The sequence below is a fragment of the Conger conger genome, chromosome 15, assembly GCF_963514075.1.
Source record: "Conger conger chromosome 15, fConCon1.1, whole genome shotgun sequence".
Classification (NCBI taxonomy): Eukaryota; Metazoa; Chordata; class Actinopteri; order Anguilliformes; family Congridae; genus Conger; species Conger conger.
Window position 1 is genome coordinate 36,617,360 of NC_083774.1, and position 58,071 is coordinate 36,675,430.

Here is a 58,071-nt window from a genome sequence, read left to right on the forward strand (position 1 = left end):
AAGGAGGGGCTCTCCCTTGATATCTGGGTTCCTCCCAAGATTTCTTCCGCAAGAGTTTTTTTTCTCACCACCTAATGTCATTTTCTGGTTTAAACATGGTCTGGCCTACACAAATTGCCTGTTTTTCTGAATGTATATTTGCTGCAGTGTCTCTGCAAAACCACCATGAAAGAAAATAAGTGAAAACCAAAGCAAAGGCATTGCACTAAGAAAACTTATTTTGTTAGTTGGTTCTTATAGAGTGACCAATGCAATAGCCCATACTGTACATTCAATAACTGATACCACAAAAATACTTCCGTTGTGTATGTTCTAAATATTTTTGTTATTTCCGTAACTGTGACCTTCCTGACAGCTTTGACCAGTCTGGCCCTTCTCCTCAGATCTCTCTCATTAACAACACATTTTTGCTTGCATAACTGCTGCTCACTGGATGTCTTTAGTTTTTCCCACCAAATCTAGAGATGAGTGTGCGTGAAAATCCCAGGAGATCAGCAGTTTCCAAGATACTCAAACCACCCTGTCCGGCACCAATAATCATTGGTCCATGGTCAAAGTAACTTAGATCACATTTCTTCCCCATTCTGAAATTTGGTCTGAAAAACAGACTTAACCTCTTGGCCATGTCCATCTTTTATACATTTAGTCGCTACCACATGATTGGCTAACAAGCTGGTGTACCAGTCTACCTAATAAAGTGCTCACTGGGTGTATACAGTATTCACACAAATATCATATACACTGTTTGGTGTAGCATGAACTTATGTTTTGTTCATAATATTGTGAAATTGACACAATCTATTTGGTAGAGAATTTTCTTACCAGCCAACATCTTTATGAAACCTCAGGTTCCTTCACCCAGATAACATTTTCAGGAACAGACAAAACATTATAACAATGTTGTAGATTTATTTTACTGCTGCTGTATGTTCAAACTGAGACAATAAGAAAAGTTTTCCATGCATATCAAATTCCATCTGTGCACTAGGAGCCGGTTCACAGAATTTTATTGTTATTTATTTATTTATTTTTATGATGCGTGTTTGGAGAGTACTGTTATCTCAGTAGCACATGTATTTAATTTCATGCTCTCAAAATTACTTTTTACAACCAATACTAGCTTGTCACAACAAATACTAACTCTACAAAAACGCAAGTAGAACTACTAAAACTAGATGAAACTTAATGATAAACTATACATTCTGGAAAAGTTTTTCACTTTTAATCATTATGGTAAAGCCTAGGTTAATCCAGCCCAGCGCTACTGTACTTGTAAAGTAGGCTTTAGTGCCTCCAAGAAGAAATGGTTTACTTTGTTATGATATCTGCAGAAGTCTAATATATCCAGCTAAATATCTGCCCTTTGAGGAGTGATAATACAACACACAGCTATTGTTCATATTGATGGGTGCAAGAGTGGGTTGCCATGGATACAGGAGGGTTTTGGTTCTGGGGAAAAGCAGGAGAGTGAAGTATCTGGTTTACTGTCCTATACTGTGGGTGTTCTGATTTTCCTGCTTTCAGAGTCTTGGGTGACATCGGCTCAGTCGGCCAATGGTAAAGTTCAGCTTGTGCTGCGTTCCACTCAGGGTCGGAGGTCAGAATTTATTTGCCGGTTGAAATTTTCAACTCGGAAGATGGACGGTTAGATGGATTTACTCCGAGTTTACAAGTAGGAACTCCGAGATTGAGTGCCGCTCCATTGCGCTTTTTCGAGTAGGAGGTCGGAAAATCGCGACTTCCTAGTTGCCTGGAACGCAGCATAAGTCTACTGCTACCGTAACTGTAACCTTGTGTCCTGCGGGCAGTAGAAAAGGGAAGCCCTTTCACTACGCCCCCCCAGGGTTCCCTTCCTCGTTGGTATTTTCGCTCCCCGGACCCTCGCTCGGTCTTAGCTCCACGGACAGCATCACCTCCCCGTGGGACTGCGGGGCCATTCGGATCACCATGGAGAAGTCTGAGGTCTCTGACACCAGGTCATCGTCATCCTGAGGAAGCTCGCGCGGCGTAGCGGAGCGCTGGTGGACAGGGGGAGGTGGGGGGGCGGGTGGGGTGGAGGAGGTCTGGGTGTCCTGAGAGGTGGAGGAGATACGGGTCACTGAAAGACCTTCATACTTTTATACAGTACAAATCCACTCTAGTTCTCCAATCTTTATCCATGCAGATCAACCATCCAATTCCACTGTTATACTTAGAAAGCAGCAATGGTGGACGAAGATAGCATATGTGTACGCTTATCAAACTTTGGTTGGATACTTCATCTGAAATACTTAAGCCCCGTAGACACCAGTAGTTCTTGTTGATGACTTACCTTCATTTACACCAATACATAAAACTAATTTAATTATGCACAGGTGTACCTTTTGGTTAGCTAAATATTTAATTAGAAAGTATCCATGATTTCCAGGGGTGTTTTCAAATAGTAAGTCAGATTCAATCATATTTTATTAGTCTAATCAGGCCAAGTCTAATATAATTTACCTCACATAGTTCTACGTCAATGTCCATCTGCTTCGCCTGTTCATCGTTTGTTGTTACCAGTGTTCTGGGGGAAGAAGATGCAAACAGGAAGTGAGTTCACAGAAGTCAGGTGCTTACCTACTCAGACCAAATAACTCAAATAACAGGGTACCATCAAATATATATCTCCAAAGCAAATACTGTGACAATGTTTCAAGCTTCTACAAAGCACAGAAATGTTACCAGGATTTTTGGTGTCAACTAGGCCATGGACTAAAATATCACAGGACAGGCAGCAATCAGAACAATACATTTTAAAAAATCATTTTATAAAATACAAAATGATTTCAAAATGTGCACATAATTACAAATACACATGGACACCCTTCACACATAACAGATCACATGACTTTCTGCCATGTGATAGCATTCAGCTATGATAAAAAGCGCTATGTGGGATGTGTAGAGGCAATGTAATAATCCAGACATGGCTGTCGTAAGGCTCCATTCCCCATTCCCTCCCATACTGATCACATGACCTTATCACACGACTCAGATATAGGCTGTATAAGGTAAGACATCGTAGGAGGAACAATGAGCTGTCAATCGCTGACTCGTTTGAACCAATGAAAATAGTTTGCCATCCACAGCAAAACACTCCGATTGGTTCACATCAGTGAGCATATGAAAGCTCCTCCCATTTGTGGCTTCTAAAGGCTCACTCTTCCATCAAAGGCTCACAGCAGCAGCTGGGATTGTGGGCAGTGGATCTGGGTCACTGATCTCTGTCCAAGATATCTGCAATGGTGATCCCTGTTCCCTCCACCCACCATCAGAAAGCTTCACCAAGGACAAAACAACACAGCACAGTGTTAAAAACGGAAACAAAGAATGCCTTCAAGTAATACCAACCTCTACAAATGAGTTACAGTTAAGTTGCTGTGAGCTGTTGCATTCCTGTTTTTTTTATGCACAAAGATTACAATAAATTCAAGGTAAGCCACAAATGTTCACAGGGAACCTCCAGTTAAAAAAACTGAGAAAAAAATAGAGAATGGCAAATTAAGAATTTCTCATTTGTTTCTGGTTTCACGATTGGTTACTGTTTTGATATTCGCTTTTTAAAAGGCCAAACGAAATGATATAAGTATGGAGGGTATAAAAATTATATTACCATAGTCATAAAATAATTGTTATGAAGCTCACCTCTTAGTTTCCATGGGGACCTAAGGGACAGTAATGATGTTATATGGGGAATTGTACAGGGATCTTGAATATTTAGTGTCCCCATGACAGCTGTGTGACACTGAACTGGGACACAAAACAACACACAACACTATAACTCTCCAGAACATGTGGTAGCATGTCTGTGCAAAATATAACCCTTATAATCATGATTTCAAAAATCCTTACAATATTGATGTTATTATTGTGGTTACTTGCATTAAATGAAAGTAATTAGCAACATTCCTACCATAAAATTAGTCCACCTTGGTTGACTAAATAGCTGGTCAACCGCTAGTGTTGTTGGGTAAGGAAACAGTCTCATTGACTTTAACTCTCATTTGGTTGATTTGAATACTTCCTTCACTGTGACATTCTTAAAATTAATCTAAGACAAAAGGCCACATCGGTGTTCATCCGTAGCTGAGATAGCAGCATCAGCACAGTGCAGTACAGCAAGGCACTCTTGCCCCTCAACACATGAAAGCAGCCAGTTCGCCTGAAGGGTAATCGCAAGCGAAGTGTGGAAGGTAGGGCTGAATCAGGGGCTAATGAAAGGCAGGTGAGAGTCAGGGAACCAGTGGTATGCAGGCAAAGTTCCGGGGGACAATGGGAGGCAGGGAAAGATAAGCAGGAAAATATGGAAGCTGTCTGCCACTGGACAGGATGGGGCCTGGGTCTTAGGTTTCCTGCTGAGGCCTGAGTCTGCTGAGGATGTTGAGGTAGTACTGCTGAACCCGCTGGGGCAGCTGGGAGAACTGAGGGGGCAGACTGGGCAGACTGGGCAGGCTTTCGCACATCAGGCCGAGCGAAGGCTTGCTGGGCATGCTGGGGAGTGTGATGGCATTCTCCTGCAGAAGCCGGTTGAAATTGGCCAGGCACTGTGACGTGTGGGGCATCTGCATCAGCCAGTTCCTCACAGCAATACAACTGGTGGGCACTGGGGGCAGCAGAGAGAAGAACAGATACATGTATAGTTATATCTTATAAACATGCACACAGGGTATACTGTATACACTCACCGAGCAGTTTATTAGGAATTTTCACTTTATTACGCCTACTTATTCATGTGATTGTCTAATCAGCCAATTGTGGCAGCAGTGCAATGCATACAATCATGCAGATATGGGTCAGGAGCTTCAGTTAATGTTCATACTGAAGCTGAACATTACCATCAACCATCAGAATGGGGAAAAAATTGTGATCTAAGTGACTTTGGCCGTGGAATGATTGTTGATGGCTGACAGGGTGGTTTGAGTATCTCAGAAACTGCTGATCTCCTGGGAGTTTCATGCACACTAGTCTCTAGATTTTGCAAAGAATGGTGCAAAAAAGCCCCCCCAAAAAATCTAGGGAGCAGCAGCTCAACCGACAGAAATGCCCTTGCAACAGTGGTATGTAGAAGAGCATCTCTGAACACACAACACATCATAACTCTAAGTGGATAGGCTACAGCATTAGATGTCTAAAAAATAAGTCTAATAAATACTCAATAAAGTGCTCGGTGAGTGTATAAGCCATACTGAATTACTCTGTTCACCCTATTAGTGTTTAGTGACAGCAAGGGTTACAATATGAGAAAAGTCCATTTGTTTCACATTGCAAAGAACAGTCAGGTTTATTGTTTTGCATGACAGGCAGTGGTGTCTCATGAGGTCAAAATTGGTGGGGCACAGAACTTTCATTAATCTCATCATTGATCTCAACCCGTTTTCTTTCACTTTCATTGATTATTTCAGCTATATGATGTTTTGGTACAGTGCGGGCCCATCAACTGCATATTTTGAAACCCAAATTTCTAAACCCAAAGGACTATAAACACAGAGGGTGAGTCAACATGCCAGTGAGCCTTTTTTGATGATGGGAAGGGATTTACAATGGTCCTGTAACAATGTTTTAAGACAAAAATCTTACCTATTGTACCTTTAAATGATGAATACAATTTGGTAAAATCAGTTTTAACCACTAGGCAGTGGCAGAGACTTCCCCTGATTTTCAACAATGATTAATTCACAAATACTCAGGTTTTGTTACTGCTGGTAATTCTGAAACCAAGATAGATCCCCCCGCCTTGGGGGGGTCAAAGTGTCTCTGAGCAAGACACCTAACCCCCAAATGCTCCTGACAAGCCGGTCGGTGCCGTGCATGGCAGCCTATGTGTGTGTGTGAATGCATGAATGAGAGGCATTAATTGTGAAGCGCTTTGGATAAAAGAATGCTTTACAAGCCCCCTTTTTCCAAATTTGGTTGCCAGTACCGTGCCAGTACCATACCTTGTTTATTTGGCCATGTTACTTGAGGAAACACCGCTACAGCCCTGTGCCCCAGCAGCAGAAGGAGATCAATACACCTTGAAGCCGCATCTTTGAGCCCCGGACCATGACTCCGAGGCGATTGGGCGCTTTCTGTATGTCCTCCCCTTCTGTCCTCCACCCTCGGAGCGGCAGCCCAATTATGCCGCCCTCTTGGGAGCCGGCCCTGCTCGGATGTGGCTGGGGGAGCGAACCCTCGGTGGGCAACGGCATCAAACTGATTCCTGCATCAGGTCCAATGCGCCACCACGGCACTTCCATTGACCAATTTAAAGACAAGTTTTTTGCCCCACCAATTTCGAGCTCATGAGATGCTCCAGATCTCACAGAATATTACATTTTGCTGGTTAACTTACCTCCACACCCCTCATCTGCAGTCTCATCCTCCTGAAAAAAGCAAGGAACGTGAGCCAACAAAACAGCGTCTGGATGAACTAAGAGACAAAGTCGGAATCTGAACCACAAGCAAATGAACTAAAAGCTAAACAGGTTTTCCAGGCACAGGAAAAGTACATTAGCCCCATCATGCCTTGCGGCAGTGCACCCTCACCTGAACGTTGGGTGAGGGCGGATGCATGTCCGTTACCTGAACGTTGGGTGAGGGCGGATGCATGTCCGTTACCTGAACGTTGGGTGAGGGCGGGAGCATGTCTGTTACCTGAACGTTGGGTGAGGGCGGATGCATGTCCGTTACCTGAATGTTGGGTGAGGGCGGATGCATGTCCGTTACCTGAACGTTGGGTGAGGGCGGGAGCATGTCCTTGCTAGGGTCAGGCTGCGTGGTCACTACGTCGGGCTCTGGCTCATTCACTGATGTGGACACGAGAACTGAAGAGTCTCTTTTTGTGGCCTTTTCTGGCTCTGCCTCCTTCGGCTCGGGCACTCTGGGTTCAGTCTCAGCGGAGACCAGCAGAGGGGTGCCTTCTACGGGGTCCATAAACTCCTGGCTCCTGGGATGGGGAAACATGGGCCATGTCAGAAGAAAAAGGATCACAACAGCAAGCACTCTGCAGGGTTTATCCCAGAAGAAAAGGTCTGTTACAAGGTATCTGATTTTAGACATTAGTACACACAAATTAAAGCATGTAGCGACATGTGGAACTTGGACCAGGCAAAATCGATATTCAGAAGAAAATGTTGCTGCTGCTAATGCCACGGACACCCGGAGCGACATTCAGCTCTGATTCTGCTCATAATGAAACATAGTAAAAAAGAAAAGTCTGGTTTGGATTAATTTGCCATAAAATGTACATGAACTTTCACTTTCACTTGACTAGCTGTGTGGTTCATTTCTTCACAAAATACATTTTAGAATAATTCAGCAATCGCCACAATGAATAAAAAAGATGGAATCCAGAGCGAGTGATTTTCCATTTCTTAATCCAGTAAATTTTGACTTTCCATAATCCCGGATGAGACTCACTAGGTTAATACCAATATTGCTCAGATTTTACCACAATATACCCTGGCTATGTCCTAGTTGGCTAGATGACTTTCACTTTTCAACCAAATGTTGGGTTAGACACTTTCACCGACTTTTCACCATAAAAATGTTCACTGGCAGGTTAAGGACAAAGGTTTATTCCATTCATTATTAGTATCCAGCTGTATTGAAGCCCTGGTACAGAACAAGGCATTCAAAACAAGGCGTACAGAATACAGTGGAAAACAGGAAGACGGGTCAAAGATAGGACTTACTCAAAAACTTCTTTCATCTCTTCCTCCTGGATATTGGCCGATCTTTACAAAACAAACAGTGAGCATTACAGTGAGTGAAGCATGTTTCTAGGGAATTGTGACCTTTGTGTTTTCAACAATGGCTTGCTTTACCACTGTACTTACACCACAGAAAAGAATCCCCAGCATTTCTACATAGCGCTTTTCATCACAACTCATGCATGCGCAGGCAGCTTTAAAGTTGCTTTGTAGCAAAGAGCTGAGTGACTTACTGCTCTCCGCTACTTGCTTGAGTGGCCTCCTCAGCCAGTTTTGAGGCCTCAGGTTGAGTGCTTTCCTCAGCCAGGTGTGCGGCCTGGTCTCCCTCCGCTTCAGTGGCCTCCTCAGCGAGTTTTGAGATCTCCGCTTCAGTGGCCTCCTCAGCGAGTTTTGAGACCTCAGTTTGAACGCTTTCCTCAGCCAGGTGTGCGGCCTGGTCTCCCTCCGCTTCAGTGGCCTCCTCAGCAAGTTTTGAGACCTCCGTTTGAGCGCTTTCCTCAGCCAGGTGTGCGGCCTGGTCTCCCTCAGCTTGGCTGTCCAACTTCACCTGTCCACTTTCAGCCTGCATTTGCTCCTGACTGAAAAAAAATATTAATTAAGATTTCATGAATTGTAATTAACTGTTTGTTCTGTAATTAATGGCTGATAGATTCCCCGTCCCTCCCTACCTCCCTGTGAACCTTAATTGTTGTCTTTCTGTGATTTACTTTGTGTTTCGGTATTTTTAGTTGGCTAGGTAAGCAGTGTTTCGATAGTAAAGTTTGGTCACTTTTGCTTTGTTGTTTGTTTGTTTATTTGTTTGGTCCTTATCTTTGTTGTACAGGTAGCAGTTGAAATTGTACTTCCCTCTAGGGTCTTTCAGCGCACTTATCCCTGGTTATGGGTATGCACTTTGTTGTGCGTCGCTCTGGATAAGAGCCTCTGCCAAATGTCATTAATCTGAATAGACATCTTAGGGTAAGTTCAAAATGTAGGGTCGAGACCAGTCCTGGCACTTTGAGACTTTTGTTATATATTTAATTACATTTTTTGCATGTGAAACTGAGCATTTCTTTTTTGCCTCGGACAATACTACTTATGGACTCCCCTTACATACTATACCATTTACTGATGGACAGAGCAATCCTCTGCTATTAGTTATGGAGTATTCAGCTAAACGTAATTCATGGCAAACAATGACAGGAATGAAACCATACTGACAAGGCGTTTTAAGTGTGAATGATTTTAAAACTATATAAACCACCTTCCAAGAACCAGTTTACTTTCTAATGTAAATAAGTACAAAGGAAATCAAGCTACTTTAAAAGAGAAGAAAAGAGGAAATAATATAGCACAGCAAAACGGATCCAGATAGCATTAAGAAAAATAGAAACCAGCGGTGTTGGGGTCAGTGAATTCAACTTGGGAATGGAAATGATCGGAAACAAATGTCCATAATGTTCTGAGGGCTTCTCAGTAAGTTGAACTTGAATTTTCCCCCTCACCTGTCCCCCATTGTTACTGTGGTAGCCTCTGTGTGCATCTCTGTTTCCTCCTGCTGGGTGGACTGCACCTGGGTCGACGCACTGGACTCCTCCCGCAGGAGCTGGCCCTGGCCCTGGTCCTGTTGCTCCTCAACCTCCTCCACCACCAAATCACCGGGCTGCTGACAGATACAGACTGGAGAGGGACAGCCGGGAACAAGGGTCAGCTCTGGCATCACACCAACACTCAGCTATAACACCAGACACAATCGACTCTCACAATCAAAATCACGCTGAAAATCACAAGTAATCAGCTTTGACACTCCCAACAGCATAGTAACAGTAGAATTTAATGCTAAACATAATCAGCTTTGGCATGACTTTGGCAGTATAAGTATAACCACATTCCATTTTAACGACAAACACAATCAGGTCTGCAGCTTGTGATCCCCAAGAGTCGCTGGTCCTGTATGTGCAGGTTTAACCTGCAACAATCGCAATTAAAATAGCAGAAAACATGCTTAAATTTGTCCATGTTAATCTTCTTCCAGCACAATGCTGCGTGATTTTTACTTCCAACTCTTTATAATTCAAAGCTTGCAATTAGTGGATACACAAGTTGTGGTTCACAGTTAGTCCCCAAGAAAATGCATGGAATGCATATCCTGCTGACAATGCTACTTAATTACTGCCCCCTGGTGGGCAGCAACTGCTAGAACTGCTTTATTGGCATCAAAACTTTGGTCCTCGTGTTGAGAGACAACAGACTCCAAATGTAGATGGCACTCCTAGTCAATCAATTCCAGACCTGTGCTTCTTTCTGAAAAGCTCTCCCTGTCTACATTGATAAATACATTCTCGCTGATTGGACCTGCTGTGGCCATCTCACGTCTTGGGGTTTCTGAGTTTGTTCCTTAGGAGTTGGTCACCAAGTCAACCTTGGTCTCATCTGCCCACAATATTCTTTTCCAGAACTCTACAGGCTTTTTTAGGTACTACTTATGAAATTGTAACCTGTTTCATTTTCTGCAACTGAAGAGTGGTTTGCATCTTGCAGTGTAGCCTCTGTCGAATCTGTTTGTGGAATGTTTACATTAATGGCATTTGGCAGACCCTCTTGATTACAGTTGATTACGTCGGGGAGTGACGTAAGGTCCTCACTAACCTCCACACCTGCCTCCACAAGAGTGTTTCTGTTCTGTCCAACAGGTGTTTTGGCAGTTTATCCCATTCTTCCTGGCTAATCCTCTCAAGCTCTGTCAGATTGGATGGGAAGTGTCTGTGAGCTGCCATCTTCGGGTCTTTAAGTCTGGGCTTAGGCTGGGCCATGCAAGGACAGTCAGAGACATGTCCCAAAGCTGCTCCAGCGTTGTTTTGGCTGTATGCTCTGGGTCATTGTCATACTGAAAGTAGAAGGTTGTGTGCACGCTGGAGCAGACTTTCTTCAAGGACCTCTCTGTATTTGGCTGCATAGCATAGCATGATGCTGTCACCACCATGCTTCACCATAGGGATGGTATTAGCCAGGTGATGAGCAGTCCTGGTGTTTGCCAGATATAGTGCTCAGAGTTCTGCCCAGTGTTACCCAGTGTTACATTTTTGTCTCATCAGACCAGAGAACCTTTTTAATGCTCTTATAAGCCCTTTAAATGCTGTTTGGCAAGCTCCAAGCGGGCTGTCATATGCCTTCAAAGAGTGGCTTCCGTCTTCCATCGAGGCCCTTCTTGCCCAGTTACTCAGTTTGGCTGGACAGCCAACTCTTGGAAGAGTCCAAAGTTCCAAATGCTCCAAATGTCCCATTTCACAATTATTGAGAGCAGTGTGCTCCTGGGAACACTCAAAGCTTTAGAAATGTTTTCATGCCCTTGTCCTGCCACACTTTTATTGCTGAGGTCTACCGAGACTTCCCTGGGCTTCATGGCTTGGTTTTTGTCCTGATATGCAGTGTGAATTGTGGAATAATTAAATAATTAAAGCAAACAGGATGTACCTGACCACAATTTGTGCCACAGCAAAGGATCTGAATATTTATGTAGATGAGAGATTGCACAAAGTTTTTGCTTTGTTGTTATGATTTATTGAGTGTACGTTGATGGGCTAAAATGGCAATTTTACCCATTTAAAATGAAATCTACAACACAATATAATGTGCAAAAAATGAAGGGGTCTGAATACTTTCTGAAGGCACAGTAACCCTCAAATTAAAGATGACAGTCTGCACTTTATAATCCCATGTACAAGTATCGTTAATTACCACTCTATGAGTGACTTAATTAATGTTTTACTTACTGTTTTGCACAACTGTTTTCTCCTGCATAAAAAAGAAAAACAGGATTAAATTGGAACATACTCTAAAAACTTGATAACCCCACATTTACAACAGTAGAATCAAAATGAAATGTTTCCTGTCACTTTGGAAGTTGCCAGTTTGGATCAATTTTACCTATAATTATATAATTTAATCATTTGTTATGATAACTTAGTTGATTAGACTATGCAGTCAACAATACCGCATGGAGCAATGCGAGGTTAAGGGCCTTGCTCAAGGGCCCAAGAGCTATGCAGATCTTATCATGACAACTTTATGTGGATGCAGGTATTACACTATCCTGTGCCACAGAATGGGATCGAATGTGCTATGTAACTGTGATGTGGTGTGGCATTGAGGCCACATAGTGTATTAACACTGTAGTTTGTTACAGACTGAAACTGCACTCACTGAGGCCTCCTCTTTTGATTTGAGCACTGGCTGTGGCACCATGCGGCCCAGTCCCTTCACAAACCAGCCCACCACACTGCAAGGACAGAGCAAAACACTTAAAATCCAGCCTTCTCCAACAGACACCCTTCATATTGCTTCAACACATGCATATGCTCAAACACACACATACAGACACAGATGTGCACAGCATGCTTCGCTGTGGTGGATTAATATGGGGTGAAATATGTAAACAAACGGATGTAAACAAATGGCTGAATTGAGACAATGAGCGCGTGCAACCCCTGACATGGTGATATGGAAAGCTGGTACGTGGGTAATACTATGAAAGACATTGCGTATCGTGTACTTGCCTGATCTGCCATGCCGTGTGTTTGTTTTTGCTTTATTAGTGTGATTGCAAAGCAACACACCACTAATTATTGTTATTGTACCGGTTTTTTGACGGCCTACTCCTCCCAGTTTTTGAGCTATCGACACCAAACCAAGAGGAAAACGTCCGACACAATCCCAAATGGCATGCTTGTTCACAGCTTTTTGATATTTCCCATAATATTCAGTAGCTAAGTGAGTACAGTGTCTTTTTTTTTTCAGATTTTTCCCTTTTTCTCCCAATTTGGTAGCCAATTGTACCTCGTCTGATTCAATTCGAGGTAGTCGTATTAGATGTACCGCCCGTCCCTCGGCGGCCCGAATGAGAGCGACACGCCTTCTTCAAGCCGTCTCGTCTTGTGCCCGTTGCCGTGATTCCGAGGCGCCCGAGGTGCTTATTGTGCGGCGATCTAATAACCCTGCCAAGTCCCTCCCTCTGGAGCAGCGAGCCAATTATTGCTGCCCCATGTGAGCCGGCCAAACTTGGCTTTTGGCAGGACCGAGAATCGAACCCCGGTCCCCAGTGTGCAACTGCAGCAAACTGCAACCACAAGTCTGCTGCGTCTTAGCCTGTTGCGCCACCGCGGCTCCCAGAGTACAGTGTCTTAATGAGCCAGTCATTCACAGTATAACTTGCCTGCCATGCTATGCCCATCGTGTGCTGTGTGTATCTTGGGTGTTGCTAGCAAGTTAAGAAGCCAAGCTAAAATAAATCTTATGTGACTTGTGACACATATACACACACACACACACACACACACACACTTGCACACATACAGGCACACACATTGACACACACGATACATGACACACACACAGTTACATGGGATACAATCTAAGTTCCTCAATAGGGAGATATTTGATGTGAGCAGCATACATTGTGGTATGGTTGCTTATTGCCATTGGTTTGGGCATTAGATAGGCATGTCTGCACCTCAGACTGATATGTCATTATTAAGTTATACATTAACCCACACTGTTAGAATTTCACTGCCAGAACACCCATAATTAAATATACATGACTATCACTAAGGTACAGGGAGCAAGAAATGATATGCACTGCACGCAAATAGCATTCTGGATGTATAGAAATATCGTTGTGACGTCTGAGTTGTTGCTGGCCCTTACTTAGTCTCTTCCTCTGCTTGTTTCTGTGCCTCTGGTGGCGGTGAGGTAACTGTGGAGCAAACAAACATCATCTGTTGGATTCCATCAGCTATAGTCAATACAACTGTATCCGGTTTCTTCAAAGAGATAATTTGGCAAACGCCTAAGGAATACTTTTCCATTTTTTCACTAATTGGCTAAAGTGGCAAAATCTGATTTTATGGTTCTCTCAGGAAGAATAAAATACATGATGCAGCTGTGTGTGTTTTTGCAGTTGCAGTCTATAAACTCTGAAATACATTTGGGAAGTAGATGATTGAACACAAAACAGTATCACACAAAGGAAATCATAATAACTTCAGCGGTGCATCTGCATGTGTGGCACTGTACCTTTCGCTGGTGGATAGTGGACAGAGCCTGGGATTTCAGGCTGGGGAATGATCTTCTTTATCCAGTCAACCATGCTTTGGCCAAATGCACAGAATTACTGACCACATAAGGCCAAACACACAGAAGGACTAATAATGTTAGGCCAAACAGAATGATCTATCATGTTAGCCCATTACAAACCAGCATAGAATTCTGAATATTGTATTTGGATAAACACATATTAAAAATGTTTTAATCAATAGGAACATACAGCTAAATACATAGCATTAGACAAACTGAGGAGGCATGTACAGTACAATATGAGGCAAGAAGCATAAATTATAGAAATAATGCAGCATATGGGCTTAATGGGGTCCTCATACACTCACCGAGCACTTTATTCCATATTTATTAGACTTTTTGACTTATAGGTCTTCTGCTGCTGTAGCCTATCCACTTAGAGGTTTGATGTGTTGTGTCTTCAAACATGCTCTTCTGCATACCACTGTTGTTTATCTGCAGTTATTTGCATTACTGTCACCTTCCTGTCAGCGTTGACCAGTCTGGCCCTTCTCCTCTGACCTCTCTCATTAACATGTTTTTGCCTGCAGAACTGCTGTTCACTGGATGTTTTTTGTTTTTCTGACAATTCTCTGCAAACTCTAGAGACTGTTCCCCAGGAGATCAGCAGTGTCTGGGAAACCAAAACACTCTGTCTGGCACCAATAATCATCCCACGGTCAAAGTCGCTGAGAACACATTTCTTCCCCATTCTGACATTTGGTCTGAACAACAGCTAAACCTCTTGACCATGTCTGCATGCTTTTAAGCTTTTAGTTGCTGCCATATGATTGGCTGATTAAATATTTGCATTAACAAGCTGATATACAGGTCTACCTAATAAAGTGCTCTCTGAGTGTATGTCTCTGCGAGGAATGTATTTATAAACAAGAAGGGGAATCGAGGGGGGGGGGGGGGGGGTACAGTACAACAAAAAGTAATGCACGGTGGAGGAGTTGGAGAGGGGCCATGGAACACACCTGGGTGTGATGGACTGAGAGGACTCTTCCTCTGACTGTACCTCTACCACGGGAAGAGCTTCTGCATCTGGAGACAATCCAGAAACCTGTTTTAGTGTGTCTTTGTTATTCAGAATTTTTAAATGAGCTTGGACCAAAGATTTCAGGAATGTGATCTTTGGCTACTGAAGGTACAGTGAGACACCCCTTGTTACAATGAATCTGTGTGTGATTTAAAGCAAACTTGAACTCTAAATGGTACAGAATTAAATATGAGACCTTTCTACAAATTTTTAAGCAAGATTGCTTTTTAATTTAATGTTTTACTGTTTATGAATAACAAAAAAGAAAAAGGGCCCTGTATTCTTTGTTACTTTTTAAAGAGATGATTACTCAGGCCCAGACTCAGGTGATTTACTCATTCGGGCTTCAATTGGTCAGGTGAATATAAATCCAGGGCTGAACCTTTTATTCTTAAGTAACTCCATGACTTCTAAAGTATCCAACTGCAGTGGTTGTTCTATCTGATGTTAACAACCATGGGTTCCTCTAAACATTGAAATGAAGATGGTTCATTTACACCAAGAAGGAAAAGGCTACAAAAACGCTCTCAATGTTACCTAATTCCACTGTCAGAAAATTTTTGGAAAATGGAAGATAAATGGAACAGTTGAAGTCAAGGCAAGGTCTGGAAGACCAATAAAGATTTCAGATAGAATGGCCCAAGACTTGGTGAGAAATGCTCAGAAGAGCCCACACATCACTGCAAAAAAGAGTTGCAGACACAGGTCTAGCAGAACAACAATACAACATACTTTAAACAACAAATACCTACATGGCAGAGTTGCCAGAAAGAAGCCTTTCCCATGACATCAACGCAAAATTAAGCATCTGAAGAATGCAGAGCCTGAATCTTTTTGGAACTATGTGCTTTGGACTGACAAAACCAAAATTGAACTTTTTGGCCACCACCAAAAAAAGTGTGAAGCCTTTGTAGAAAAGAACAACAACTGTGACTCATGGAGGTGGATCCATTATGCTTTGGGTTGTATGGCAGTTGGGGGCACAGGAAATTTGTGCGAGTGGAAGGAAGAATGGATCCCCCCAAATATCAATACATTCGAGAGACTAATGTTTGAAGATCAATCCAGACATTGAAGTTGAAGAGAGGCTGGGTATTCCAGCAAGACAATGATCCCAAGCATACCTTGAAATCAACAATGAAAGGAAAACCAGGAAAGACAGATGAAGGTTTTGGAATGGCCACCTCAGTCCCCAGACTTGAATATTATTGAAAATCTCTGGAGTGATCTGAAACATGCTGTACATGAAAGGAAGCCAAATAATATTTTTGAACTAGATGTGTTCTGCCAGAAGGAATGGGGAACAATTGAAAACAAGAATCAAAAGACTCTTAGCTGGCTACAGGAAGCATTTGCAAGCTGTTTTGTTGCCCGAGGAGAAGTTACTAACTGACAGGTTCCCAAATTTCTGCACAGGCCTTTTTTCCTTTTTTATGAAAGAAATGTCACGTGGAATGTGTCATGTTTAACTTTGTACCACTTATTTTAATTGTAAATGGTTTTTTGACCAGGGATGCCCAGATTTTTGTATAGTTAAAGAGAGATATTGTAATGTCAATAATGCACTCATTACTGGCACAACCAATACTGGACTATAAACTGGACTGTTCCAGTTGTAATGCAAGTTTGAGTTAAGCATACTGGAGCCCAATTGTTTATTACTATAAAGGGAGAGGGTTTAAAAAAGCCAAATCCTACCTGGGACATCATTTGTTTCCTGATTCTGGAAGGCAAAACAATTTAGAGGAGTTAATCAAAGAGCTACTCTTCATAAAATATGTGTTATGTTCATCATGATCTTCCTTCCTTTTTCTGCGTTTGGCATTTAACATTACATGGGGTTTATCATTCACCGGAAAAAAGAAACACTGTTTTACACTCACTTTTACTCTGCTAGTGTGAAGTATATGCGCTAAAATCAGTATTGTACATTTGAAGCAGAAAAAGAAGTTATATAAATAATGTGAAATGTTTCAGTTTAATAGCAGGTATGTGATTCTTTGGTAATATATGCTGGGACATGTACATATTTTACAGTCTTTTTTAAGTGATATTCTATCGCAGCTCAAACTTTGGAACATACACCCAAATGCTGTTTCACATACTGTACTATTTTCAGTCTTTTAAAATTTTATTCTGAAACACTGCAATGGCTAACACCATGCATCAATTTACCATGAAATTCAGTTTTTATTTATGCTACTAACAAATTCCATGAATGCGCTTTTCATTTAGGAGTTTTTGGTATTCTTCAACACATGCAACACACGGTTTTACGAAAATATTGATAAATGAGGCCCAATGTGTGCAAAGTATTTTCAGTCACTCTTCAAATAGATCCAATAGATTAAAAAAAGACATACAAACAATTTATTTGAAATATTATTAACAGAATGATTTCCCAATTTCCTCAAAATTCTATCAAAATGGGAATTTCCTCAAATGTTCCCAAAATGGGTCTCGGGAGTGAATGAGGTGCCTCCTGGAGTGAATCTGTACTCTGGTCCAACAGGCTCAAGCTACAAGGTGTATTTAACAGGTCAGGTGCAAGGTGCAAAATGTATCATTTGGATCCTGATATTGAAAAGGATTTTTAATTGGGTCCCCAAAAAGTTTAAAAAGCAAATAACATCATGAATAATAAATAACAACATCATGTTATTTGTGTGACCGTGCAACCCCCTTACCTCTATATCACCCCCTGGTTCAGTACCCTCTTTGTACTTGTCATCAATCTGAGGTACAACTTTTCCCAATCCTTGTACGATCCAACCAATGATTCCAATCCCTTGCCTGCCACAGAATCAAAAAAAGCTAAACGTTTATCCTGAAGTTCCCTCCTCTTCTGAACTCAACAGAGCAGCACAGGCAGGTGTAGCACATCAGTGTTTCAACAATAAAGCTGGTCTTTGATTCATAAAAACAATTGAGCAACAATTGCTAATTGTTCTTAAATTATGATTTAGGTATGATATTTTCATAACCAAATCATAATTTGTCCATTTTTGACCAGGTTTTACTAGATTTCAGATTCCTGTGAGCAGTTGTGTTGGAAACATTCAATTTAAATAATGAATTAAATAATCATTTTCTCAACTTTCAAAAAATGAAAGCAAACTTTCAGTATACGGTATTAACATGTATTGAGATGGGATGCACACAGGCATAGTACTGACATGTAGTGAAACACTGTTGGCGTTCTTGCTGTCAATCAAATCAGATGCACTGTTGGATATGTGAACAGCATGTGCGTAATGCAAATGTGTCAGTTCTGAGCATTGTTCCCTGATACATAGCCACATTCAATTTGAGCACTGTCTTTTTCAATAGCTTTCCCCACCATCTGATAGAACATGTGAGCACCGATGCAAGCCATGAAGAAGTTCTCTTTTGAGACACAATGTCAGGGATAACTTAGTTCCTGGGGATTTTGTCTCCACCAATTATCCTGACACAATTAGCTGTAAATGCCAGCACTGGTGAGCTCACAAGGCCACAGTACAAAATGCAGGGCCAGTCTTTTGCACCCAAATGCTTAATTTGCTAAAAGTACTGACTGCCACAGAACATCCATCATGCTAGTTCAGCTGGAATGAGTCAAACAGGTCATTTTCATCGAGATTATTTGAAGTAATTCCATACTCAGAAAATACAAATTCCAGCTGAACTAATATCTAGCACTTCTGTATCTATGTTGAGCTGATCTAGCACTTTATCTGTTGGATACTCTGCCTGTCCACGGTGTTGTCCTCCTGTGGGAATGGCAGGGGAAGAAAACAGAAACAGCTCTGATGAAGCACAGGCAACATAGAAGCAATGTTTTAACATTTTCTTTTATTAATCAGCAACATTTGGCTGTGATTAGGTTTCAAGAACCTTGGTGTAGATTGCATTACACTACAGGCATGTAGCAGACACTCTTATCCAGAGCGACGTACAACAAAGTGCAAATCGAACACAGGGACAAGTGCGATGAGAACCCTAGAGGACAGTACGGTTCCGAGTCCTAGCGTGACCATATAGATACAATTTGAGCCCTTGAAGAAAATCAGCTGGTAGGTTATACCAAATATATTTAAGAACTTGCCACAGTTCTGCAGACTGCTTCTGGCTATCCAGGTAATCAAAGATCAAAGATCAAAGTTTTTATCTGAAAAGCGGTCTATTACATAATACGTTACCTTATTTAACTAAATCATAACGTTTCACTGCAACACTTAATTTTACTTAACTTACTAACATACTAATGCAGAAAACAAACAAATATGAACACATCTATGATTTTGCACAGTACTGTATAACCATGAATTATAACAATACATTTGTTGAGAAACTGAATCATTTCATGACAGCAAACATCTTCACTACTTTCATTTTTTTTTACTAAAACACATTCTTAGGAATTATTGTCCCTCGCAATTCACAAAAAAAAAGTTAAGATCTTCTTTTTTTTGACTGACTAGCTGCAATTACCACATGATAAAACCAAAATGTATAAAAATACAAAATAAAAGCTGAGAATCTGCACTTTGACCACTTTGATGTTTTATTTCCTCTGTCAATCAGGGAAAGCAGAAAGGGGCATGGCGTATTCACAATGTTTAACTGGTGCTGTAATTCTGAACATGCTCTCAATGCTGCAGGTGTGGCAGCTTTAGCACAGTTAGAGGCTGAAAGGTGCTTTGTTAGCCTCGTACCTTAGCCTCTAAATTAGAGCCGCCGGGTCGGTGGGCTCCTGCTGGTTGGGGAAGGGCATATGCAAACCCACTGGAGATCCAGGTTATCATCCCACCCTGGGCACTGTGGAAGAGGGAAAGAAACCGAGTGGGCGTGCAGGTGGGGGAAGGGCCCATATTTCCCTGTGGGGACTTTACATTCTGGTCCTAAGGCATCCATTGCCTGAAGGTGTTGGAACAAACAAGTCACTAACTTTGCCTACATTGTATTGCTAGATTACATTACGATTGTTTTGCTTACTTGTCTTCCTTTTTGAATTCCAGAGGGATACCAAAATACATGACTTCCACATTACAGCTAGGATCGAGAACATGTATTCCTTCATATATATGACATCACAGAAACTTTCACTTTTCACTTTTTTCCAGAAAAATGTTTACTGGGTAGGCCACATTAAGTACATCAAGTCTCAGCAAACAGTCACAAACGGCCATCTCCAGTTAAATCACCAGAACATGGTCATATTGCTCAGCCAATCCTACCTGTTCTCCTCTGAGGTCTCGTTGTCTGTGAAAAACATGAATGGGGTTCAGGATTGTTATATTTGGACTGGTTTTAGGTTATGTTTCAACATAACATTTCACCTCCTTAGTAAAAAAAAATACCTGGAAGATTTACTATTTTAAAAACAAGCAAATTCAGCAAAATCTGTGCTCCACTGAGACAAAGAGGATCCAGACATACTAAATTCCAGTTTTAAGAGGGCTAAATATTTCTCTCAAGCATTGTATCAATTACAAATCAATTAAAATAATGGTAACATGACATATTTATCATTATCCAGATAGTTCCTCATTTGCCACATTTGTCTGGGACTTTCTTTGCAATAAATCACTCAAAACACATTTCACAGTTTTAGGTGAAGGTTTAAAGAAAAAAAATGCAATCACCATGGTAACAGGACAAACGATTTGAAAGCGTTAAAATCTTTAAATTGCTTTAGCGACAACAGTTCCTTATTTTGTAACGTGGCTGGCAAAACAAGTGTGGTGGGACCTTGCCTTCTCTGTGTTTTGGAAAAATCACAGAACACACAAATCTTGAAAACAGACATATTGTAATTTAATTTCAACAGAAGCAAAACCTTTGGCAGTTTTGTAGGACTGTAGGACTGCTCCCCTTCAAAGTAGAGCATAACACTCCTGTTATGTTTGCATGATCAGTTATTTATAAAAATACAGAAATTTTTATATGCTATAATAGTAAAATGTTTGTGGTTTTTTGTGATGTTTCCCTTTGAGCTCAGCAGCCAGTATTGGTTAATTCAACCCCTGATATGTTCATCCAGCTGGCACATACCATTGCTTTATTCACAGATCACAGTGCAGTCAGAGATGGGGTTAATCGCATTTCAATTCAGGAATTTATTTGAAATTCAGTCAGGAATTTTAAATAATCATAAAACATTGTCTGGACTTTGCAAACCACAAATTTGATTTCAATCAAACTGACTGGAGTGAAATTAAATTCACCACAACACTGGCTGCCATATCTATTTCACGGCAATACTATGACAATGTACTTTCTATGCTTGCTGTGAGCTATAGTAATGCTATTATACAGGGGTCAAGGCTTAGGATTAAGTTCCTACTGTTGGAGTAATAATATTCACCTTGAATAGCTTCATTCTGAAATGTCACTTTTTTCCTCTGTTGACAAAGTAAGAAAATAAATTAGCGATGAACACACAGACGCAGACACAGTACACAGAGAGTATTGATATCCACCGCTCTAGTAATGTAGATCTTACTCGTGCTGATGATGGGAGGCCAGGCTTCTCTTCCTCTCCCAGGTTCCCGGGAGTTTCTGGGGGCTGGGGAACCACTCTCACCACCCAGTTAAACATCCTGGAACAGGAGAGTACAGGACCAGTTAAACATCCTGGAACAGGAGAGTACAGGACCAGTTAAACATCCTAAAACAGGAGTGTACAGGACCAGTGAAACATCCTGGAACAGGGGAGTACAGGACCAGTTAAACATCCTGGAACAGGAGAGTACAGGACCAGTTAAACATCCTGGAACAGGAGAGTACAGGACCAGTTAAACATCCTGAAACAGGAGTGTACAGGACCAGTTAAACATCCTGAAACAGGAGTGTACAGGACCAGTGAAACATCCTGGAACAGGGGAGTACAGGACCAGTTAAACATCCTGGAACAGGAGAGTACAGGACCAGTTAAACATCCTGAAACAGGGGAGTACAGGACCAGTTAAACATCCTGACACAGGGGAGTATAGGACCAGTTAAACATCCTGACACAGGGGAGTATAGGACCAGTTAAACATCCTGAAACAGGGGCGTACAGGACCAGTTAAACATCCTGACACAGGGGAGTATAGGACCAGTTAAACATCCTGAAACAGGGGCGTACAGGACCAGTTAAACATCCTGACACAGGGGAGTAGAGGAACAGTTAAGTACTGAAATGGGAGCACGTGTACAACGGGAGTACCCAATTAAGCAGAGAAACAGGAGAGTACACCGCACAAATCAATATGGAAAAAACACACAAATCTAGTAAGATTCTTGTGGTTAAAATGTGGTTCTTTCATGTCATTTTATTGGATTTTAGATAAAAGTCATATGATGTTCATGTCATGACTTATATTATTCATGTCATGTTTATGCAAACTTTCATATTAGAAAGCATACATCAAATCCATAAGGGAAAATGTTGCATGTATGCTACAACCTATGAATCATATAGGAGACCTTTCCACAGATTTTTACAAGAAAGGTATGTTTTTAAAAATTAAACATATGAAAAAAAATACTCTATCCTCTTCAGCTTGATATGCAAAATATACATTAATTTTAAGTGAAATTGCCTTAAGTGAAAGTGAATTTGTTATTACTCATCATGGTTTGGAAGGGCTATCACTCAGGTATTCAAGGCTTTCAATCCTGTGACCATACTGATGACCAAATGATGACTGCTTACTGGGTTTGACAGCAGAAGGTAACAAACTGTTACTTCTGCACAAAGATATACACACAAGTTCACATTTTCGGTTGATGTGAACCATGTAATTTGCATCTCCCCCCCCCCCCCCCCCTCCCAATTGTTATTTTCATGATATTTCACTTGTATTTGGGCAGCTGGGGTAAAGTAGTAACTTTGTTGATGGTGTAATTTAAATTGTGATCATAATATACCAATTCACACAGACTAATAATATGGAAAAACCATAGCAGCGATTTATGTTAGAATTTTTTGAGCAAGGTAGCTAGAGCATACCATTTAGTTTTAGACTTTTCATTCAAATTAAGCACTTCCTTTTTGACTCTCGCAGGCTATGTAGGCTAGCCTAAATATTAATAAACACAAATGTAAGTAGCCTAACTATTTAATTTATTTGTTTGACTCTGGGGCCAACGGCAACCTGATCTGCCCTACTCAGTTTTCACCCCCAGACCAATGGGCAGACAATGGGCCTCCTGTGGATCGAATATGCGTACAACTCCCGTCTCCTCCACTGGTCTATCTCCTTTCATCTACAGCCTGGGTTACATGATTATTGCCATTTTGGCAGACGCTCTCATCCAGAGCGACGTACAGCTGATTAGACTAAACAGGAGACTGGAGCAATGCAGGGTTAAGGGCCTAGCTCAAGGGCCCAACGGCTGTGCGGATCTTATTGTGTTTACACCGGGATTAGAACCACTGACCTTGCCTGTCCCAGTCATTTACCTTAACCACTATGCTACAGGCCGCCCCTGTAGGTGGTGGAGAATGACGTAGAAGTACCTGCGGCTCAGCTCCTTGTTCGGCTGGCCTGTGAGACCTGGAAAAGGGCCCGAGCCACTCTTTTAAGAAATGTCTCAGATATGAAGAAGTTTGCTGACCGCTGCTGTCCCCCGTTACACTGTTGGCAATAAGGGCTGGTTGTCCTCCAGGAACATTCCCCTCCGATCCACCTGCCCCAAGCCTACCCCCAGATTCATTAGCCCCTTCACCATCACCCGTGTTCTCAACCCCTCTGCGGTCAGACTTTGCCTCCCACCTCCTCTACGCCACATCCATGTTTCATGTTTCACGGGTGAAACCTTTTGTCACTTGCCCACTTAGCCCTCCGGCCAAACCTCCTCCACCCTCCCCATAACTGCTTACTCTAACAGCATCTACAGCAATGGCACAAAGGCAGAAAGGTCAGGACTTTCCACAGTAAGAAGAAATTTGATGACCACGTTAGTAACAGTTGATCATGGCTAAAAGTGGGTCAAAGGGGTCTGAAACATTCAGCCTTGAAACTCATATTGAGATACACAAAGAGATTGAGAGCAGGAATGATTTCCGGAGAGCTTTGTAACTTACGTACTGTACAAGTGATTCCTTATTGTGTAAGAGTCTACGCTCTTCATTTGAGAAGCAGGGCGGTACTTTCCTGCTTTTTAAAATTCTGTGAGAACAAGTCGACTGCATTAAAAATGTAGCAGGAGAAATGTAACCGAATGTAATATTTTCCTTTCAAAAAATATACTTGAGTAAGAGTACGTTAAACTATCCTCCTATAAAACAACTCTTATAAGTACAATTCATTAAAAACCTTACTTAAAGTAAATGTAACAGAGTAACTTTAACATGTTACTACCCACCTGCATATCCTTTCAATAACTGTGACTCCCTCCACCCCACACACCCCCACCCACCACTCCACACATTGCACATTCCATACAACAGACTACTACTGGAGAGAGCACTGACTGGAGAAACACACATTTCACTCATAACAGCTTAAATTCACCCAACAATTGGAAAAGCAAAGCTAATCACCCTGTGGGTGATACCTCTGACTACAGAGGGACCCACTTCAGAGCCCTGGAAAATTGCTTTTAAAGCCTATAATACCGCAGGAGTTAGTTGTCCCCTGGCAGAATTTTACATGCAAATATATTCATCACTAAATGACTCGGTTTAATGTTTCAGTTTAATTGGAGGTCAGCCGAAACTCAAAGATCACTGCCAGTCCTCCCGTCTCCAACCCCCCTTTCTACTCCACCCCAAACCAAGAACGAGAACAAGAAAGTCCAGATGGAAAATGTATGGCAACTGTACCTGCTTTTGCTGTTTTTAAACCTGGCGCAGCATTCCTCTGGTTGTGGACAATGTTGTAGCGGAGGGCAAACACTGCTCTGTGGAGATTAGTCTGATTTGTGGCAAATGGGATTATGACCAGGAATGACACTTCAAGCAAATAAGGTAGGACAGGCTGCTAAATGTTACCTTCGGTCCTTGGTTCTTAATGTTTGATGGCAAATGACCCTTTGATTGCCTTTGAGCAACAACATTACCAATGCTGAGCCAGCATACACTTCGCCTCTCATCCTTTTCCAGACAAAAAAAAAAAAAAAGTAACTTTTTACAATGTTTTTTGTAAAATCGAAAAAAATAAAGCTTGATTTATAGAAAAAATAATTAATGTTATTCAGCAAAGTTTCAAATCAAAGGCACACAGATTTGGTAGGATACTTAAAACAAGGCATGGCAAAATTCAAATTCTCTGGGATATATCCATATCACACAGATGTCAAGGTCAAGTAGCATGATGAATCATTGGATTAGTACAGGTATTGCACAATAAATAGTTTTTACTTTTTAACAAATTGTTTTCCACAACCTACAAGACGTGCTTGATAAATACGAGTCATCGTTTTTACTGTAATACTCACAATCTTGAAGGCAAACAAAATTATTGTAAACTAAATCGAACACACTCTGGTCTACTCAGGATTACAGGCGCAAAATGGTAAGGGACGGGTGTGTTGCTAGGTGACTGATTAAAGGTGGGCCTCTGTTCATGGCAGTGCTGGCTGGCACTGCTGTGTTGTTGACTTATCTGACTGTAACACAGTGGCACAGCCAAAAGTGCAGACTAAGCTGGTAATGGGATGAAAAGATAATGAGGTTAAATCCCATGTCAGGATCCCTCCCCCACCAGAGATCTAGACCTCCAAATATACCTGCAAGTTTTTTAAATATAGTGCAAGCTTAATTATTACTATCCATCCCCTGATCACTATGTCCTTCAGTCAGTCCCAATTCACTAATTGGTTCACCTCCATTTTAAATTACTCTCAATTAAAATTGTTCTGACATCTTTTAAAGATCTCCTTCCTGGTGCTGCAGTGAAGAGGTAACTAGTGTGTTCAGGGATGCACCTCATCCATCTGCATGGGCCCACCACAACTATTCATTCAACAAGATGAAATGTCACTGTCCTGCTGTTTCCAGAGTTACCATGGTCTATGCTCTCCAATACCCTTTCCTCACAGGAAACCCAGGATATACATGGGATATTGAACCTGACCAGTGGTTTATCCATTCATAAGATATGGTGGTCCCAGGAACTTCCCAGGTCTGCAAGTTTCCATATTAGGCATTGCTGAACAGGGCTGTTCCATCTTGAGATCATTGAAAGTGGATGTCATTTTCCTGCGAATTGATCTGTAGGCTATATATTTTTTGCAATATAAATACAGAAATACATAACAGGGGATGATCATGGAGTAGTTACGTTTATCGGAGATTCAACATGGCGGATGGTGTGCATGATTTGGAATATTTTTCTCAGGCAATCTTAAAATGTAAAGGATTTATTTCCTTTAGGCTATGCAGACACCTAATGTAAGCCTAATGCAAATAATGACATTATATAATCATGTTGAAGCATCTTTGGAATCGAGAAGTGGGGAATTTATGGGTGAATGAGAAGTCTTTCTGTTGTTGCATCGGTATTGTCTATTGTCTTGAGAGGAATGAAATTGACCTTAAGCTTATGCCTGATCTAGTTTCTTCTTGTTTCATTTTGCATAGTGTATTTGTGGAACACAGATACGGTGTTTCTTGCCTGAGTGGAACATTGATAACGTCTCAAACAGACGATAACCTGCAACAGCCACAATGCAGTTCCTTTGAGGGAGTGAGACATAAACTGCGTTGGCTGATGAGAAATATTTAATTATTGTATGTGGTGGGTGTTGAAATTATGGTTTTAAAGAAAAGTATTGTAAGTGAATAGACGGTATCTAATAAAATCTAGCATCTTTCTAAGCATTAATTTTATGTATTGACGACATATGTTTTTCAGTGCAGTTCACTCACAAATAATACATGACTGTGTCATGGTTTGTTCATGTAGGTCAGCCTGTTCTGAAAATAATGAGCAATGGCTTGATAGTAAAGGTAAAAGCAGTTAAAAAACAAAAGAAACATTTAAAAAGTTAAAAATTAAGAGGAGGGGACAATCATGCTTAGGTCTCTGGGAGTTGGGATTGTGTTCAATTGAATGAGACTGAATTGAATTGAATTGACTGTTCGATGTCAATATACAATTAAACAGCAATCGCTCAGGTTTAATGCCATAAGCATGCTGATATTTGCACTTATGTTCAGCATATAAAAAAAAATGCTTGTTAAAAAAGAGTTTAAAAAGTCTCAGAGCTGAGTAGACGAACAGAGCTGCATTTTCATTTTACTTTGGTGCCTCACAACAAAGACTCTTTTATCTTTTGCAGCAGAATGCCATGTGATAAGTTGTTTATTACCAACGTATGACAATGCACACACTGCAGCTGCTGTTCTTTATGATATTCCAAACTGTTTGTTCCGGTAAGCCTATTGTTTGGCCTATGTTTCTTTTCTTTTCTGTTTTTATTTTTTATTATTTCTCAGCATCATAACGGCTTCCTTAACTTCCATTACATTACATTACATTACATTACATTACATGAATGCCATTTGTCAGACGCTCTTATCTAGAGCGACATACATTTGATTAGACTAAGCATGAGACAATCCTCCCCTGGACCAATGCAGGGTTAAGGGTCTTGCTCAAGGGCCCAACGGCTGTGCGGATCGAAACCACCGACCTTGCGTGTCCCAGTCATGTACCTTAATCACTACGCTACAGGCCGCCCTTAGCACTGCCATTGGCATAACTTTGGTCCTCACCTTCACAAACAGAAAAAACAGACTCCAGAGGCAATCAAAAGCCTAGAATTAAGACTAGATATGGAAAGCGTTCAGTACATTTCTCTTTATTCTCTACCTTGCCTTTAATCTAAAAAGAGGGCATTTTTCCATTTCTCCATTGTCAGCACTGATGCAGAAGCAACAGCAGAAGTAATTATATTATAATTCCAATCGACTAATGAGCAGTACCAGAACAAATAACCAGTACCAGAACCAATAACCAGTACCAGAACCAATAACCAGTACCAGAACAAATAACCAGTACCAGAACAAATAACCAAGCATATTGGCTATACATTGGTTACATATTTTCATAAAAATTGACACACTTCAGAAATGATACTGTACGGTGTCTATGGTTCTGGATTTCTCCTGGCACTGGAGCATTCTGTGAAGGAGAGTAACTGCACAACCAGAGAGCTCTTAATGGTGGAGTAGCTGAAAGATACACAATCCCATTAGAAGATAAGCGCAAGGTAATCCTGTAGTGTTTTAGTGGACAAACTATCGTGCTGCAATCTGTCAAAGAGAAAATACAATAGAAAGAACCGCAGATATTACCATTGACACCATATATTTTAATACCCCAGAGCTTATACGTTATTCCTTCAATGTTTGGCAGGTTGTCTAATCACTCTTCTACAATTCATACACTGCCTGCGGTTTGGTGCAAGGAGAGACTCAAAGCCAACAGTGTGACACACGTTAAAAGTTTTTTTTTATTGACCACAATATTGTCATGCCAATAAAGCCATTTTAAAAATTGAGAAATGGCATCTGATATAACTGAATGGTTTTGTGAAGTACAGTAACATTATATGAATAGCCGTAAGCTCATTAATGGTTTGCTAGTTTGCTAACTGTTAAGCGGGGTCTCAATTATAATAATGAGATGGAGAGCAGCGGAGAAGCTCTGTAACTTTACTTGATAATTATTTAGCCTACAAGTAACATGAAAATGCAATCTGGCTACGCCAAGTCAACAGCAGAATTCCTCCAAAGGAAGTCAGCCCCTGAACAAAGTCAAAACATAACAAAAGTCCAATAGACAACACACTCAGCAGTTCCAGAAGGACATTTGTCTATCTCAAGGTTCATGTCATCATCTCTTGTCGGTGTCTGGAGATGGTGTCGTATTAGTATAAATGTGAGGAGACGTTACTAGCATGTCATATGTATTTAGGCTTCATGCATCTTTCATCTTCAGCGTTGGTTTTTAATCAGTACCCAGTCCCCTGGCTCCAGGGAGTCGCAGGATTGCTTTCACCCGGGAACAGTATAATTCATAATTCTATATTGAGTGTTTTTTCAACATTACATTATCCATCATGTGCAAATAACATTTTTGGCATGTCCACAGGGAGTGAAGATCAGTGTTTGTGGTTGTTACATCAGGATTTAATGAGGACTAAGCTTTATATTATTGCAAATTGTATCCAGTTTTCCTTTCATAACTATTCTGAACTAGAACGGTCACCATTCCCATTCCACTATTCTTCTGCAATGTTTTTTGCAATGAGTCTGTGTCCTTGTTTAATGCCTCCAGGTAAAGTGAAAACAGGCAAGAAAAGCTACAATAATGCAGTGTGCCTTTCTTTTTTGAGAAAATCTCAATGTAGAAATGCCTCTTCTCTATCTCCTGATATGAAGAAAATACCCAGCATTTCAACTAATAAAACAGCCTGGTTTAGACATTGTGCAAGAACTTGGTACAGTAACAAGGTAGGTTTTTAATATTTACAGTATACAGTATGTGCACAAACAGATGCAATCTAATGCTAGCCTTTAATTTTAGAAAAATATGTGTGTGTGGGAATGCATAATGCAGCAAAACCATCAATAATTCCCTATTTCTGTGTTCGCATTTCAGAAGATATGGAAATTCATCAGCGCATGTTCTTCCACGGAATATAAGCGGAACATGACAATGAGTTCAATGCTCTTCAGTGGCCTTCCCAGTCACCGGATCTGAATCCAATAGATCACCTTTGGGGTGTGGTAGAAAGGGAGATTCGCAGCATTAATGTGCAGCGGACAAATGTGCAGAAATTGTTTGATGCATTCATGTCAACATGGAACCTATGGCTGGAAGGAAAGTTTTCAACATCTTGTGGAATCCAAGCCATACAAAATTGAGGCTGTGTTGAGAGCAAAGGGAGGCCCTACCCACTATTAGTATAGTGTACCTAATAAAGTGCTCAATGAGTGAAAATGCTCAATGTCATTTCAGTCTCCCAAAATTTTCCACCATTTTAATGTATTTTTACGATCTTTTGATTCTTCTTCTACAAATTTAATTGATTCACCAAATTTGACTGCGAATGTAACCCCAATACATTTTTTTTGGGGAATCAGTATATGATTCTTTGGATACAAGCCAATTTTGGCTTTTAGTTAAGTTTAAATGCTTATAACTCTTCAACCATTTGACCAATAAGGTGGAAATTTGAAAATCTTCCATCGCAGTGCAACTCCAGGATGTTCAAAGCTCAAAAGATATCTCAGAAACCATGTCCACCATCAGCCAATTGGATAACAGCAGTCATTTGACAGGCTTACTAATGTCCAATCATCATGAAACTTGGCGCGTATGTTCATGTCTAGATTTGATATTAGGCGCCGCTATAGCAAATATGCAGGATTTCCAAGAGTGTATATCTTTGGCTATGGTTAATGGAAAATCCTACAACTTACAGTCCCCTCCAAAAGTATTGGAACAGCAAGGCCGATTCCTTTGTTTTTGCAATACATTGAATACTCTTGGGGTTGAGCTAAAAAGATGAACACGAGACAAGAGTTCAGAATTTCAGCCTTTACTTACTGGTATTTACACCTAGATGTGTTACACTACTTAGAACATAACACCTTTGGCATCAGACCACCCAATTTTTAGGTGAGTATTGGAACAGAGAGTATTTAAAGGTACAATAGACAATTCTTCTCTTGACCGAAGTCCGAAATTACCTATTGTACCTTTAAGTAAATGAAAGTAACTAACACTTAATATTTCGTAGACAATCAACAGAGATCAAATAATTTACTTCATTTTTTGTTAACATTTAATTGTCCGTGTTACTGATGACAGGTTGTGTGTGACAGACAGACACACACACACACACACACACACACACACACACACACACACACACACACAAAAGGAAATTCTACGCTTTTAAACATACAAATACAGAAGGAATTTTGTATAGAATATAGTTCCACACCATTTTTAAAACATGGCTGTGAGTTTTTGTGACTTTGTACCCCTTCAGTCACAACCAAACATGGCTAGGTCTGTGCCAGCTTTATAGCACCACCTGCCTCTCTGGCGTGCTCCACACCTAGACTACTTCTGGCCTTGAAGCAGCAGAGCACAGACAGTGGCCACAGAAGGCAGACACAAGCTCCTGAGCATAAGAGCTTCAGCACACGCGGAGAACAGCACACCCCGGCTGCTGCACACTCCACGGAGATCCCCACAGGCTGAGCTTCTTCTCAGAAAGACACCCCTGCAGCCACAGTTACGTACTCCCGGAAGTCTGCCGGCACATTCATCATGGAACAGACCTGCAATACAAACACTGTGTCTGCAGGAGCATATACGACTGCTGTGCGTACAACCTCGCTTGGTAACTAGCTGCACTTTTGTGCCACCAAGCTGTGATAAAAAATCTACATCTGAATATTATACAAAATTTGAGGTGTAATATTTCCTTACATTTCTAATACTCTAAAACTTTTTTCGTACAATTTAACTCATGAAAGATGTATTTTTCATGAAAAGAATACTTATTTTTATATCATAAATGTGTTTCAGACATCAAAATGTCCATGTACATGTCACGTTATTGACCAATAAAGAGTAAAAACACTGGAAATACTGAAAAAGGTGATACCATCCCATCCCGTTTTAAACGGTTAACCAGTTAAACGATACTGCTTATGACCGCTAGGGGTCATATCTTTATTTTTATTTTTTTACCGAATTACCGAGAAATTGAATTTTAAAACTTTATTTTGGGCCATCTCAATAGTTAAATGTCAACATTGAAAGTCCAATAATAGTAAATCAGCCTAATTGCCAAATTAAATATTTACATTTACATGCAGTGTAACCTCACAGTTGCAGAAATCCCTGTAGTTTATGTCCACTGGTCGATCATGTGTCATTTTTTGGAATGCATCGGTTAAAATGATAATTCTTCATGTTTTCATCCCTTGTCCCTATGGCTTCTGCCTGATAAACTCGATTGGCATGTAATCTGTAAATAAGCTGCTGTGAACAACAGACCGGGTTGTGCACTCAAAATTCCGTGGTCACGCAATATCTGGCTGATAGAACATAACACTGGGTCTATTTTACCATAGGCGACTGGTCTAATGATTTTACTTCCATGCCAATACAGGTCTCTGTATAATTTTATATATTTTTATGTGACGCGAAACTTTCATTTTACATGGCGCGGGGCAATCGTGGGGGTGAGATTAACGTGTCCATTTTATGCTGAAATCGGTGAATTTTCACTTTCAATATCCGATGGATAAATAGCCTAATGATAATGTATTGCTTTATTTATTTTTATGTAAATAACGCATAGTGGAAAGCAAAGTTCAAAGTAGTTTGAATTTGAGAGTCGACGAATAAACACAGATCTGCTGTGAACCTTACGAAAAACATACTGTTACAATAAGCCATAAGTCAACCAACAGCTACAGAAATTCTTTGATAACTTAATACTGTAGAATTCAATTCCCTGTGGTAGTTGTATTTTAAACCCCCTGAAATGGGCTTGCTCAAACTACTGAAGCCTGTCGACTGCTAGTTTAGAATAATTTAGAACCGCAATAATACGCCTGGTGGTGAATGTGCATTTATTTTAAACTGAGCTTGCCATTTCAACTTCAGAAAATAAATATGGGTTATCAGTTAGCGATTTTTGTAATCGTTTACAAATCAGTTTTGGTCAACTGGTTAAACCGTTCACATGCACAGGGTGTGGAATATCTATCTGATAATGCTGGGAAAAGGTTCTCTCTTTAGCTAGGAATAGCTGTAAAAATAAAAATAGTACTGCAAAGTTTGCAAAAAAATATTGTTCGTCCAAGAAGCGCTCGCTAATGTTTGATGTTTCCCGAGCTAGTCTGGCTGAATGTTAGTCGATCTTTAACTACCACAAGGCCTTTGCCCAATTTACTCTAACATTACACCGTTGTGTGGGATACTGAACCTGCACAACCTATCCTTGTGCAACATACACCTCTTTTGGCAAGTTTATTTACTTTTTTTTTCTCAACTAACAGACTAAATGTTATCTGCTGTCATTAATAGTCAGAATATCGTACCTTAGAGCATCGGTCTAACCTTTGTCTTCAGCTTGGGCAATGGAATAGAAATAACACATGCCTCCCCTTCAGATGTCCAGGATAACATTTATCTTAAGTTCCCCAAAAACACCTTTTAACCACCTACCAAAAAAAATTGAAAACCTTGAAGTGTTTTCTGCCATTAACTGCAAAGATGATGCAACAAGCCGGCATACAAAGGGGTCCTCCGGGACCATCTTTGAGACCCGCTGATGTGAAGGATGCAATGTGGGAGTGAAAAGAGGAACTTGAGCCACAAACCTGTATCGCCCTAACACCCCTATGTACACCTTACAATTCAACATAGTGCTGTTTTTTGCCTATAAAAAATGTATTAATTAAAAAAAATCACCCTGGCAATCGCTGACTAGACATGGATCGGCACGAGATGTAATCAATCGTTGATTCCCCACAGAATCAACTATCATTTCATCCCTAGAAATTACCTGTCTAAATTTGGCCCGCACCTTCTCCACTTCCTGCTGCAGAGTTGCATGTTGAGGGTCATTATGGGGGAAGGCCTGAATATGCACTGCGAGAGCCTCCAGAGTCCTCAACCTTTTCCTGCAGCAAGAGCACAAACAGGATTGCTTACTAAGAAAGTCTGGGATACTGGGGTAAACAATACATAAGAAATACACTTCATTGGGGCTGTTTGTTCTAGAACCGAAAACAATTAAGTCGCATCGACCTGCCGATTTAGAGGATACATGATACTCATGCTTTTAATGTATTTTTCCCCCAGGAAAGCATAATAAAACCAAACATGGTTGCTGTGGGAATTAAACCGTTTACATTGCTTTGGCTATATCCTTGGCTATAACATGTAGCTTACCCAAAGGACATATAGACCTATAGACCGATCCATAGCCCTCCCCCCCCTGATTTCATTGGCCGGAGTGTGTACCAATCAGTGTATTGGTCTGATATATGGTTTTAGGGCAACACCGTTTGATAACGGGTTACTCACTGGTCATATTGATAGGCTCACTAGCAGGATAAATAATAATTGGGTTTATGTCTCTCACCGGGAGTAACCTTAGTTAGGGCACACTGGTTCAGCAGTTTGTTTTCGTACCCGGACAAGCAAAATTGTAAGGTTAAAGTCACTACTTCATGGCGCAGAAACAGTATATGCAAGACGCTCATTATTTCAGCACACTCCGGCCAATACACGTATACACGAATGCACACAAATCTTCATATTCCAGGATAAGAGTCAGATAAAATTATTTTCCTCCCTACGACTAAATTAAATTCCTTACACATCACTGTATGCACAGGCTTACAGTAGCCTACATCACATTATATATCACATGCAAAAGCAATGTTTCTTCTAAAACTCTAAATCTAGTTAAACTATCGCCCATGTGGACTGTTGATGTTCATGTCACTGCAATCGTTCTTACCTGGATTTGGCATCTGTATTGTTTTGAAGAAGGCATTTCCAAGCACAAGCAAATCCATAGTAGAAGGACATCTAGGAACCAAGTTGAAAAGTTGAATGAGTTTCTTTTTTCGTGAAAATCAAGCTCCATGGACCTCTCGCACAATCGAGTGTGGTGCACATTCTCTTTGGGAGCTTCCCGTGTGTTTACCTCGCTTACAGAGGAGTTCACTTTCATATACCGCCTGTACAAGCTGCCAAAAACGAGGAACGAGGGTGACTGAAGTCCATAGTCTTCCTAAGCAAGAAAGCTCCTTCAGTGCTGGAGAAGGGCTAGTATGTTTCGAGTTACATCTTTAATTACCAGAGTAAACTCAGTTCACAATACTCTCAATACTCGGAGGCTAGCACAATCAGCATTTTGATCAAGTGCATTTAAATAGTCTTGACTGAGGTTTTTGGCGAGGCTCACAAATTCATTGTGATGCTATCTTCGTCTCAGGATCGTTTTTGTAATTATATAGTTATTGTATTTTTACGGAATGGTTCTGTGTTAACACGCCTGAAGGATTTTATGAAACTGACACTCCCTTATTGTCACTTAATCCTGAAGAACATGGACCCAGTCATCATGACACTGTTTGTGTGCAACCACATTTTTATGCTTTTCCAGACAGCACACTATTCAGAGACTGGCACATCAGTTGTTCCCCCGGTGCACAGCTGTAATGAAACAGCACAGCAATGGCATAAGCCATGAACAATGATAAGTTAATACTTCTCTTAGCTGCTACAGTATACCGATTTGCCCAACAGACCTATACAGAAATCTAATATATGGGCATATGCATGCCCCTACATAAAAGCAAGATATGATGATATATACGTTTCAGCACACAGTAACAAGGTAATGGTGCTCCCTGTGAGTGTGGTGGGGAAGCTGTTGCTAACGGGAGACTACAAACTGGGCAGGCTTATATGACTCTGCCGTATATCACAGTGCAAAACTGCATAGTAGGGCTTCAGGTTCTGTTCGGAACATCATAAGCCAACACATTCTTCCAAGCACAGGGGTGTTATTTATCATTTTCTCTACAATTATTGCGCCAATTCACATCAAAGTGTTTTAGTGTCTGGGATAGCCAATAAACAACCATAATCATAAACCGCATTGCTCAGGAGAAGAGCTACCATTGAACAGATGTAGAATTCTGGTGGAAGCTGCCACTCAGAACACCGAGAGTCTATGTCAGTGGAAAGCTACGTTCAGTTTGCCAGTAGTTTGAATTTGCGTATCAATAAATAAACAGAGTCCTCTGTGAACCAATAAGCCAAATGTGAACCACCGATACGGATTTAAAACCCACAGATAACTATAATATTGCAGCAATTCCCTGTGGTGTTTCCATTCGTAATCCCCTGAAATGGCCAAAGATTGCTTGCGAGGACTAGCTTGTCGAGAGCTGTAAACAGCCTGACAAGAAGTTATTACACAGCCGGAATCTTTTTAATTTTCCATCCAATTTGCGCGTTTTGTTGCTGGTGGTGAAAGCACATTTATTTAATTAAACTGAGCTTACCATTTCAGCTTCAGAGAAAAAGAATGCGTTATTGCTTAGTCATTTTTTCTAAACAACTCAGTTCCAGTTAACCGTTTAAACATTTAGCCGTTCACACCCCCAAGTCAAGATGACTGCGTCAGGACAAGCTAAGTAAGAAAATTAAAAGGACTGTTGGAGAGTGTCAGATTCAGAAATTATTTCAGGTGTAGTATCACAATATCATAACAGCAGAGATGTAGATCTGAAAAGTCTGGTGAATGTAGTTTTGATACATGCTAAAACAAAGGGGATACAACTCCAAGAACAAGTGCAGAACACTAAAAAATTTAAATTTAAAAGTAATTAAAAGTTAAATTTCACACTATTCTCAGATTGTTTGGACTCAGCCTCTTCATTGACCCGTAGCAACACGCACTCATGCAGACTTTATCCATTACCAGGCCAGAGACGAGGCTCTTATCACAACAGATTTGTGAACCTCACCAAAAGCCTGAATCAAGATTGCAGTATTTCAATGAGCTTGAAGCCAAAATGCAGATTGTGCTGACATTTGAGTATAGTCAATGGCGTACCCTCGTAATTGAAGTTGCAACTGAGTGAGATTGGAATCATTCAGCCATTTTTAAACTTTCTCCACAAATTATGGATAAAGTTGCAAAATGGCTCATGACTCCCATCCCATGACTCTGAATGTTGGAAAAACAGTGACCTTGTATTCATTTTTTTACATTTGCATGAATTGACAAAAAATAAAATGTATTGATGAGTTCAAATATTGGGTTACTATACTGAATCCCCCCCCCCTTAGTTTAAAGAAACGTTTAAAAATATATATCTAATACATTGAAATATAACTTAGCTAACTTCAGATATTTTAGAAACTCTTACAGTTGAGGCATCCAGGACATAAATCTGGATGTTATGGTTCTTTAATTTGTCTGTATGTCATGCATATACACTCACCGAGCACTTTATTACACCGACTTATTCATGCAATTATCTAATTAGCCAATTGTGTGGCAGCAGTGCAATGCATACAATCATGTTTGCAAAGAAAGAAACCAGTGAGCAGCAGTTCTGCAGACAGAAACGCCTTGTTAATGAGACATCAGAGAAGAATGGCCAGACTGGTCAAAGCTGACAGGAAGGTGACAGTAACGCAAATAACCACACATTATAACAGTGGTATGTAGAAGAGCATCTCTGAACACCCAACGCATCATAACTCTAAGTGGATAGTCTACAGCAGTAGAAGTCTAAGAAAGAAGTCTAATAAATACCTAATAAAATGCTTGGTGAGTGCATACCATTCAATAGTGTTTATGCTGTAGCAACTGCTGTCTCCTGCTTTTTATACTCGATGTCTGGATAAGCCGCTAAAAATAAGAGCGACTGATGCTAAAGGAAGCAGTAACACTAGTTGTATTATTATTATTATTATTATTTTATTTTAAATGTATGTATCCATGTACAATCCATCTGCAGTTGTCACTGTTAACCAACTAAATTCAAAAGAATGCTAAATGCAATTACGCAATTTTTACGGAATATGTACGCTAACTCGGTTTAAAATATCACTTTCGTACACGGAAGCAAACAAACCCGGCACATGAATTCCTCTGTAAAAAGAACTAACTGCACGTAAACACACGAGAAGATCCTAAAGCGGGTGCGCGTTTTACACATTGCCCAAGAGGTCCAGGTCCATATACACCATACGGCCCACTCACCGCATTACCTCTGTAGAGAATCTGGCACCGTGCATCCGCCCGTGGCTCATTCCCTCCAGCAAACCCTGCCGTGTCCCCTCCGCTAGACCCTCCTTATACGCCTCGCAATGGTACCTACAACATTGACAGGCAGAGACGACACAGGTTATGCCTCTGGCGTAAACCAGCTCCTCAGTGTTCAAAATAAGCTCGAAGCGCCAATGAACCCAGTGGCCGGTTGAAGTATTGCAGCTGGTGGCTAAAAGGCAAGACTTCCATAGGTTTACATTGCAAAGTACATCCTTGGCCAAAAAAGGACTTTGAGAACACATCAGGCTTCTGCACATTAGGGGCCACATTAGGGTGCCCCACCCCCAATCTGTCACTGAAGAAAAAATTAAATATTTTTTTATGGGGGGAATCAGCTGTTCAGTCCTCTAAAGCGCAGATTTACCACACATAAAATTGTGTACATGCATAAATATATAATATTTAAAGAAAATTTTTTCCCTTTTTTCTCTCATTTGCGTCAGTTTTGGCTGGGCACGCCTCTTGCTTTTGTACCTAGATCAGGTGTTAAATTGTAGGGGTGTGTTTTCTCTTTGGGTAGACATATTTGTGCCACACTGATTAGCTGCTGTCAGAAACCAGGCAGGGTGCACATTTTAGTGCCCCAAACAGACATACTATTCCCACCCATTGCCTTTGTTTGAGCAGCCACTCTTGGATGATAGCTTTTCCCAACAAATGTCATGTTGTCCAGTCATTACTGTCATTAGCTTGTCCATTTTGAAGCAACTTTATAATGCGGCCAGCATTATTACTGGCACATTTAATAAATTAGAATATCAGTCATGTTGAATAATAAATAAATAAAAACATAATTTGCATTAAGCTACAGCACATTTTGACACCACAAAGTGTGTGTTCACTTCACTAATTAATCACTAGGACTGAAATGATACCGAATGACATTCAAATAGGACTGCTTTGTTGTCAAGGAACAAACTTGATGTGACAATATTTGTATTCTCTTGGAACAATGTACTCAATGAAAGCAATGAAGCCTATAAGGAACTCAGTGCTTTTTACAAGAATGTCATTTTGTTCTTAAGGCCACTGAAGAGCAAGGTCAATTTAGCTGGGTAAGTTTGCAGTATCCTATAATTTTCTTTTGTTTTTTTAAAATAAATTTCTAAAAACATGTTTTAATTTTGTCATTATGGGTTATTGAGTGTAGATTGATGGGCAAAAATTGCAATTGTAACCATTTCAAATGAAATCCGCGATAGTGTGCAAAAAGTGAAGGGGTCTGAATATTTTCTGAAACTACTGTATGCCAGCCATATTTATTGTTCATTTATTCACAATTCATCCCCATGACCAAAGGACACAAGTACGATTTTGAAGGTAACATTATTATTTGTAATAATTATGAAAATAACAATACCATCACTACAAGAAGCTATGACATTTGAGGTGGATTAATGTAATCATAAGTCCCGCGGGCTGAAAAGCGATCTGTGTAGGGAACTCTCTCTTTATTTGGCTTTACCCTCAAACATTTGATTATGTTTTTATTTTATGCTCATCCAGGCACTAAAATGCTTGCTACGGCCGCTTGTCACGTGATTAAAGACGGTCTATAACGACAGGGATTAAATCCATCATATCCCAATTCAATATGATGGTTTGTGGTTTGCTAGACACACGGCATTCCACGCATTTTTAGTGTAATTTTCAGTTGGTTAGTTAGCTAGATTATTTAATTTAGCTCATATCAAAACAAAGGGGGATGTTGTCTAAGGGAGTTGCCAAGCGAGCCACTGTGTACATAATCTGTGGTCCTAGACGACGCACGGTTACGACATGGCAGACCCAAGTAGCTTTCTAATGCTAGCGCCTCAACAGCCAAACCAGTCCACACAAAAACAGATTAGATCGCAAAGCAATCTATTGTTTGCTATTAGATTATAACCAGTTAACTTCATTTCACGGTAATTCCCCGTCATTTCAAATGTGATCAGAATAATAAATTAACTTATTCCACAATCAAATGATTTCCAAGTCTGTATAATGGTCGATAGCTAATTTGAAGCTAGGCTAGCTAAGAAAAGAAAATAAGGATAGAGGTCGTCTGCCTGGTATCGATACAGATATTGGTAGCTAATTACCTGTTGTCTGCCATGAAAATGCAGTCAAATGGGTCTTCACTTCCAGTCTCCGAATTCATTCTTCCGAGTAGTTATATGTCAAAAGTAAGATTGTGAACAGAAGACCAAGCAGTACTCAACAAGCATGTAACAAATAACGCTGTCCCAGAACTCCGTGAAGCTAGAGTGGAAACTTCCGGTTTGAGGTTTTCAAAATAAAAGTTAATAAAATGTATCTCTGAACTGTCATTTTTAGTTTTTCTTATTTTAATTAACACAGTTGGATATAATTGTGATGCAACCTCAGAAAGTATAAAATTGTACACTAATTTCGGCGAAACCTTGTTGCCAGGAATCTTTGCTGTGGCCCAGGCATGCATTGCTATACACTGTCAGTTACCCATCGGCTCATCTGCATAGCTAATTATTCAAAAACTGTTACCAAATGAAACGGGGTATTAATTCAATCTATAGACCCATATCTATAATCTTATGCACTGATTTCTCTGAAATCATGTTGCCAGCAGTTGGTACTGTATTTCACGTGTGGCCCGAGCATTCTTAATGGAAAGTTGAGAAGTCTTTTGAGACTTGTTTCGCAGTTGTATGCGGTGCAGAAATGTATTATTATTAGCTGGCTAACAGTCAGTCCCTTCTCTGTGAAATACCCTTTGTTTGTGGTTGTGTGAGTGTGTGTGGACCCCCCTCTCCCAGGTGCGTTGTACCCCCTGAGGTGGCCAAGTGAGGGCTGGTCTGTGGGCAGGCTCAGGAGAGTTGAGATGCAGTGTGGGGAAGGCCCTCTCCCAGGGCTTGGCTCAGTCGATGGGTGGGGCCACCACACGAGCAGCAGGTTGGTGTAGATGGGAGGGGGGGTTAGAGCGGGCAGCTAGTGCAACTCCTGACCCCGTGACAATCTCGTTTTCCAGGAAGTTAATGGGAAAACCTTTTGGTGTTAAAATGCATTTTTATACTATAAGATGAGTATATACTTTAAGATGTGTTCATATGGTTATGAGGAATTGACTAAATTGAGGAAAATGTGAATTGATGTTAGGTTACCTTTAACTTCATATTGCCCATGCTAGCAAACTATAGCCTATACTGCATTATATATTGTACACCAGCTAGTTAATGCAAATATTTAATCAGCCAATCATGTGGCAACAACTCAATTCATAATATCATGCAGATGTGGTCAAGAGGTTCAGGTGTTGTTCAGACCAAATCTCAAAATGGGGAAGAAATGTGATCTAAGAGACTTTGACCGTGGAATGATTGTTGGCACCAGACAGGGTGGTTTGAGTATCTCAGAAACTGATCTCCTGTGATTTTCACTCAAACAGTCTCTAGAGTTTGCAGACAATGGTGCGAAAAACAGAAAACATCCAGTTAGCAGCAGTTCTGCAGCCAAAAAAGCCTTGTTAATGACAGAGGTCAGAGGAGATTGGCCAGACTGTTCGAAGGTGACAGTATCGCAAATGACTACACATGAACAGTGGTATGCATCTCTGAACAAACCTCTAAGTGGATAGGCTACAGCAGCAGAATAAATTACAAAAATAAGTCTAATAAATATCTAATAATGTGCTCACTTACTGAGTGTACTAGTCCTATTCTAACCCTGGATTATTTTAGTATGGAAAATCTACAGTTTTTAAAGTGAATGCGAATGACACTTCTGTAGACTGATTTTATTATATATAATTTGCTAGCACAAAATTATTGAAAGAGTTTAATAAAATAAGAACATTTGGCAAAATGTTATTTACAAGCTAATAAAAATACATTCTCTATAAAATATAGCACATGTGAAATCATAACATAGATACTATTAAAAGATGTCCACAATAGTGGAGATAGCATCAGTGCATAACAGGCACCATATTTCTCTCAAAGAATATAGAAACAACAAACATCTGAATTAAATGAATCAATAAGCAAGTGCATTAGCAAATAATGTTCACTTTCATGAAACACATCCCTTGTGCATTATTATGAGAACAGATTCACAATGATTAAACACGCGCCTTAGCACTGGATTCATTCCGTTGAGTTTGTCTGGAGTGGTGAATCGCATCATCCTGCAGGATTGTGCATTTCCGAGGAGATAACAGAACAAAGGCCTGTCATAGTTTCATTGTACATCCAGCCAATCACCTCCTTTCGTACATGCCACATGTGGTGGCGAGGTCTCAGGGGCGACTTTCCCCGCAGGAGGGACACGCAGAATTACCTATCTCTTACTGAAACTAGGACTCTGAATGTATATTTGGGATAGCTTCCCATAGGGATCCATGCTATCTAGCTCCAGAGAGGGCCGGGCCGCCTGCTTGGGGTCGGAGGGAGGGTCTCCAGAGTGGGCGTTCATAGGCAGCAGGGACTGCGTGCTCATCATGGGCAGGAACTGTGCCGGAGCGAGCGGGGCTTTTCCTGGGAGCTGCGGCTGCTGCCGGTCGCCACTCAGGCTCAGTGGGGCTCCATGCTTGCTGGAGAAGTAGACACTGTAACCGTCTGAGAGGATGCGCTCCAGGAAGGAGCAGTCCTCTTTCACGTAGGTGGCCTAAGAGGGCAGGAGCAGAAAGAGATCAATGACAGGGCACTGAGGAGTGTGCGAGCCGGGCAGCAGGGCCCTGCGGTACACATGGTCTGGAGCAGTTCTTCGAGGGCTGTTTGCGTGGCGCACATGGAGGCTAGGAGGCCAAGGTTGTTATTGCCGTTTCCACGCATTGCGCTTTTTCACTTGGCAAACAGACGTGCAGCTGGGCAAAGGTTGCTGTAGCAATGCACAACCCAGATTAGCACTTTCAGCAATTCACACCATTCATTCTCTTATGTAAAAATACAGTGATAGTAATTTGCATTTCAATTTCAGGGAGCAAAGTATTGTCAAAAATGCTTTTGTGTTGTGAATTAATAAATTGAAGTAGGGAGCATGTCATTTCACACTGGTGTTAAAATGATGCTGAAGCATTAGTTGTAGTATTTGGATATATTTGAGTGACAGTGCAGTGCAGAATGATGAGGCAGGCTAACTAGGCTGCCTACAAAGCCTTAGCTATTGCCCTCTGAAAAAAGAGTGAAAGAACCACTTATTTATGCATGATATTCAAATGCAGATCATAAGAGAGATCAAAGTTGTGGAGGAACAAACATTTCGCCAGTAGATACAGTAGCAGCATAGAAATACATCTGCAGAGCATTTGTACTAAAGTGGCCCACCACTCAGCTTATTTATAGCAGGTTTTCAATGAACATTTGCTACAACATAGGTCGATTGAACAGACCTTGATACTACTGACTTTTAACCAACCACCTCACGAGATTGTGTGATGTATTAATTGATTATAGCTGTCTGTAGTTTGTGAGATTCCTCTTACAGTACACATTCAAGAGTCAATAAACAATATGAAATATGTGAAGCGTGCGGAGATTACACATGGAGCAGTCTGATCCGCTTCATGCATTTGTCTGCTTCATATACTGCATTATTCACTGAATTATGGAAAAGCTTCAGAACTTACAGATCCATAAATGCTTCCGGTCCCTTCCATGCAGAGATATTTTGAACTTGTTACTCCTTTGATAGCAACAAAGCCTGTATCAACCGGTCGAATTTCCAGCAGACCTACAGACAAAGTCATTGATGTATTCATTAGTTTGACGTTTAACTTTCGAACAAAAATAGGTAGCCTGTGCAAGACACGAACAGTCATGTTATCTTGTTAAATATCTGACTGTACAACCCTATCCTCATAATTCCACGTGAACCCAAGACGATCAGAATATTATCAAAGGGTGCAATTTTCAATCACTACGGTAACAGGATATATTGCTTGAAAGCATAAAAACTAATGGTCATATTTGTATATCCTATCTTAAGATGCCATTGCGTTAGTGGCAATAGTTCCTTATTTTGCAATGAATGTGGGTGATAAAACAAGTGTGGGGGGACCTCTGAATTTTGGAAATCTGCATACTACAAGAAATAAGCGGACCAAATGCATAATAGTTTCTCATTATAAAAATGTGCTAACTTGGAGTCGGATTTTAGGACAAAAAAGTTTAACATTTTACAACAAAAAAAATATTTTGCGATGTCTATATCCATATAGAGGACTTCCTTTGGAGGAGGAATCTCTTGTCTGTGTCAATATTTCTGAAAATACCATTGACAACACAACACATTTTATATCGGTAGGCATCTAAATACATTCTCAAAATATGTTATTATTATTTAGTATGCTTATAAATAAGGAGCCAGCCTAGCATGACTTTCAATAATAAAGTATGAGAAATTATGGAATGTGTTTGACTTGTTGCTGGGGGTTGGATATTTGACAAAAACTTCAATCAATGGACCTCAATGAATATATTAGTATGCAAGATGTTATTACTGCGATTATTGCAATTATTTGTTATGATCTTCTTGACCTGTTTCTGTCTGAGGATAGCTGCAAAGAGAGGGAATTTGGGACAGAGAGGTAGGAGAAGGTGACAGATGGGGGTGAATGTATAAACTTTTTTTCAAGATAAAAGGTGTTGTATAGTTTCATGCAGTAATTTACACCTCATACGTTTCGTTTCCATGTATCCGTTAATGTTGTATGGAAATGGTTGAAATTACCACCTTCGAACATCAACTAGCTGAAAAACTACAGCAGATTGTTGTTTAACCAGAGTCAATATTTTAGGCTAGATCTTTATTAATTATTTCTGTGTTTAAATCCTCCCATTGTTCCACTTTTTCCTATGTGATGTGAACAAAGCAAGCTATGACTTCTAAACCCTATTTATAGAAAATATTTATAATCTGGTATTATGAATTTTTTTAAACTCCAAATAAGCATTTATTAAACAGGTTATGAACCATCCCCCATTTTTTCCAGTTATGATTTTTTAAAATATAATATGAACAATTATGATGTTCAATTGGCTTAGTAAAATAATTTTGGCACTCTAAATAAAAATAAAATATGAATGAGTGGAATAATAAAAGCACAAAACAAGCTTTACAACTGTGCGCTTTCATTTTAACACGCAATATGGACAGCTGAGACCACAAGTCCATTAGGATCCTACTAAAAATTTGGCATCCAAATATAACTTAGTTCTGGGTTGGTCCTTGACTTAGAAGTTGAAATATTTACTGCTAAACTATAGAAACATAAGGCGTTTTGTAATTTTTTTGTATTTTAGTGTAACTTTTGTGTAACTTGTATGTACATGCTCTGACATAAATTTGCTGTCTGAAATAGCATAATGGTACAAGCTTCTTCTGTAATTAAGTCTCCAACCATGTGTGCAGTAATATTGACACCTTTAGAGGACGAGGACAAAATAAGTGGAAATTGCCCTCTAGGGGGGCCCAAGTGGAAAGGGTTAAGTAGTGCACCTGCATCACTGGCAACAAAACATCTCCAAAACATCCTCTGCCCAATTTCACAGTAGGTACGAGGTGCTTCTCCTTGTATACATTCCATTTTATACTTGAGGCTCTTGTCTTATGCTTTTATATGCTTGGGGTGCTTGTTTATTGTGCTCAGTAAGTCTTCATGCCACCCTTCCAAAGAGTTTGTTGGTATGGAGGTGTTTTTCCTGTTGTGGTTACCCCAAGACACAACCACAACCTGCAATTCTTAAACTGCGAGCTTTGGGTTAGTTATGGCTCCCTTAGCATATTCCTTACTGTCTGTGGGGATAAGGTTGACAAAGGGATTTAGCATACTTGTTCCTTTAGACTGAGTTCCTCTAACTAAATGAAGTAAATTTGCATTTACAATAATTGTTTGGGGTGCCAATGATTTTGGCACCTGTGGTTTTCAGGAAAAATAGATTGCTAAATAAAAAATTGAAACATGAGAGTAAATGTATTAACATAAAAGAATATAGTTTTCCCATATGTTTGAACATAAAATATAGATCATTATCGATGTTTTTTGTATTATATGCAAGCCTTTTCACATTTTTATAAAGGATGCAAATCATTTCGGGAATAATCGATTGCTCAAGCTTTTCTTGCGCGTTTTGATATCGGCATTATAATTAAATGGAGCATTTAATCAGAATTTCTACTCTAATTAAATTAAAAATGAACATATAGTTTTGAAACATATTATGGTCTTCGAAAAATAAATTACGCCTTGATTTCCCATTCCTCAGTAAAAGAGTTTTTACTCACTGTAAGAACTTTGGGAAGCGGATCCGTGCACTTTTCCGTCTGCGTTGATTTGTAGATGCAGTCCCTGTCTAGCAGCATACAGATGTCTAAAGCGCACTGCGTCCCCCCAGCCGTTGGCTATGTGTGGTCCCGCCTGGGGTAGCGGAAAGCACAGTGCTCCGACTAAAAATAGAATATGTGTAAGGCTAATTGAGACGCAAACGCTCAGCAACATGCCGAAAACTGCTTTGGATGTCCAGTCCAGTCTCTTCTATGTAGATGCCACGAAGCTCTGCTGTTCGCGCTTTGGAAAAACTTGAACAAATTGGAAAAACGCCTAATTCCTCCGCCCTTTAAATATTCTCGTTATCAGTCAAATCAATAACCTCTCTTCAGGGCGGTTCAGAGAAACCCATCACAACATCAGCTACTCCAGCAATGGTGAGTGATGGTTATTATCTCACGCTGCTATTACAGTTCCGATGATTTTTTTTTCTTTTCTTTTTTTAAAAAAAAAGGGAAAAAAAAAGGTTCAATTCGCGGATTCACATTTCAGAACCAACCATTCATGTTATGAATTCCATTTGATGGTCGTGGTCAGGCTGGTGAAGGCACTATAAATATGCAAATGGTTTGTGAGGACTTTCGGTTAAGAGCGCCCGTTGCGCTCCTTTCGCCGAGAGCTGTTTGCGCATTTGGTGCAAATGCATCAGAGAAACGGACATTTATATCTGTTTTTGACAATGGGCTGGCCTTTACTTTTTAGGGTAAAGTACAGACGTGATGAACCTGAGGGTAAAACCTAGCATAAGAGCGTAAGCCTCAGCCTGACGCGGTCAAATTGTGTGAAAAGCACCGTTGCCTTTATTTGGAGTTGATGGAGCGATTCCGTTTTTGTGAATTGAACTTACCACTTGATTTGGCCATTTTTAAGTTAAACAGTAATTCTAAGCAAACAACACCATTCAAGAAAATGCTGCAGGGGAGATCAAAGTCACAGCCGATAGAACGGTCGATGCTACTTTTGATCAACCGCGTAAGTGTGCATGAATGGAGATGTTCTGCTGCTGTATGCTTGTTATTAATCAGATAGTCTCAGCGTTTGGAAAATAGATGTAAACATAACCTGAATTCGTGATGAATATCGAAAGCACGCAATCACGCTACAGATATACTGTAATTAAAGCAAATTGGCAGGTGGCGCTCTATTGCAAATAAATTGTCATTTTTGGTAGCAGTACTCTGTTCTCGTAAATCAATATCGCAAGTTGAAGGCCTTGGTGGTCCAAGCACAGACAAAAACACACCCTCAGGTTTTTCAGTTATTTGTACTTATTTAGAAAACGCTATAAGGCTACTATTGTCCGACTAATTGGCTACAGCTAGTTTAAGTGCAATGTGGTTTTCCTCTATATGGAAAAGCTTAATTATGTTGAACCAACAAAATATTGACGTTTGCCACAGTTCCTGCTTCTAACCACCAGAGGCCGCCAGGTCCCCAGTGCTAGTTTGTTCTCCATTCTGCTTGTCTAGTGTCTGGCGCCCATACCATGAAGCAGATGAAAGCTGTTTTCGAAACCACAATACCTTCCGTATTTGAACACGACGACGTAAAAATCCGTATGCACTGTATATTACATTACATTAATGGCATTTGAAAGACGTACAGTTGATTAGACTAAGCAGGAGACAGTGCTCCCCTGGAACAATGTTAAGGGCCTTGCTCAAGGGCCCAACAGCTGTATGGATCTTATTGTGGCTACGACCTTGCATGTCCCACTCATATACCTTAACCACTACACTACAGGCTGTATATAGCATGTGATGTGATTGCAAGGAATATTGTGTGATGGTGACTGCAGCACCACCAAGCTTTTAGATAATTGTTTTACAGTATATCTAGCCTGATTTCCAACTCAACCATGATGTGATTGATCGACAGCATAGAACATATAAGGACATGGAGAGGCAGACGAAGCATGCTTGGGTTTTCAGAACCCAGTATAGTTGCACACATGGACTCAGTAAGACTAATACAAAATTCCAAGCATAGCCCGTGTTTAGCTGAGTCGTAACTGATATTGTGAATCTGTATTTCTTATATTTGTTTTCGTTTATCATTTCAATGCATTCAGACTGTTAGTTGTTTACGTGAATAGGTTGCCGTCTTTTGCGTGTGTAGAGTGAAGCTACACATATAGCCTCTCTCTCTCCTCAAAACTAACTTCAACACTGTCACTCAGAACTCCTAATTGACATAGCTGGTAGTTGTAAATAATCCACTCACTATTGTAATACTTTGAGTGGAAGCTACGCTTCTCTCTTTGTCGAGTGATACCTGTTAGTTTATTCCACCACGCAGGCCTACAATTGCTACCTTTACCCATTTCCTTCCTTTGGAAAAGGACAAATAACATGTGTGCTTACGTGCGCATGCGCACAGGCAAACTGATTACCTTATCCTACCTAACTTCCTGTTAACTCAATCCCATATATGTTCTGTGTTTGTAAGTCTGTTGAGACTTGAGACCCTGTTAGAATCTTCCTTCTGTCTAGGCAAACTCTAGGTGTTTGTGGTTTCCTTTGAATCAGCAGCCAATTAAGGCCTTGAGAACAAGGTGTGTGGCCTCTTTGGCCAATGAAAGACTTGTATCTCTTGCGCCAAAAACCAGCAGACACTGCGGCCCTCCAGGACTGGAGTTTGACACCTCTGGTCTAGGCCAAGTGTTAGGGTGGGAGATTATTTCACCCTGTGCTGCACTCTTGCTCTCAGATACTAGGTTAAATATGCAAGTTTGGAGTCTCGCTTTTCCTGGTAGGAGCATTGCGAATCTCCGATAGCCCGGAGTGCTATACAGGAGATCTTCTTGGCTGTTCGCTTCCTCACTTCCTCTTGGGTCTCCTGCACTGGTGGTGGAGCTGTGAAGCATATTGTAGTTGTGTCAATATTAATGTATGTTTGCTATTAGTGTGGCTTTCCATAAGTATAAATGCACGGTGTGTGGAGGTCGCCCCGCTCGGCTGGAGAGCTCTGCGATTCTCGGTGGCCAGGGGCGATACCTGCGTGGCATCTCGTGTGTGGGCTCCTGTATGGTCAGTGGAGCCTAGGTGAGCCTTTAGTGATCGTTTGTGGTTGCTGACTTTCCTAAAAGTCTAGTTGTGTACATGATCGTTGGAGTATCGCCCCCCTTAGATGAGGGCTTGGCAAACTCACTGATAAGCTTGGGGCTCTGTGACTGAGACCCCCGTCGCTTTGTGTACACTGCCTACCTCTGTAGTATTCCTGCGGCATCAGGTGAATTGAGGGTTAATGTGTTTCATGGTCTAATTTTAAAGTAATCTTGCTTTGTCAATGAACTAGATTGTTAAGGTTGTTTTGTGTATTCTCCCCCCCAACACCACACGGATCTCTGCCTGCTTGGCTGATATCTCTGCGTGGATGACTTCCCACCACCTGAAGCTCAACCTTGCCAAAACGGAGCTTCTCTACATTCCTGCTAAGTCCTCTCCGTCAATCGACCTCTCATTGACTGTGGAGGACTTTGTAGTACGGCAAAGAATCTTGGGGTGACTCTTGATAACTGCCTCACCCTGGCTCCACAACTATCCTCCACTGCCAGAACCTGCAGGTTCTTTCTGTATAATATACGCCGTATCCCTCATCTCCTGACTGAGAAAGCCACCCTGCTCCTAGTCCAGGCGCTTGTCATTTCCTGCCTGGATTACTGCAACTCCCTCCTAGCCGGTCTCCCAGCGTGTGCCATCAAGCCCCTCCAGCTGGTCCAGAATGCTGCAGCCCGCCTGATCACCAGTCAGCCCAGGTCGGCTCATGTCACCCCGCTTCTCATTGGCCTCCACTGGCTTCCTATTGCCGCACGCATCCGTTTCAAGGCCCTAGTGTTGGCATTTCAGGCTGCTAAGGGGACTGCCCCACCTTACATACAATCCCTGATCACTCCCTACTCCCCAGCTAGATCACTCCGGTCTGCCAGCTCTGGTCGCCTTATGGTCCCCTCTCTACGTGCACCTGGCGGTCGAGCTGCACGTTCACGCCTGTTCTCCGTTCTGGTTCCTCAGTGGTGGAATGACTTGCCTACCACTGTCAGAACAGCAGAATCCCTCCCCCTATTTCGACGCAGACTCAAAACCCACCTTTTCAAACTCTACCTTAGTCCTCCCTCCTGATTTCCCCTGCCCCTCCTTTCTGATATCCCTATCCTTGTCTAACCCCCCCCCCCCCCCCCCCCCCCCAAAAAAAAAAAAAAAAAATGCACTTATGATGACAACTATGTTTAGAAAAGCATTTCATGTGTATTTTGCTAGTTCTGGATGTGATGCTTTGACTTATGGTAGAACCTATGCACTTGTAAGTTGCTTTGGATTAAAAGCGTCTGCCAAATGACTTAAATGTAAATGTAGTTAGGGCCAGTATTCCTGCTGTGGAATCAGAAACAGGATTGTATGTTGTATGTCTTTCATTATCACTCTACCGTTCCGGTCCTTGGTAGGCTATAACGCAGTTGGGAGTCTGGGTAGGCGTCTCCCTTGAGCTATAGGTGTACCAATGTTCTACTCGCTGAGACGGGTGGGCGGGGGGGTTGGATGCACGACTCAGAAACAGGGGTGTGATAAAGTCCCGTCAGGGCTTTATTCGGGGAATATCCAGAGAGTGTAGTAAAAAAACTAGCAATGTTCGTACAAGTGTAACCAAAGTACTGTACCGAGGGAGAAGGCAGTCTCGTAATTGGTACACCATGCAAAAGTCCGGTAGCCAGGATTTCAGTTGCTTGTGCGTAATTTCTAACACTAATTACGGCACGATAGTCAGCTTTGGATGGGGTATATGTGACTGTTGCATAGTCAGTGCCATCATAAGTGGGGAGAAAGGTAATAATAATTCTAGGGGCCCGGGAACGTTCATTTGATGTTGGTGGGGCCTGGGATCATATAGTAAAAATTAATTTGATGCTGGTGAATTTGATGAAGATCATGAATAAGTTCACTTGAATGTGAGATCATTTCATGGGGCCCAAAATAACTGAAGGCACCCGGGAGCATAGACATAGAGAAATATGTTTGACTCCGGCTTCCTCTGGGTTCCCGCTGAGGTTAATATTTTTTGTGTGTTTCTGGTACCCTGGCTGGCCTCCACAGGCCTGGGTTATTCACACTGGGCAGATGTTTGAACAGGTGCGGAAGTCATTGGCAGCTAGCACACAAACAATGTGGAAAGCAACAGATTCAGATTGGCATCAATCATAAAACTTTGGGACAACTCACAGGGACAACTCACAAATCTTAGTGGGCTAGCAAATAGAATGGGCAGATCTGTTTACTTTGACTATCATGGACAGTGTCATTCACCCCTGCGGTAAGGCTTAAAGAGTAGCAGTACTTAGAGTTTCCAGGTGTCTGCCCCCACCATAGTGAGACATGCTGTTTCTCTCCATCCATGTTCCACATGGCCTTTTATTCTCGTCTTTACATCTCTCACTGCATAAAATATCGGTATCACTTTACAGTAAGGTCACATGAATTGGCAAATAATGTAGTTGTTAACATGAATTAATGATTTACAAATTAATTAAGTATGAAATTAACTTTATGAGTTAATGTATTTTTTTCTCTCTTAACTAATATATTCATTACATGAATATTTATACATTATCCATAGGATAAACATATTAGTTATGCATTAAGATTCGTTAACTGGTTCTCATTTCAATATGAATTGGCATGAACTAATGTAGTTGTGAGCATGTAATAATGATGTACAAATACATAAACCTTTCAGTTGTTAGATAGTTAACAACTACATTAGTTCATACGAAATCAGTGAACCTTATTGTAAAGAGTTACCAAAACATTTCCTTCTTTTGAAATTTTGGGGTTGCCATTGTTAACAGATAATGATAATGTGACAAAGTAGGTGAGAACACCATTTGTCCCCATTGCCATCATCATTGCCATATTGCTTATTCATTTGAATTGTTTGTTAGCCATAATTCCATCACTTATTTGCATTATGTTTCATTACAGTTCACATAACATCAGCATCTCTGGGTAAAGGAAAATACTGACAAGTATTATAAGTTTAGTTAATTGTTTATTGGGTTAGTTCTATGTTTCATAAGTTAATTACAGTCTTCTTTGTCTCCAATCCTAACATACTCACCATGTGGTCCAGAGGCACAAGGAGGAAGCAGCCAAACACTTCCTGTATTTGTATCCTAGGTGACATCATGAGTGATGTCACGGGACCAGACCAAGTAGGGGGGGGGGGTAGGAAATGTTTAGTAAGTTATGTATGTATATTGATTGTGATTTGTTTATGTGATTACAGATATATGTTATATAGTAAGCCATGTGAACGGTTTCGGTTGGGCTAAATGAGGACAAGGAATGGTTAATAATTGTATCACTTACCTGTGTTCAGGAGAGACACCTGCAGGATTGGTATAACCTAGATTGTCTGGGTTTGGGGTTGATTGAAGGCCTATTTAAAGAGTTGCTGTTTAGCTGCTGGGGAGGTGGGATGTCAGTATGTAGCTGCGTACATGTGACGTTAAGTTCTGTTATTATGATTTGAAGTTTGTTCACTTAAGCCAAGTTACTTGTTAATTTCTTTTTTTTGTTTTATATATATATTTTTGGTTGCACATGTAGCGGTGTCACTTGTTTTTGTAAATAAAACACCTTTTGTGATGCCGGGACAAGTCTCTGTCGTCTGCCTCCCAAACTTCTTGCCACTCTGGTCAGGCTTCCTAACAGATAAACATTATTATTTTGTTGACACATGAAGAGGTAACTAATTAAACTCTGGGGTTATCCCAAGATTAGCCTACGTGACATGTTCTTATTTTCAAGGACCTGCTAAGTTACAAGACTGACCAGAAAAACGGCAGGATAAAAGAGGATTTTGTGCAGCTTGCATGTGAGTTTGTAGAGCATCACCGGCTATAGTGGGCGGATACATCAGAACAGCCACAAAGAATAGTTTGTACGGATGGTCTGGAGCATGTGTAAAGGTACAGATGTGTAAAGGTAGACATTTTCACAATAATTTCAAGTGTATAAATCTCAATGTTATTGTGGATCTGGTTGTACAACCTATTTATGCATGAGGCTGACTATTCTTGCTGACAATTTTTTAACCATGTTTTTGAATACACATCTACAGACTGTAGCATTGTAGCAGTGTGGTTAAGGTACATGAGACCTACAAGGTTGCTGGTTCAATCCCTGCTGTAGCTATGAAAAGATCTGCACAGCTGTTGGGCCCCAGAGCATCCCCACATTGCTCCTGGGGGGGATTGTCCCCAGCTTAGTCTGATCAACTGGAAGCCACATTGGATAAAAGCGGCAGCCAAAGAACATGTAATGTAATGGACTGTATGGACTTTGGTCATGAGTCATGACAAAAATGTTGATCCAGTTTTGTGTGCATCCTACTTTGCTTTCAGACATTAGCATTCATGAGATCATTACATTACATTACAGGTATTTAGCAGACACTCTTATCCAGAGCGACGTACAATGAAGTGCAGATCAAACACAGGGACGAGTGTGATGATCACTTTGCATTTTGTTAATTGATAAATAAACTATTAACTATTTCTATTTTTGAAGGCATTCTTACTTTACAGCATTTTTTCACACCTTTTGCACAGTACTGTAGGTTCTGATAAGTGATTGAATATATGCAGGGGCTGATCCCTTAACTGCCTGGTATGCAAGCACCAAAGTTTAAAATTTGATGCAAGCCATAACAGGCAGCCAGTGGAGGTCACTGAGCAGAGGGGTGAATGCCTGGGGACACTGAATACCTGACGAGTTGCGGCACTCTGGATCAGTTGTAGGGGTCTGATGGCAGATGCTGGAAGGCCAGCCAGCAGATAATTGCAGTAGTTCAGGCAGGACAAGACTATTGCTTGAACGAGGAGCTGAATGGTAAATGGTTGGCATTTATATAGCCCTTTATCCAAAGCACTGTACAATTGATGCTCTTGTTCACCCATTCATACACATACCCACACACCAACAGCAATCGGCTGCCAACCAGCTAATCAGGAACATTTGGGGGTTAGGTGTCATGCTCAGGGACACTTCGACACGGCCGTAGCCGTTTTCTCAACAAATATTTAGCAAGTTCTTCACCCGTTACACCCAGATCACTGCAGATATGTTCTTGGGGAAGGACAGCCTGTCCATCACCCCTCCAAGGTTTCTTGCACTGGGGGATGAGGTCACTGTGGTATCCCCAAGTGAAATGGAAAAATCAGAGATTGGAAGGCTTAGAGCTTAGTTCCCAGGTAAGACGGAATGATTAGTTCCGTCTTACCTGGGTTGAGCTTTAGATGGTGGTTGTCCATTCAGCTCTGGATGTCTCCCAGGCAGGCGGAGATACGGGTAGAGACCTGTGTGTCGGATGGGGGAAAGGAGAGAAAGAGTTGGGTTCCATAAGCAGAGATAACGGGGCCAAGGGATCTGGTGTAAATGGAGAAGAGGAGGGGACCGAAGACTGAGCCCTGGCGAACTCCTGTAACAAGGGGGCGAGGGGTTTATACTTCCCCAGCCCAGGTGACCTGGGAGGTCCGGTCAGAGAGATAGGATTTAATCCAGTCTAAGGCTGTGCCACAGATCCCTGTAGATGCCAGGGAGGATAGGAGGATGGAGTGGTTTACCGTGTCCAATCAATTTTCATTGGCTGTTTATTCAGCCACAATTTTTTAATTGGGGTTTTAAAGCCTGAGCTCAGGAGGCAATACACCAAATCTCCTGCATGTTTGATAAATTAGTGTAGTGCCCTGTCTTGGCCAATTCTCACCAAGTTTTACAAGTTAGTACATTCTGATTAGTAGTACATCATGGTTTTCCTCCTACTTCTCTGGTCGTTCCTACCAGATGACTTGGAGGGGCTCAGTCTCTGACCCCCACCCCCTACAAACTGGAGTCCCGCAGGGCTCAGTTCTTGGTCCTCTCCTCTTCTCGCTATACACCATGTCTCTTGGTTCTGTTATCTCTTCCCATGACTTTTCTTACCACTCTTACGCCGATGACACCCAACTCTTTGTTTCCTTCCCCCCCGATACCCAGGTCACCACACAGATCTCTGCCTGCTTGGCTGATATCTCTGAGTGGATGACTTCCCACCACCTGAAGCTTAAGCTTGCCAAGACTGAGCTTAAGTCCTCTCTGACAATTGACCTCTCACTGATTGTTAAGGACTGTAGTATCCTCCTCCCATATGGCCAAGAATCTTGGGGTGACTCTTGATAACCGCTTCACCCTGGCTCCACATGTATCCTCCACTGCCAGAACCTGCAGGTTCTTCCTCTACAATATACGCCATATCCGTCATCTCCTGACGGAGAAAGCCACCCAGCTCCTTGTCCAGGCGCTCGTCATTTCCCGCCTGGATTACTGCAACTCCCTCCTTGCCGCTCTCCCAGCTTGTGCTATCAAGCCCCTCCAGCTGGTCCAGAATGCTGCAGCCCGCCTGATCACCAGTCAGCCCAGGTCAGCTCATGTCACCCCACTCCTCATTGGCCTCCACTGGCTTTCTATTGCCACATGCATCCGCTTTAAGGCCCTAGTGTTGGTATATCAGGCTGCTAAGGGGACTGCCCCACCTTACATACAATCCTTAATCACTCCCTACTCCCCAGCTAGTCCACTCCGGTCCGCCAGCACTGGTCGCCTCATGGTTCCTTCACTACGAGTACCTGGCGGTCAAGCAGCACGTTCACGCCTGTTTTCCGTTCTGGTTCCTCAGTGGTGGAATGACTTGCCTATCACTGAATCCCTCCCCCTATTTTGACACAGACTAAAACCACACCTTTTCAAACTGTATCTTAGTCCTCCCTCCTGATCCTGCCCCCCCTTTCCGATATCCCTCTTGTCTCACCCAAAAAAAGATATATCAATTTTGCACTTACGATGAGTGTATTTTTTGTTTAGAACAACACTTCATGCGTATTTTACTAGTTATGCATAGGGGTGCATGGGTTGATACAGGTAACAGGATAACAGGAAATATATTGTAAAACATGAATTACCTCGCTCTTTTTTTTACTTGGTGTTGCTAATGTTTGCTAGCTTGTTCATATATATATGTATATATATTTAAATATCAGAAATATGTATTTCATATTGTGTTAGTTAATTGTAATTTGCTTGCTATCTAGTTTGGATTTCATATCTAGTTTTTTTCTGTCAATTGATAGTGGCAAAACAGGTCAATCGCACTAGTCAACAGCCTTGGTTATAATGGTAGAAACGCTGCTGAAAAAATCGACTGCCATAATCAACATGACAGAATCAAAGTAAAACAGCAAGAAACCATTCTACTCACCGTGTGCTTTTATTCTTTAAACTTGCTGTTGCTAATGTTAAGATACCTAATTAGTTTTATATCCCAAATATATTTTTATATCCCAAATATTTTCTTCATAGAGCTGGATTGGTTTCATTTCAAGGACTGTTAAATCTGTTTTTGTGTTCATATGACTTCTTTTCTGAGATTTCTTTCTCTGTAAAACAGGCGAGCTACCCTAAACATTTGGTGACAATTGTTACCTTGCAATAATTCAGATAATTACTTTAACTTGGTTCATTCTTAAATGAATACAAATTAAAACTTTTTTCTAAGACTGCTTATTAATATCCATGTTTGCTGGCTGCTATGTCCATCAAAACAAATCACTAGCTAACTTTTGGTTGCAGAAGAGACACTTACATTATTACAAATATGGAATTTAGTGAAAGTAAGAATTGGAATTATAGAGCTTTAATGAAATGAGAGTAGGGTTATGAGAATCTTTGTAGGCTTTAATGTTGTGACAGGTTGTGAGGCAAGGGGCCCAAGATTTGTACAAAGGGGTGACCCATTTCCAGTGTTGCTCTTCGATTGATTGAGCACTGCCTCATTCGCAGATCTCATCAGCATAGATTCGGCTCTCGTAGCTTAGTTGATTGCTACTCATTTTCAAATTATCTAAATCAGGAAAACAAAGAAGTTGTCACAATTCTGTGGTTGCAAACCCGCAAGACTGGAAAATGGAAGCTTGTTTTATTGTTAATATTATTTTTACAGTGCACATGCATGACCATTACAGAACAATAGGCTAAAATAGATGCCATTGTAGGGGATGGGTCATTTTGTGACTGGAGAGGTTGCAGGGGGGATGTTTGACAGGAAAGACCACTTCAGGTTGGGGCCAAGTTGTAAACAGAAGCTTGTGCGTGAACTAGTTTTCTGTGGAATAAAACTGGGCCAGTTGGCTAGCAAAGCCAGCGCTGTGTTGTCAGCCCCATATTTGGTCGTTAGCTGCTGCCGTTCGCCACAATATGAAGTTATGAGACTCTGAAAAAAAAGCATTGAGATAACACAGTAAATGGTAAACCCATCTCACCACATACAGTACAAAACCTATTTGTGACTGGCAAAGGTCTACATTCATTGGTCGTACCTACATTGAGGATGATTTTATGGTACAAATAGGCCTGTGATATTATCCTAGCCTACATCTGGCAACAATGTCCATTTCACACCGTGACAATGCATTCATCATACCCGCTTAGAAGTTAATTTAAGAGATACAATGTAAATGTAATGTTAAATCAATGTAAGCTCTGACAAAAAATATAGACCGACAATCTGTGTTTGCCTCAGTGGTGTGGGGAAAGGTGGGATTGTTTACACTATGAGTGCATATGAAGTCATGAGACACTGCTATTTGTAAAGATTGGATAAAAAAAGAGTCGTTTTTGAAAAAATAAAAAATGGAGAAAAGAGGTTGCAGACATTATTTCTTGAACTTGGTGCAAGTTTGATAAAATACAGTAGTGCCCCCTATTGGACAATTGTTACCTAGTTTTAGTTAGTACACATTGACTAGTAGTACACATGGACCAAATTTCAAGATTATTGGACAAGTCAAATGCAATAAAGGGAACCCAGACAGGCACCTGGAGAACATGCATACACAATGCAGAAAGGGCCCGGACAGGATTTGAACACTTGACTTTCTTTCTCAGAGGCAAGTCACCTAACCACAGGACCACCATGCCACCAGGAAACTTTGCCCTTTTTGAAGAAGCTTGGTTTAAAGAGGCAGCACCCAAAGCTTTGATATGCATTTAATCTTACTGGATTCTTCTAGCACTACCTGTTGGCCGAGAGGT

General features: G+C 41.0%; 3 protein-coding genes across 5 annotated transcripts; all 3 read right to left on the reverse strand.

Moving 5' to 3' along the window:
* Positions 1 to 2,039: 2,039 nt before the first annotated feature.
* LOC133112028 (retinitis pigmentosa 1-like 1 protein) lies at positions 2,040 to 18,552 on the reverse strand. 2 transcript variants are annotated; one of them, XR_009705032.1, is made up of 15 exons: positions 17,532 to 18,552; positions 16,543 to 16,567; positions 14,783 to 14,849; positions 13,764 to 13,837; positions 13,395 to 13,443; positions 11,895 to 11,970; positions 11,465 to 11,486; positions 9,197 to 9,371; positions 7,946 to 8,290; positions 7,695 to 7,736; positions 6,727 to 6,946; positions 6,353 to 6,383; positions 3,183 to 4,624; positions 2,482 to 2,545; positions 2,040 to 2,072 (listed from the first exon to the last, which is right to left on the reverse strand). XR_009705032.1 is itself a non-coding variant. In XM_061222708.1 (13 exons), the coding sequence occupies exons 4-13, from the start codon at positions 13,834 to 13,836 to the stop codon at positions 4,365 to 4,367; spliced, it is 1,293 nt and encodes a 430-aa protein (XP_061078692.1). In that variant the 5' UTR covers position 13,837; positions 14,783 to 14,849; positions 16,543 to 16,567; positions 17,532 to 18,552; the 3' UTR covers positions 2,572 to 4,364. The 2 variants fall into 2 exon arrangements, 1 of the variants encoding a protein (XP_061078692.1); XM_061222708.1 differs by lacking the exons at positions 2,040 to 2,072; positions 2,482 to 2,545 and having other exon boundaries at positions 2,572 to 4,624.
* A 2,646-nt stretch (positions 18,553 to 21,198) lies between these two features.
* lto1 (LTO1 maturation factor of ABCE1) lies at positions 21,199 to 39,903 on the reverse strand. Of its 2 annotated transcripts, XR_009705033.1 has the most exons (6): positions 39,750 to 39,903; positions 37,605 to 37,710; positions 34,327 to 34,397; positions 33,364 to 33,481; positions 21,332 to 21,428; positions 21,199 to 21,230 (listed from the first exon to the last, which is right to left on the reverse strand). XR_009705033.1 is itself a non-coding variant. In XM_061222709.1 (5 exons), exons 1-5 carry the CDS (start codon positions 39,806 to 39,808, stop codon positions 31,049 to 31,051), a joined length of 426 nt encoding a protein of 141 aa, XP_061078693.1. In that variant the 5' UTR covers positions 39,809 to 39,903; the 3' UTR covers positions 30,354 to 31,048. The 2 variants fall into 2 exon arrangements, 1 of the variants encoding a protein (XP_061078693.1); XM_061222709.1 differs by lacking the exons at positions 21,199 to 21,230; positions 21,332 to 21,428 and adding an exon at positions 30,354 to 31,120.
* Positions 39,904 to 41,961: 2,058 nt separating this feature from the next.
* fgf19 (fibroblast growth factor 19) lies at positions 41,962 to 46,812 on the reverse strand. The gene is made up of 4 exons (XM_061221270.1): positions 46,797 to 46,812; positions 45,907 to 46,068; positions 43,250 to 43,353; positions 41,962 to 42,288 (listed from the first exon to the last, which is right to left on the reverse strand). The coding sequence occupies exons 1-4, from the start codon at positions 46,810 to 46,812 to the stop codon at positions 41,962 to 41,964; spliced, it is 609 nt and encodes a 202-aa protein (XP_061077254.1).
* Positions 46,813 to 58,071: the final 11,259 nt, after the last annotated feature.

Excerpts from the sequence above, each read along its gene's own strand:
- LOC133112028 (XM_061222708.1), bottom strand. The coding sequence starts at position 13,836 with ATGGTTGACTGGATAAAGAAGATCATTCCCCAGCCTGAAATCCCAGGC. Across the intron at positions 11,971-13,394 it reads CAAGCAGAGGAAGAGACTAA|TGTGGTGGGCTGGTTTGTGA; the intron begins GTAAGGGCCAGC and ends CTGTCCTTGCAG. Across the intron at positions 7,737-7,945 it reads CAAGCAAGTAGCGGAGAGCA|ATCGGCCAATATCCAGGAGG; the intron begins GTAAGTCACTCA and ends TGTTTTGTAAAG.
- lto1 (XM_061222709.1), bottom strand. The coding sequence starts at position 39,808 with ATGAATTCGGAGACTGGAAGTGAAGACCCATTTGACTGCATTTTCATG. Across the intron at positions 37,711-39,749 it reads ATTTTCATGGCAGACAACAG|GTACCATTGCGAGGCGTATA; the intron begins GTAATTAGCTAC and ends TCAATGTTGTAG. Across the intron at positions 31,121-33,363 it reads TGCGGGCCAAATTTAGACAG|GTCTGTTCCATGATGAATGT; the intron begins GTAATTTCTAGG and ends TTTGTATTGCAG.
- fgf19 (XM_061221270.1), bottom strand. Across the intron at positions 43,354-45,906 it reads CGCTTCCCAAAGTTCTTACA|GTCTGCTGGAAATTCGACCG; the intron begins GTGAGTAAAAAC and ends CTTTGTCTGTAG. Across the intron at positions 42,289-43,249 it reads CCGGAAGCATTTATGGATCT|GCCACCTACGTGAAAGAGGA; the intron begins GTAAGTTCTGAA and ends CTGCCCTCTTAG.